Source organism: Silene latifolia, chromosome X, assembly GCF_048544455.1.
Source record: "Silene latifolia isolate original U9 population chromosome X, ASM4854445v1, whole genome shotgun sequence".
In the NCBI taxonomy this organism is placed as follows: Eukaryota; Viridiplantae; Streptophyta; class Magnoliopsida; order Caryophyllales; family Caryophyllaceae; genus Silene; species Silene latifolia.
In genome coordinates this window covers 238,085,661-238,157,749 of record NC_133537.1, presented here as the reverse complement: position 1 = coordinate 238,157,749, position 72,089 = coordinate 238,085,661, and the positions used below count along the sequence as shown (strand labels likewise).

The 72,089-nt window shown below is 38.4% G+C and overlaps 1 long non-coding RNA gene across 2 annotated transcripts; it reads right to left on the bottom strand.

The window, feature by feature from the left end:
• Nucleotides 1-30,743: 30,743 nt before the first annotated feature.
• LOC141623853 (uncharacterized) lies at nt 30,744-34,773 on the bottom strand. Of its 2 annotated transcripts, none has more exons than XR_012533675.1 (4): nt 34,403-34,773; nt 34,181-34,292; nt 33,956-34,087; nt 30,744-31,266 (listed from the first exon to the last, which is right to left on the bottom strand). It is a non-coding gene; the product is annotated as an uncharacterized LOC141623853 (long non-coding RNA). The 2 variants fall into 2 exon arrangements; XR_012533674.1 differs by having other exon boundaries at nt 33,956-34,084.
• Nucleotides 34,774-72,089: the final 37,316 nt, after the last annotated feature.

The following is a 72,089-nucleotide window of genomic DNA, read 5'->3' as shown; positions in this document are numbered from 1 at the left end:
GCTTGATCGAATAGAAGTAATCCACTCGATCGAGCAAATTATCACCAAACCACTCGATCGAGTAGTAATGACTCACTCGATCGAGCACCACTTGCATAAACTCCTCGATCGTCCACTCAAACTGCTCGATCGATCAATCTTGAGTAAATAAGGCATTCGATCGAGCAGTAAACCACTCGATCGAGCTACATAGGTACGTTAGGACTTGAATTGCTTTCCAAACTCAGCTCACGCGTCTTCCAAGTGTTAGATTTCCAAGCTCCAGCTCCTTATTTTCCATGAATGCATACAATTTGGGACAATTAAGGCTCGATTTAGCTCCTCTTCGGTCGATTCCTGCAAATTACAATAAACGGACCAAAGTAGAACATTCGGGGGTATTTGTAGCCAGATGCTACATAAAAAGCACAGAAATGCGTGTAAAAATGAGGTGAAAACCTTATATAAAAGACACGCATCAAGTAGCAGCTTTCCTCTACCGCAGATAAGAATCGGACACCCATAAAGCACTGACGGAAGAATTCATCAAGAACCAAATGTTCCTCTAAGCCCATTTGATGGCCCATTCTCTTCGACTCTCAGTAGTAAGTGCCACGGCAGTCTGCGGGACAGTGTCAAGCTTCCGGATCCTTTGCTTCAATCTAACCTGTCTCATCAAACTCTCCGGGAAGATGCATATCATAAACTCCAAGCCGGGAATGCGAACAGAACGGGTAGGATCCAGGGAAGTAACCCCAGTGACATATTTAAGATGCCACCATGGTACGATCCATCGGATTAAGGGGCCATCTTCACTCTTCAATTTGTTTTCCCAGTAGTTGCAAACTCGAGTGAAGTCCCCATGTAAAGCCTGGTCCTCATTTCAATTGAGCGAGCATGATAAGCATGAACATTAACTGGGGGCTCGATCAATCGAAGATGCTCCATAAGCCAGACCTACCAAAAGCAGGTATTAAACGACAAAAAAAAAAAAACAACAAAAAAAAAAACGAAAAAAAAAAACAACAAAAAAAAAACAACAAAAAAAAAAGCGAGAAAAAGAAAAAGAAAGGAGTTCTTTTTACCTGCAAAATAATGGGACTTCCCAGGTAAGGTTGGTCGCGATTAGCTTTCCTGTTATCCACGCCCAATAGGATCTCTCCTAAACACAGGCATGCTGGACTCCTGCGCAGCTCCATTTGCTCAATCACGCTCAAGAGACGAGGGTCGCCTCTCATATCCTCATCAACATGCCCTTGAAAGACATACACATGTAATAGACAAAACCCGAATGCCCTTCGCCTCGCAACATAAGAGACAGTGGGATCAGCCCTTTAGAAGTCACAAGACGGTCAACATCAACTCTGGCCAATCCAAGCAAGTCTCTAAACTTGTTCTTATACCCTTGAGAAGTGGAGGGAATAGCATGAAAATGTTCCGGGCCCAACCACCAATCGCAGCAATCTCCTCGGGAAATGGGCAAATGTCGCCTCCAGGGAAGGCAAATACATGATAATTCGGGTCCCAATAGTCAAGACAAGCATCTAGAAATGGTTTGACTACCTTGATCAACTTCAAGCTCAAAAGCGATCCAAAATTATAGGCACCCATGTCGTGTTTCTCCACATTGGAGAACTCATTTGTCCATTCTTTTAGACGAATCTCAAGAGTATTCATGATGTATGCTTATTTTGGGAGATTTGTGTAGTAAGACGAAGAAAGACGGAAAATTTGTGTGAATAGAACCTCCCTCGACGTCTCTATTTATACTAAAAGTTGTTTCCTAAAATCCGTCAGAACGGACGCACTGGGGAACAGGCGCAGCAGGTGCTGCGCCTCTTCGAAGGGACGCAGCTCTTGCTGCGCCTCTTCCTCAGCCCTCTTTCTGTGATTTTCCGCGTTGGATCTTTCCTAAATTCTTCAACGAATAATTTCCTATTCATACGGGTTATTATTTTGGCAAATGCGTCAGGTTGCCATAATTCGTGTTTCCTAATTTCGCGGACGTGCATTTCGAGACGATATCGACATTTTTGTCATTTTAGCACACTTGTACATTTCTTTTATTTTCATTTTTTTGAGGAATCATTTCACCAATTTAATTTAATTTGTTCTTTTTTTTTCAAATATATACATTTTTGTATTTAATTTAATTATGTCATTTTTCAAACTTATACATTTATTCTTACTTTTTTCTTTTTGGGGAATCATTTCACTCTCCTTCCACATCACATTTCAAACTTATATGTTTTTATTTTTTCCTTTTTTAGGTGGTAACCCTCTCTACCGTCCGGTCATTTCCGGCAAAATTTTTGCAATTTTTGCATTTCCGAGTCATTGTTTTGCGCTAATTTAGGCCATATGTACAAATACATGTTCTATGTGATTTCTGTGTAAATTTCAGCAGCATGACGGCGTAAACCGTCATCTACCAAACCTGTTCAAAACTAACTTGTAGGTACAAACAAAGCAACCCAGCAGCAAAGGCACTCAGGCCATCATATATACAACCAAAAAAGGGATATGTACACCAAACTGGGGGCTCGAGCCCCAAAACAAGATCCAAGTGTCCAAAAGTGGGTCCTAAAATGTACAAATGTACAAAAATACAGCCAAAAAAACAAAAAGCAACACGGAGGCTACTGCTGGTCGCCGTCTAGCTCAGAAACTCTCGCCTCGAGAGCAGCAACCTCGGCGTCGCGGACCTCGAGCTCCCTCAGCAGGCGAGCTGTCTCCTCTCGGGACTGGGTGAGCTCTCGCTCCAACTCGCGCTCCCTCTGCAAACAAAAAAAACTGGCTCATGTCAATCATTTCAAAAATAAAGGAAGATTAGAAAATTCGAAAATGAAGTAAACGGAAGGTTCATACCTGACGTCCTCGGCCGCCAGCAAGTGCCTCGACGGCAGTAGCCCGTAGCCGGTTGTCTAACCTCCACAAAGCCACAAACCAGGATGGCGCAACCTGCATTTCAAAAGAAAAAATTCTCAAACGATTGGACAAACTCGAGCAAATGTGTTCTTACACGAAAACTATACAAGTTAGAAGGCTCACCCTCCGAATCAGATGCTGCCACTCGTCCAAGCCAACATCTCTCACCGCCACGTCAAAGTCACGTAGCTCGGAGATCGTTGTCATCCCCGTCATGTCGATGTACTCAAGGGTCTCGTGGTACTCTGGGTGCTCAATGCCCGCCGCCTCGACCTCCTGCAAAGTCAAATGATTTCCGTTAACCGATGATCTTTTATCGTATGCTCAAACAATCAAAAATGAAAGAGGATAAAGCACTTACCACAACCGCCGATCGCCACCTCCCGTAAAGAACGCTGAGTAGTCCTCACCAGGAAGAAGGAGGGCGTCGCCACCGACGCTCGCCAGGTCGGCCTCCCTCTCAGCCTCAGAAGGCTCCCTAAACTTCGTCCGAGGAGGATCGATGGGAACCGTCAAGACGTCCTGAGAGCACTGACGAGCCAAGAGCTCACCCAAGTACCACACAGGACCCATCGACGTCCTCAACAGCAGTCGGCTCGAGCTCCTAGGTCGAAGGACCTCAACCAGGAAAGGAGGAGCGCCAGCGTACTCCTCCCAAGGCCTGGGCACCCACTAGAAGAAGTAAATGAAGGGTCATTCCTATGATCAGTTCTAAAAGTAAAGGAAGAGAAACAAACAAATGTAAGTGAAAATACTCACGCCGTCCAGCTGATGAGCGTTCACCTCCCGCCGACAGACGTCGTTGAAGGAACGTCGACTCCTCGTACGACACATCACCCAATCCCCCACAACGGGTTAGGCCTTCTCCACCGGCTCCGTCCTCTTGGGCGCGAGGCCCGAATAGTAGGAGTACACCCACACCTGTAAATCAGATAATCAATAATGATCTTTCGTGATTTGACAAGAAAAAGAAACGATCTTTCGTGAAATGAAATGAAGGTTCATACCTCCAACAGTAGTCCAGGGCCGACAGCAGCAGAAGAAGTCCCCTTCTCCATCAACTCCGGACGAACCATGTCCCTCATGAAGCAGATGAGAACCGCAAAACCAGCAGTGACCCAGTCCCAACGGCCTAGGGAGCTCAGGTCAGCAAGAAAAGGAAGAAGCTTCGTCGAAAGCCTCTCCCCCTTGTCTCCGAGGTAAATCGAAGACAAGAACCACCAGAGCCACAAGCGGACTCTCTTCTCTGCAGTGCAGAGGGGAGGAGCCGTCTCCCTCCACTAGATCACCACCAACGCCGAGGTCTTCCCCGCGAATTAGTCTCGAACGTAAGAACTAGGCACCTAGCCAGGTACCGCAGCCGCCTTCGATGCCAAGTTCCAGCCAATCAGCCTCCTAACCTCCGTCGAGTCAACCCTCATGGCTGTCTCCGGCCACTCCACCACCTCAGTCCCACACGGCAGACCAGAAATCATGTCGTAGTCCTCCAACGTGACCCCCACCTCACCAAAAGGCATGTGAAACGTGGAGGTCGTGTCCCAGAACCGGTCCAAGAAGGCTCGGACGAAACTGAGGTTAGCCCGAAGCTTCCTCCTCGCAATATCCCTCCCTGCACCAAGGCGCCGAACGCTCCCCGGTCGATCATGGCTCGCTCCTCAGCCGACAGCCTCTCGTAGCACCCCATCGCCGTCGTGTAGCCCGAGAACGACTTGATGTTCCCGGCCTCCTATGTTGATTTGAAACAAAAGCTATCTTTAGCTCAAATGAAGAAGAAAATGAATGACAAACAGAAATGAAAGAAGATGAATGAAGAGTGATGAATTCTATTTACCAAGCTCTTCACCGTCCTGTAGGACAGGTGACCCTCCGCAGCCCAAAGCAGGTGCCTAATGTCCCAGGTCTCAGCCCACGCAGGTGCTCCTCTCAGCTGGCGACCACCCCGTCCAACGTTGGCTCGTCTCGGGACCTCCTCCTCCTCCAGGACCTCGTCCTCAGCAGCCATCACCGCTGCAGTGAAAGCCTCCTCCAACGCCTCCTCAAGCACCTGAGAAGGGTCAACAGCAGTGTCCATATCCATGGGATCCCTCCCAGATGTAAAAGCCTCGTCACCTGCAAAATTAAATTAAATTTAGGCCGCGTCAAGTGACGACAAGCCTTGATCAGGGGATTTTCGAGTTTTCAGGGCCCTGAAATCGCTCTTTTCTCGCCATCTTTGGCAAATTTCCCACAAACCCGTCCACTCATGTGGTAATTTGGGTCAAGTCAAGCCTAAGTAGAAGCCTAGTCATGGGTTCGAATCGGAATTTCGACAACATTTCGTTATAACGGCGATTATGCCCTAGAAAGTGTCCTGAAAAAGCCGTCACAAGCCAAAATTCCGAGATGATAGGAAGTTTACCCATCATACAAGGATTCCAAATATCAAGTTTCGTCGCAAATGGGCAATCCTAAGGCTATTTTGGAAGCGATTTACGGTTTAGCTCTGAAACCGTCTCAATTTCACTCAAATGCTCAAAACTCAACGAAAATTCGAAACAAATACATGTTTATGATCCTTATACTACCAATTAGCCATTTATAAAGCCAATTTTGAAGGCAAAGTCATTTGGGGGAAAAGCCCCAAATTTTCGACTAATTAGGGTCGAAAACCCTAATTTTGTCGCTCCCATTTGATCAAATACGGAAGATAAATGCAAGATTGATACACATACCTCGATTAGTCATGGCAAATGCAAACTTTTGGATCAAATTTTGACGGAAATGGTTGGAATTTGAGAGAGAACTTGAGGAATTATGTTTCGAATAAATGAAACAAACCCTGTGTTTCATCGGGTTTTTACGCAGGAAATACACCTCCAGGAATAGACGCAGCAGGCGCTGCGCCTCTTCCAAGGGATGCAGCTCTTGCTGCGCCTCTTCCTCAGCCTCCCTTCATACGAGTTTTCAAAGTTCCTTATGAGTTCGTTATTTTGTGGGCCCATCTTTGGTGCGCCTCTTCCTTGATGCTATATCGCATATTTGGTCCGTTTGACGTATATTCTTCGCCATGATCCACATCTTCCAAGCCAACAGCAGACTATCACCTTATTTTTATCTAAGACCTAGCTTGTCACAACGAGCATTCCTTCTTTGATAGGTGTTTCGACACACCTTTATTCTGTTCCCCCAGCGAGAGTACACGGATAGACATTCCCTCTCAAGACATGGAGATCAATTCCCGATTATGTTCCCCCAGCGAGAGTTCACGACCGACAGTCATTCCCTCTCGAGACATGGAGATCAACATCGACCTCGAGTTCTTCCGAAGTTTGTTTGAAGCCGAACACAAGCAGATTTCTCCCAGCAGTTCTAGACTGTGTCCTGTTGTCTTCTCCCAATATCGCGTTTTGTTTTCCCTGGAGTTTCAAGGAATTTCAGGTATGGTCTCTTCTTATGGCTGGCGAGCCTCCTTACGTAGTCTAATGGACTTTAAACCACCCTCCCCGGAAGTCGACAGACTCTAAAATGTTCCCGACGATATGTCCTTGGATCAGACCCCTTGGGCCGCCTCGCGTCGCCATATTCGTCAGGTTGTAATCTTCGATTGACCTGATGGCTATACTTTGACTTTCGCCTTGTTCAAGCCTCGGTCAAAGTGGAGGCTCTGTAGATACCTCATTTCTGCACCTCCCGCAAACCGCCCGGTGATGATTGGGCCCCATGTTTGGTACGCGGAATGATTTGTGACAGTTCGTAAGTTTATCGTCAAGTGATTGCTCAAACACTTGTGTCTACCTCTTAATTGTCATCTACGTGCCGATACGGTCATTTTGGTAGTAATTAGAGTACATTTGGAGTCCGGGTCATAAAACCGTCTTCATTTTCTGAAACCGAGTCAGAATGTTCTGGAATGTTCTGGATATTCCTATTCCATATTTTATAAATCTTTTAATCTTTGGCAAACAATTTCCCGTAATATTCACACAAAATATTAAGGAAAACAAGATTATTCCGTTATTTCATAAACTAAACACGGAAATCTTTCTTCCGCAGGGGGAAACCACTTGGGAAAGGACGCAGCAGGTGCTGCGCCTCTTCCAAGAGACGCAGTGCCTGTTGCGCCTCTTCCCAAGTCCTTTTCTGCGTATTTTTCGTATCTTTTCATATCTTTTCGAGATTCACTTCCAAAGTTTCTCCGAAAACCCTATTTCCTCCGTGTGATTAGTATAAATAGAGACCTTCGGTCTCACATATTTCTCACGCGAGTGTCCGCCCTTATCTTCTCCCTTTGCATTCTAGACCACGTTCTTTCTTTTTGGCGTCTACGTGCTTGAACTTTCGACCACGTAAGCTCGGATCTTTCTGAGTACCAGCCTCGTTTTGCATGACCGACCAATTTGACCAACTCCACAATAATCAACTTAATCAATCTGTTTAATTTCCTCTTACGAGGGCACTTTCGTTTACATTCGAGTCGAGCATCACTAAACGTTAACTTAGTTCATCTCGTTTCGTCAAACATGTAAGTCTGAGGGTGTATAATCCCTATTTTATTATTGTTATTTGTTTATTGTAATCATAATGTAAGGTTTATGTCGAAAGTATTTCTAAAACCGATTTCTAAAACCGTGCTTTAAATCCTTTTTTACGAATTACCCGAAGATGACCGTCGAGAAAGGACGCAGCAACTGCTGCGCCTCTTCGTGAGGCTGCCGCAGTTCCTGCTTCCTTCGTCCTTTGATGATTCGATTGTTTTAATTCTTTCTTCAATTGTTCATTGTTCATATGACAATTTAAGCATAATAATTCTAACATGTAATTATTCATCATCATTAATATTTAATTCATCATAAATTCCCCACTTAAATCCCTTATAATTAATATTTGCGGGTTTTCGTCATTAGAGTCAAATTCGGGTTTTAGAGGTTCGATTCGTCAATATTGAGTCTCTGAAATTCCTCTTTGATATATTTCCCACCTTTTGTTCATCGTCACCATCATTATATCATCATTAATAACATGTTTAACATAATTAATTTGTTTAGTTTGTTAATTTGTTAATTAATCCTTATTAATCTTGTATATAATTAGTCCTAATTAGTTTCATCTGTGTTTATTGCTTTCATGACCCTTTAATCACATGTAAATAGCATATTAATCACTTTCATCCGAGTCAAATAGTATAATCAAGCCTTAAATTCACTAACGAACATTAACGATTTGCAATTCCGGCTTCACAGCCAGAACCGAGCCAAGGAACAGATGCAACAACTGTTGCGCCTCTTCCAAGGGACGCAGCTCTGCTGCGCCTCTTCCTGGTTGATTTCTGTCTCAGAACTTCCGTGTTGACTTGACTTAATTACGTAATTACTTAACTATTATTCGTATTATCGCCTTGATTCCTGTTCGTTAATTCATTTATTCTTTCTTTTCCAAATTATCCGTTTTAGAAGTATTTTCGACATAAATCAATTAACCCAGTGTAATTATTGTAATTTTCTTCATTATATTTCCTTGTATGCCTTCACATGTAATTGAACTTAAATCCCGACTTTGACATTTATTGTATGATAAATTAGTTGTTCACCGACTTAGTCTAATCTTCACATGATAGGATTAAAACGTTGGATGTTGCATTGCATGCATATAAATCGACAATATATCGAGTATAGACAATTTACCTAATCATTAGTAGAGGCAGCTATCGAGGCGGGCGGGATTAGGTGTTCGATCAAAAGAGCTTCCTAATACGTACCCTCACCCCTGACTCCAGATCTCTGTGAACATCCGTGTTCATTGGCATCCACGAGAGTCATTCTAGACATATAATGCTAAGGGTAACGAGTTCTTGGTGTTCATGTCACTACTTTGTGTCTTGACATGGCACGAGGTATTCGAACGGTATCCAATTTTCTACAATAAATTGGTGGCGACTCCACAAATGCAAACGCTTGTTCTCCCCCAAGCGCCCCCGTGGGCCCGTGTCCACACCACTGCAATCACTTTGACTTTGGGTTTGACAACAAACCCACGATAAGACACACTAACTCCCTTAGGACCTCTCAAAGAGACTCTCTTTTGGTGACAGTCTATCCGAGCCTTGTACTTACCCAACTAGTCCATACCAACTATCATCTCAAAACCATCAATGGCAAACTCTAACAAATCTACTGGAAGGTCAACCTGCCCAACTATCATAGATACACCCTTATACAACCTCCCACAAGTTACAGACTCACCCGACGGTATAAAAACCTCCTCTTTTACAGACTCAAACTTCCCCAAACCCAAAAGCTTAGCATGACACGACGATACAAAAGATTGTGACGCCCTCGAATCAAACAAAACAAAGGTAACGACACCATTAACAAGAAAAGTACCCGTGAACACGTGAGCATCATCTTCAGCAGCTTTGTTGTCCATCATAAATAGCTTGCCACTAGTCTTCTATCCACCTCCCTCGACAGTACTAGCAGAAGTAGACGGCTTAGCAGCCGACCCCTGGTTGTTGTTCATTGCTGGTTTCTGATATGAATTATCGCCATTGCGGTTAGCCCCACCTTTGTTGTTACTCTGACCACCCTGATTGTTCCATGACCCAGCCGGCCTGTTATTAGCATAAGTCTGAGACGGACCCTGAGAGAAACTCCCCAGTGACGGCCTCTGAAAACCCCTACCCACAACACTATTGCACTCATGTCTCTTGTGGCCTATACCGCCATAGTTAAAGCAAGATATGCCCCAGCTGCTACTACTACCACCTCGACCACGCCCATAGGAAGCTCTACCACTAAGCCCCGACCCCGATGAGTAAGCCCTCGCTTGGTTATGGCTGCCCCTCTTGTAACTAGACTGACCACCACCCTTGCTCTCAGTCTTCCTCTTCTCGGGACCTCTCGCCCTATTCTCCTTGGCCATCTCGACCAATCTCTCAGCTCTCCTGGCTCGATCATACACTTCCTTAACATCAGTAAGGACTCCTACAGGCAGCTTCTCCATGATGTTATATGTCAAACCCTTCTCAAACCTCAACGCTAAGTTCTCCTAGTTCAACCCTATATCCTCAGCATACCTAGACTTCTCGTTGAACTTATGGTAATACTCAGCCACATTCATCTCTGGGCTCATTTTGAAATAATCAAACTCCTCTCTCAGTTTGCTACAGACATGCTCATGCACAAACGCTCGACGCATAGCTCTCTTGAACTCATCCCAAGGTATAGCTGACTTCCCCTGTCTCACATACAGATCTAAGGCACTCTCCCTCACCTTATCCCACCATTCTCTGGCCGCATCTCTCAAGTAGAACGCAGCTTATTCCACTCTAAAGTCCTGAGGGCAATGAACCACATTAAGAATATTCTCCATCTCCCTATGCCAATTGTCAAGCAAAATTGGCGCTCCGATGCCCATGTATTCTTTTGGGTTGAAACGGGCTATGGTGACACTCATCTTAGCAAAATCCACCCAGCCTCTTTATCATTCCCAAACTTCTTTAAGGCCTCAGTCAGGGCCTCCTGGTGCTCAAGCATCTTGGCCACCTAATATATACTCATCATCTCGGCCCTAGCATACAAGGCAGATCTCTTCGGCGGCATCTTTGAACTATATAGGAGAAGAGGTAAACATAAACACACATCCCGCAACTTAAACACGTATATAACCTGAGTAGCTCACACTCGACCGAGTAACACCACCCACTCGATCGAGTTGAAACCACTCGATTAGGTTGCCACCTTACTCGATCGCGAGTGCCTCGACTCCAGAACCTGACCAGAAAGCATCAAAAACCTCACTCGATCGAGCCCTATACTTACTCGACCGAGTAGACCTCGCTCGATTGAGTCCCCCTTCTTACTCGATCAAGTGCCCAAAAACAGCAGACTGTCCAGAAACGATATACACCCCCACTCGATCGAGTCCCTCACCTATTCGATCGAGTGCCCCCCACTCGATCGAGTCATGTTGACTCGTACACTACTCGCATGCTCAACTCAACTACTTTCCACAACAACTATATATATAAATCGATATGTATAGTATATATATATAAAACAAATAATATCCTATTTCACATGTTTCTAATAAGCCATATTAGAAATCAATCACCATGCTATTCCGTTTTCATATCAACATATAATCATGCTACTTACTCACCTTTTGCCACCACATTCTTCATTCTCCACATTCAACAATCCACTGATTCATACCACACATTTCAACATAGATATGCAACATAACTTAAATAAACACATAGCGACCTCAAGACACACCCTATAGTGAGCAGTTCAAAGTTGTAGGGCGAGATCGCGACTTTAGGACGTCTCCCAAGCCTTTGCATTAGCTCCTAACATCTCCTACCCGGGTTCATTTTCTTTTGACTCCCTAGATTCATTGGGTTCATTAGTTACATGTTCCAAAATCGTTGCTCTGATACCACTTTGTAACACCCCTATACACCAAGTGCCTTACCAGACCACCTAATGCATGTGACTGCTACCATCTCGGTTACCTGAGGCAATGTATATCAAATAGACAAAAAAGAAACGTACTTTATTAAGTAGATTTAAAGCGATACATGTCCAATACCAAAACTGTTAAAGAAAATACAATTGTTTCCCAAAAAAGTCAAACCAACTAAAGTAAACAAATGTTCAAAACACAGCGGAAGACTTCTAGACATCTCGTGGTGACTCAACCCAGCTATCCCATGCGCATCCATCTCATACCTGCTCAATAACTGCTCACCATTTCTGAATGGATCACCACAGTTTTTAAAACATTTAAATGGGGTCTGTTACAAATTACACAAAAACAATACAACAGAAACAATACACATTCACCCAATCTCCATCATAACTCCACACATCTGACAACACACTAAAGTGTGTAGTCGTGCCAGTATACCCATCGTAACAAGTATTCCACACCGCCAGTGGGAGACCGCAGCCGTTCCCATCTAAGCCTCGCTCATCTCATCCGAGCGATAATCCATTTTCCTTAATGTGCACATCCCCTCTGTGGCGGGTTCCACAGAGAGCGAATTAAGGACGTGAAGCCACTTCCGCAAGTGACTCCACTCAGCCGAGGACGCACCTTGGGAACCACAGACAAACAATCACAACCAACCACTTTATACAACAACAACTACCAATTACCAATTCCAATAAGATATGAATCAACAACAATAAACAACCATCAACAACACTATGTAATCAATAACGGGAAACCCTACCTTGAATAAGCAACCACAAGATCGTCACAAGCAACTAATCAGTAATGCTCCTCTACAAAACCTCCTCCTATAATCACATATTCATACAATTACCATATAATCAACATAACACTTCCAAAACCCCCAATTCTACCCAATTAGGGTTTTAAACAAAGTAAAAAAAAAAATATAAAAACTATACAAGGATCTTACCCTTGACACGATGAACTCAACGGCGTAAAGAACACGATGATCCGACAACCTTAGCCTTTGGGATTTTATAACAATGCGAAAAATAAAGCAACATAACTCTTTTCTCTCTTTGAAAGATTTTTAAAAAAGTAAAATTGATGAAGAAAGATGACGGAACCCTTAAATACTAATCATGCATTATTACCAAAACCCAGCTAAAACAACCCGTAAGACCAACTTACTCGATCGAGTAAGTGACTTACTCGATCGAGTAAGTGACTTACTCGATCGAGTGCCCCTTACTCGATCGAGTGTCACAAGTACTCGATCGAGTACCCATCACAAGACTACTATTTCGTATAAAAACACACTTATTCGACAGAGTAAGCCCCACTCGATAGAGTACCCATAGACATAGAAAACCGTAGTATTACAATACTCACATGCAGCCTCCCTTTCACGGTGCCAGAACACCCTAGCTTCATCTCTCAGATAGAACGCAACCTGCTCCACTTTCATGTCATCTGGACAGTTATCAATCTCTAAAACACCTTCCATCACTCGGTGCCAGTTGTCGAGCAATTTGGGCTCACCTGTGCCCTCATAGGTGGTAGGGTTGAAGCGGGAAATAATGTCGCTTATCCGGGATGCATCAACAACTACTTCCATTCCCTTCCCTACATTCTTTAGGGCCTCAGTGAGTGCCTCATGTTGCTCGATCATCCTACCAATCTCATCTAGGCTCATCTCAGAGGCCTTTATGTACACAGCAGATCTCTTGGACGGTATTTTGAGCTTTAATAACCAAGAGAAACCTAAGCAAATAGCTTACTGGTCAAAATAAAAATCACATCCGCCAACGAGGTAATTCGTCGAGTACACAAAGGTACTCGGTCGAGTACAAGCCACTCGGTCGAGTGTACTGACTACTCGGCCGAGTGCTCGGATTCCAGTAGTTGACCAAAATATCACATAAAGCATAGCCAGTCGAGTACCTCACGTACTCGGTCGATTACTGATTCTACTCGGCTGATTGGTCATGTTCCAGTACCTACTACCAAAATCACAATCACCCCTCTGTCGAATGCCAGGATACTCGGTCGAGTACCCACTTCTCGGTCGATTACCCTGCCACACTCGACCGAATCATACCAAAATGACTCTCAAAACATTCACAACAACATATATAAGCAGTCAAACAACCTATTCACATGCTCCTATAAACTAAAATGCCAAAATATGAACAACCGAAACATATAACATGCCACAGTATGCCACATAAAATGCATCACACCATTTCTTTCCAAATCATGCCACAATTCCTCCAAATCACAGTTATACACATCCAATCTATTCATACATATATAACACACACACCCTATACCGATCCCATGACACACCCCGTAGTGACTGACTCGAGGTTGTGAGGTCAATTTTGCGGTTTTGGGATTTCTCCCAAACCTTTGCGGCAGCTACAAAAAACTCCTAACCCGGTTCATTTTATTTAGACACCATATGTTCATTTAATTCATTGGTTTTAGGTTCCAAAATCAACGCTCTGATGCCACTTTGTAACACCCCCATCCACCAAAGTGCCTTACCAAGACCTACCTTAGCAAATGGAAGTGCTACCATCTCCGTTGCCCGAGGTAAGGTATATCAAATAGGCCATAAAAAAGCGTTTAATTAAAGTAAATAAATGTTTAGTCGACTACAAGCCAAAATACCAAAATCCAATACTGAAATACAACTCCAAAACAAAGTGATCATCTAACGTTAACATGACAGCGGAAGCTAGCTAGTAGACTCGGCAATACACCCATCCATCCCGGGAGAAGCTCAACCAAACAAAACCTGCTAGACATATGCTCACCATCCCCCTAATAGATCACCGTAGGTTTTAATAATATGAAAGGGGTCAGTCAACTACACAATAAAACATGAACTACAACAACAACAATAAACAATCCAGTTCAGTCTTGCATCAACACAATCTCCAACCTCCAAGTACATTGTCTGAACCGCAGCCAGATCTGCTAGGTTACCCATCGCAACAGGTACCTACACCGACAGTGGTAGACTGTAGCCTTGCCACCTAAAGCCCCACTCATCTCAACGAGTACACCCAGATCAATAATGTGTACATCCCCTTTGTGACGAGAGACACAAGGGGCGAACATGGGGATGAAGACCATCTCCCGACAATGGCTCCACAATCAATACCAATAATGCCAATACATCAAATCACCAAAATACTATCACAACAAGGAAATCATACAATATCACATGAAGAATTACAGCCAATCGTACAAAACACTGAGTAGGGAAACCCTACCTGATTAGGAAATCCGAAAGATAAATCATTACAGCAAGCTAGAACCGATCCTCTATGAAATCGTCACCTAACAATGATAATCAAACATTATTAATCACAAACCATCACTAATCACCCCTTAATACCCAAATCAACCCAATTTAGGGTTTGCTCAACTTATAATAACAAATCAATAAAGAATAAAGAATACTTAATATTGCGATAAACATGGAAAACAAGATGTAGAACTCCCAAAGATCACCCTTGGCCTTGGAAATGATGAATATGATTAAAGAAGCAGTAACGTAGTTTAGGTTTTATCAGACCGAGCACTCGGTCGAGTACCAGACATACTCGGCCGAGTACGTCCTACTCGGCTGAGTGTCTCACGTACTCGGCCGAGTGCACTCAAGGCAGTAGCCTGCCTCAAAACACTCGATGACCAACTTGGTCGAGTACAGCCTACTCGACCGAGGTCACTATGCTCATAAATATGTGGTATTACACTTATTTTTGCGGTTTATGTTAGTGGACTTATGCTTAGATAAGCATGATAGACTATAGAAGTGATATTCTTGTGGGTTGTTTACCTTTGGTCATATTATATGACATTTTCCTAATTCAAGGTGCAATTAAATGAAAATTGTTTTGACATGAGTAATTTGACGATAAAGAGGTGATAAGGTTACATGGTGCATGTTAGTTACCGTGATTTTATTTTGTGATAACGATATTCTTGTCATGTGATGGGTGCAAATTATGCGTCATATAGTGGTTATTTGCATGATTGAGTATGGAAATCTTCCTCATAAGCGGAAGTGTCGATGGTTGATGGAAATGAGTATGGAAACACATGTGTGATCATGTGGGGGATTTGACGCGGTACATGCGTGACTTGGTGTGTGCGAAAAATTGAAGTGTTGAACATGATAAGTCACATCACGGGTAATTTTGGTATTTCATAATTATTTCATGGAGTCCGTATATTCTTGTGATTTGATGCGCATTCATGGAATTGTGTGAGATTTGACGTGACATATACATGCGTAATAATGTTTGAGTCATCTTTTGTGATATATATATATATATATATATATATATATATATATATATATATATATATATGTATATGTATATATATATATGTATATATACATATACATATATATATATATGTATATATATATATATATATATATATATGTATATGTATATGTATATATATATATATATGTATATGTATATGTATGTATATATATATATATGTATATATATATATATATTACTTGAGTCCCTAAGTCCTTACTAGAACCATTGGATCATCCAATATGGATGGTTGAGATTGAAACCAAAAACACACTTAACACTAATTTACCACCCTCTCTCATACTCACACTAATTAATCACTAACACACCCTCATTAAAACTAATTCACTATATATATTTTTTCCACACACCCGCCCACTTCTCTCTCATCTCGCACATTTCACTACTTTTCTCTCTCAAAAACCCAAAAAAAATCAAAAACCCAAAAAATCCAAATAAATCAAAAACCCCAAAAGCCAAATAAATCATTCACTTCTCTCTTCCTTCACTCACCACCACCGTCCACCACCGCCACCATCACTACCACCAGCCACCTCCACCCCAAGACCACTGTCGCCCCCCTGCCACCACCACTTTTTTTTTTCAAATTCGTTTTTTTTCCCGATTTAGTGTTATTATTATGTACATTTTTTTTTGTTTGGGTCGGTTTCTTTGGTGGTTCATTAAGGAATGGCGGTGGTTGTGTCGGTTTTTTTCTTCTAAAATATTCTCAAAATTTGTACCTCTTTTTAGTAGATCTATACATGAAGATGAGGAAGATTTAAAATTTTAGATCTAGTTTTTAAAATGAAATTATGATTTTTCTCTTAGAGTTTTTTTTTTGAAATGAAATTATGAGTTAATTATGATTTAGTTTTAGATTTAGTTATGAAAAAGTTAGATCTAGTTTTGGAAAGTTTAACCTAAATCTATTTTTTTTATTTGTTGTTTTAATCTTATAGTTAAGTCAAAATTACACTTATCTCTATTAAAGTTACATTTTTTTTAGATTTGTTTATTCAAATCAAGTAAAAATTGTTGATTTTAATCTTCTAGTAAAGTTAAAGTTTCACTTATCTCTATTAAAGTTACATTTACTTTTTTGTTTTTTTCACATTCGTTTATTCAAATCTAGTAAAATTTGTTGATTTTATCTTCTAGTAAAGTTAAGTTACACTTATATCTATTAAAGGTACACTTATCTCTATTAAAGTTATATTTAACTTAAATGGATAAAAGTTACACTCTCAATGACTAAAGTTACACTTTTAAGGGACTAAACTTACACTCACAATATGGACTAAAGTTACACTTCAGAGGACTAAAGTTACACTCTCAATGGACTAAAGTTACACTCTTAATAGACTAAAGTTACACTCTCAATATGGACTAAAGTTACACTCTTAATGGACTAAAGTTACACTCTTAATGGACTAAAGTTACACTCTTAATAGACTAAAATTACACTTGTAAAAGACTAAAGTTACACTCGTAAAAAACTAGAGTTAATATATTATAAATCACATTTTAAAAGTGTAACTTTAATCCTTAATAGTGTAATTATATATTACAAAATAAATTTAACGCATCATTTGAATTTTTGTAGTTTTAATACAACTTAATGTAAATTGACTAAATCACAAATGTATAACTTTAGCTTTTTACAAGTATAAATTTAGCCTATTGGGAGTCTAAATTTAGCCATTGAGAGTGTAACTTTAGTTATTTATAAGTGTAACTTTAATCCCTTATAAGTGTAACTTTAGTCCTTTATGGGTGTAACTTTAATAGATCTAAAATTGAAATCAAAATATTATATTTCTCTACGAGAGTGTAACTTTAATTCATTGAGAGTGTAACTTTAATCCATTATGGGTGTAATTTCAGTCCACCAACAACCTCCGTCGTCATCAACAATAATACCAACTCAACAACCAACAATAACAAACACAACTATCATTTTTACCAAAATAAAAAAAAAAAAGAGATTTATTTGAGAAATAAAATAATAATACGAGATTTTAAATATGAAATCTGAAAAAAAAAAATATAACAAGACCCTCTCTTAGGAATTAGTGTATAGGAAACTAATAGAGAAAAAAAAACTTTAATAGAGAAAAGTGTAACTTTAATAAAGAAAAATGTAACTTTAATAGAGAAAACTTTAACTTTAATGGAGAAAACTATAACTTTAATAAAGAAAAAAGATAAGTGTAACTTTAATAAACATAAGTGTAACTTTAATAGAGATAAGTCTAATCTTAACTTTATTTGACGATAAAAATCAACAAATATAGAGAAATCTGAAAAAAAACAAAAAAAGAAAAAAAAAGATCTAGGTTTAATTTTAAAAACTAGATCTAACTTTTTCATAACTAGATCTAAAAACTAAAAACTAAATCATAATTTCATTTACAAAAATAAATCTAAAACAAAAATCACAATTTCTTTTCAAAAATCTAGATCTAAAATTTAAAAAATATACCTAATGTCATACTAACACCCGAAAAAAAAATTGCATTTAACATGACAAAAAAATATAAAAATGATTTGAGAAAAAAAATATAAACAAAATCTGAAGAAAAAAAATTTATAAACAAAAAATACATGTAACAAGATAAACTACAGGAGATTTAAGGGAAAAGAAAATATATATAAACAAAAAATACATGTAACAAGATAAAACTACAAGAGATTTAAGGCAAAAGAAAAAAAAAATGTGGGTCCGGTAGGCGTCTTTGGGGGTGTAAGCGTCGATGCGTGCGATGGAGGAGTAGAGGTGTGCCGGTTGTGGTGGCGAGGGGAGGTGGCCGTGGGAGGTGAACGGGGGTGGTAGCCGTCAGAGGTAGAGGTGGTGGTGGGTTGGTGAGTGAGGAAAGGCAATTTTTGGGAATTTATTTGGTTTTTTGAAATTTTAATTTATTTGGTTCTTTTTAGAGAAGTGGGTATTAGAGAGAGGAGAGGATTGAAATTGTGTGAGGTGAGAGGGAAAGTGGTGAGTGGAAAAGTATATATGTTAAATTAGTGGTTAATTAGGAGGTAGTGATTAATTAGTATGGGTAGAGAGAGATTGGGTTAAATTAGCTTATTAATCCCCATTTTTAGCTTTCAATCTCAGCCACCTATCTTCTCAATCCAATGGCCCTAAATATGATTTATCGATTCACACTTTGGGGGTGAACTCACTTGATCATATATATATATATATATATATATATATATATATATATATATATATATATATATATATATATATATATATATATATATATATATATATATATATATATATATATATATATATATATATTTTTATATCGGTAATGATAAATACGACCCTTTTACACCCTAAGGGCTGTATTTAAGAACTAAATTACTTCCCAAAATGGAATTAAATTAGGAATTTAAGACACAATTACTCGTAAAGTGATGTCATTAATGTTTGATTTAAGATTTTCATTCCTTTTTTGACACCTTAAATACGGCCCGTAGGGTCTTATTCATCATTTCCCATATATATATATATATATATATATATATATATATATATATATATATATATATATATATATATATATATATATATATATATAAACATACGAGATTTGACTATAGACTTGTATAATAGAGAAGCTATTTGTAAACCAGGGAAGTGGTGGTTTGTTGCTGTAATACTCAGTATCTTAAGACATGGCTAATGGTTAGTTAGACGGTGGAAATATTAAAATGTGTTTTCAAAAGGTATTTAGTAAATTATATTAAGTAGAGAATTATGTTGTGAGACGGAATAAATAATAAATATTGACTGAGTCGGGGTGGCGTGGATTTGGGCGTGTGAAAGGGTGTTGACCCGGAGAGATAATTACTATTGACGGTGTTATATAATAATAATAGTGATAATAATAATAATATTGAAATTAGGAAGTTTCCTTCCACCTACCTTATTATTATTACAAAAGCATGTAGAGACCCGCCAATAAACCTTATTCACTCATGAAATGCACAAGCACAATAACTCACCAATAAGAGAAAGAGAGGGAGATCTAAAAGAGGAGAAAATAAAGGAAATTCATCTAGTATTATCGTCTCAGGTAAGTTTTATAAAACTTTCTCATAATATAACTCGTTTTGTAATTAATTAATATAACTTGTAATTGAACACCGTATGACCTAAGTACGTCGTGACCTTCGTCATGGACCACCACAGGTTGACTGGACCTCTGGTTAGACCACCAATGACCAAAGGAAAGGGGTGGTTTTGCTGGTGGTTGATGTTGTGGTTTGTTGGCTTTCAACCATGGGTTACACGGGATTTTAACCCCTTTCCCGTGACTGTTGGGTTGACTTAGGGTGGTGCGTCGACCTTGGTGGGTGGCATTGGGTGGACCACGGTGGTGGTTCGTGTGGTGTTTGGCCGGAATTTCGAGAGATTGGTGGTTGTTGTGGTTTATTTTTTAAGACCGTGTATATGGGATAGATCTAACACCTTATGCTCAACTAGACCGTGACCGTGGGAGGTGGTGTTAGAAATCATTAATCTCTTAAGTTAACATATTCATATATGTAATAATTTATTTAGTCATAAAATAAATGCTAGATCTTATGCATGCAAACTAAAACAAGATAAGAGAAGAAATCATCAATCTTACTATGTGAATTCGGATTAAAGGGCACCAACAAATTCACCTATTTGTTAGTTCTTGAGCTTTCCTTAAAATGGATGAACAAGGTTCAAATTAGAACCTCTCCCAAAAGTATATACCCAAGGAAACCTCTTAATAACTAATATTATTATGATCTAGTAATAATATTAGTCTTTTTCTTAAAATTTGACACAAAAATAATTTGTAATTGCTCTTGAATAAATCGGTCCAAGAGGGAGTAATTTTTGTGGTTTTATTTCTCTAAGATTTTCACAAATAGTAGAGAGAATTAATTTTCTTACACTAGAAAAATTAGGTAGTAAAGATGTGAATAATCAAAGAAAAGCCCTTGTCTTTTCTATGTAGAAAACCGGTTGGAGGGGGAAGGAGAGGCCAATGCATGGTCTTGTATTCTTCTCAAGACAAGACTAGGCATGCATGGCTAGTCATTAAGCTTATCATTGTGTTTTCCCTTATTAAAATAATCAACACAATTTATCCACTAATACTCCCTCCAATTTTTCGGCACATATAAAATGGAAGATCCATTTTATTTTGTCATTTGTCAATTGTGACATATGTGACATGTTACTTGACATGTGAAATTGTAATGTATTTTTAACATATTAAAAATCAACATACTCATAAAATATGTCATATACAAAATCGACTAGTAATTCGTAATTACTTGTACCAAAATGGTTTATCAATTATAAATCACAACGTCTTGTATTTATAATAAATTATTCATTCAATTTCAATTTCAATTTCAATTTCAATTGTTTCGTAAACAATAATTTTATCTAAGTAATAAAACAATTCGATTACTTATAGCCTATCCTCTAAAGTCTTGATAGTCCTCTCAGTCTGACCATCTATCGCAGGATGAAAACCTGTACTCATCTTTAAGGTCGTTCCCATCAAATCCTGCAACTCTTGCCAAAACCGTGATATAAACCTCGCATCTCGATCCGACACTATATCTTTTGGCACACCATGTAACCGAACCACATGTTTTCTATAACCCTTAGCCATTTGTATCTTGGTCCAAGTATCCTTCATCGGAATGAAGTGAGCTGACTTTGTTAAACGATCGACGATCACCCAAATCATATTGTTACCTTGCTGAGTCCTTGGTAACCCCACGATGAAGTCCATAGAGATAGACTCCCACTTTCACTCTGGCACCTCAAGTGACTGAATCTTAACTTATGGTCTTCGTTGCTCACCCTTTACTCTCTGGCAGGTTAGACACTTAGCCACGAACTCGCCCACATCCTTCTTCATATTAGGCCACCCAAACGTTTTATTTAGATTTTTATAAAGCTTGTCACCCCCTGGGTGAACTGAATAAGGAGTGCAATGAGCCTCCGTTATGATCACCCTTTTCAAGTCCGCATCACCAGGAACACACAATCACCCATCAAAACTAATACTCCCATCTGTGTGGATAGAAAACCTCAAAACCGTGCCACTCCCTACCCTTGACTTCCATTCTTGAATCTTTGAATCAAGCTCTTGTTTCCTCTTTATATCATCATAAAAGTCCGGTTCGATCTTCAACTCCCTGAGGGCATATTCTTTCCGAATCATATGAATGCTCTTCTTGGACATCTCATCCCTCAGCTTCAGCAAGGACATAGTTGTACATAACGAATCAACACTCTTCCTACTCAAAGCATATGCCACAACATTGGCCTTACCCTTGTGATAGATGATCTCCATGTCATAATCCCCAATCAACTCCATTCATCGCCTCTGTCGCATGTTCAGCTCTTTTTGTGTGTAGATATATTTCAGACTCTTATGATCTGAAAACACCTTAAAGGTTGTCCCATAAAGGTAGTGTCTCTAAATCTTAAGAGCAAAAACAACTGCACCCAGCTCCAAATCATGAGTAGGATAGTTCTCCTCATACGACTTCGGCTGCGTCGACGCATAGGATATGATCTTCCCATTTTGCATCAAAACACAACCCAAACCATTCTTTGAAGCATCGGTGTATACTTCAAAGTTCTCACTTCCCTCAGGTAGAGCTAGGATAGGAGCTGTGGTCAAATGCTCCTTTAAGGTTTGGAACGTTGTCTCACAACTCTCATCCCAACGAAATCTTTTTTCTTTTCTCATCAACATTGTCATAGGCCTCACGATCTTAGAAAAGTCTTTCACGAACCTCTTGTAGTAGCCAGCTAAACCCAAGAAACTCCGAATTTCAGCAACATTCTTCAGTGATTCCTACTTGGTCACTGCCTCAATCTTGCTAGGATCCACTGACACACCTTCTTTAGATATCACGTGACCCAGAAAAGCCACCTTCTCTAACCAAAACTCGCACTTAGATAAGTTGGCATATAACTGATTATCTCGCAAAGTCTGCAAAACTAACCTCAGATGTTCCTCGTGCTCCTCCATAGTCTTAGTGTAGACCAAGATGTCATCAATGAAGACGACCACAAACCTATCCAAGAACGGGCTGAAAATCCGGTTCATAAGAACCATGAAAACTATTGGTGCATTCATTAACCCAAAAGGCATTACTACGTACTCATAGTGATCATAATGTGACCGAAGAGCTGTCTTAGGAATATCCTCATCTGCTATCCTCAACTGATGGTAACCCGACCTGAAGTCGATCTTAGAAAACACTCCTGCGCCACTCGGCTGGTCAAAAAGATCATCAATTCTTGGCAAAGGATACCTTTTCTTCACCGTGACATGATTCAGCTCCCTATAGTCGACGCATAGCCTCATGCTCCCATCTTTATTTTTCACAAAAAACATTGGTGGTCCCCACGATGACACACTAGGCCGGATGTACCTTTTGTCTAACAGGTCATTCAGCTGCTTCTTCAACTCTTCCAACTCTTTAGGTGCCATACGGTATGGTGCTTTAGATATATGTCCCGTCCCCGGTTTGAGCTCCACATTGAAGTCGATATCCCTCTTAGGTGGTAACCCCGGTATCTCATATGGAAAAACATCACTAAACTCACCAACCACATGTATATCAGACGTCGTCAGCTTCTCCACATGCGTATCTCTCACTTGGCAAAGACTCAAGGGACACTTCTTCCTTAGACATGACTTTAAAGTCATCAGAGCAATAAACTTATACTTTGGTCTCACAACAAACCCCTTATATGATACCCTGACACCCTTGGGACCCTTTAAGGACACTTTCTTTTGTCTGCAATCTATCTTAGCATCATACTTACCTAACCAGTCCATCCCGACGATGACCTCAAACCCATCCATAGGAAACTCTAACAAGGTGATCGGTAAGTCTACCTCCCCTACCAACATGGACACATCTCTATACAACTTAGAACAAGACACCGACTCCCCAGAAGGTATAAACACGCTATATTTTACAAGTTCATATTCTCCCAAACCCATAGCTAAGGCACGACCCCTAGACACAAAAGAATGGGTTTCCCGTGAGTCAAACAAAACGAAAGACGGTATATTATGAACAAGAAAGGTACCGGTAACAACATGAGCATCGTTCTATGCCTCCTGTTTGCCCATCATAAAGAGCTTCCCGCTGCTTTAATGACCTCCACCCTGGACCGAGGTAGTCGAAGTAGTCGGGTTAGCTGCCGAGTTCTGAGTCATACTGTTATTCGGGCGCTGATAGGACCCTCCATTATTGTGGTTGAAACCGCCATTGTTGTTGTTCTGCCCTCCATGATTGCCCCATGACCCAGTTGGCCTATTGCTAGAAAAACTCTAGCTCGGAGCCTGAGAAAAGTTCCCCCGATAAGTCCCCGGAAAGCCTCCTCCCACTCTCGCATTGGTACAATCATGTCTCTTGTGATCCACTCCACCACAGTTGAAGCAGATAAGGTTGAGTTATCACTAGTACTCCGACCACCACCTCTTCCCCATGCTCCGGATCCCCCTGCATATCCAAACCCTCCAGAAAAAAGCCCTAGAATGACCATGGTTGCTCTTCTTGTGGCCCGATTGGTTGCCACTCTCACTATCTGCCATTCTCTTTTATGCGTTTCTTTCTTTAGCCTCCTTGGCCAAGTCCACCAACCTCTCAGCATGCCCAGCTCTTACATATAGCTCTTTCAGATCGGTAAGTACCCCAGCTGATAGTCTATCCATGATCTTAGGCTCCAACCCCTTTTCGAAACGAAGAGCTAGACCTCGCTGACCCAGCTGCATATCCTCTGTGTAACGTGACAACTCTAGGAACCGATGATAGTACTCCGTGACAGTCATATCATCAGCCATGGTGAAAGAATCAAACTCAGCCGTCAACTTGTGACGGATGTGCTCCAGCACAAAATGCTCCCTCATGGCGCTCTTGAGACCTGCCCATGGTATAACATCGTATCCTTGGTACTTGTAGTATGCTCTAGCATCCTTTTCACATTCTGCCACCAAACCCCAGCCTCCCCTCTGAGGTAGTACGCCACTTGCTCTACTACCATCTCCGCCGGACACTTCACAACCTCAAGAAGACTCTCCATCTCACGGTGTCACTTATCGAGCAGCTTTGGCTCACCAGTGCCCTCATAAGTCGAGGGGTTACAGCGAGCAATGATAGTGCTTAGATGGGATGCGTCCACCGGTTTCTCACTTCCCTTTCCCACGTTCTTGTGAGCCTCTATGAGCGCATCTTGCTACTCAATCATACGGGCAACCTCATCCACAGTCATCTCAGTGGCTTGTATGTATGTTGCTGACTTCTTTGGCGGCATTTTGAGCTGATAGAAGCAAAGAAATGTAAGCACATAGCCTACAACTCAAAATAAACAAGACCCTCTGCCAAAGAAGCACTCGGCCGAGTATGGTGAAATACTCGGTCGAGTATGGACTACTCGGTCGAGTAATGCTACTGCTTAGTCGAGTATTCCACTCCAGTAGCCAACGTCAAAAACACAGAAAACATACTCGGTCGAGTACAACTATTACTCGGCCGAGTGATCACAACCAGTAGCTACTGCTATATACACACCAGTGAACACTCGGTCAAGTACTTGGTTACTCGGTCGAGTATCCCCTACTCTGTCGAGTACCCGCCCTGCTCGGCCGACTCAAGCCAAAAACATGCTATAAACTTACGATAACATACTTAAAAATGCAATTCTATATACAACACTTTACTACCCTTTTCAAAAGCCAAGTAATAAATCACATATCATGCTCAAAGTCTATCATGTTCAACTACACAATTCACCTTCTCATTTCATCCAACAATTTCATACAAACCACAATTACTAGTACCACACACATTCTCCAACTACATAACGATTCCCAAGACACCCCCATGTTGACCGGCTCGAAATTATAAGGGCCTCAATGCGACTTCGGGACGTCTCCCAAGTCTTTGCGGTAGCTCCAAACAACTCTCCTCGGGTTCATTTTATTTAGATTCCTTATGTTCATTAGGTTCATTGGTTTTAGGTTCCAGAATCGTTTCTCTGATACCACCTTGTAACACCCCCACATACCAAGGTGTCTTACCAAGGACGACCCTAGCATGAGAGACTGTTACCATCTCAGTTGCCCGAGGTTAATATATCAAAAGAAACCATTCCACAACATTTACTAAAGTATATAAGTTAAAGTTTACAAAGTTCCAAAACCAAATCAAAACAAATGTTTACTAATACTCAAATCAACTGAAGTCTTAAGCAGCTAAACTCGTAATAGCGGAAGCTAGACACGAAGTGATGACTCTCCATCCGATCCCCATAGCTAAAGACCATCATCACCTGTCACAATATGCTCACCATCCCTGAATGGATCACCACAAATTTTACAAAATAACAACGGGGTCAGTTCACTGCATAATCAAAATAAGACAAAATGCAACAAAGGTAAACAACTGTTCCATCATCAATCTCCATCTCCCAATCACAACTCATTACTGACTATACACTAAAGTGTATAGCCCTGCCAGTGTGGGACCGTATCGTTGCCCACCTAAGCCCCACTCATCACACGAGCAATACCCCATGTTTATTAATGTGCACGTCCCCTGTTGTGGCGGGTTCCACAAGGGGCGAATCATGGCCGTGAAGCCACTCCCGCAAGTGACTCCACTCAGCCGAGGACGCACCTTGAAAACATCATCAACCATCTCAACTCCAATACCTCATACTCAAATCCACCAACAACAATCAATCAACAATATTAATCATACCAATTAATCACAACAATGCATCTTAAATCAATTATACAATCAACTGAGTAGGGAAACCCTACCTTAGCACAAATCTGATACGAGTCAATCAAGAAAGCTAGAACGGCTCCTCTATGAAATCTCCACTTAACAATAACCATATAATTCCAATCACAATTATGCCAAAATCCCTTTTCCCCCAAATCAAAAAACTAGGGTAAACCCTAAATGACAAGTGGACAAAACTCATAGGACTAGTGTCTTACCGACACAATCGATACAAGAGAGGAACGAACAAGACTCATGAGCATTCCACGAACTTAAGAGAGATTAGAGATGATTAGAGTTACGTTTGAAGGTTTAGGTTTTGGTAAAAAGTAATTATGAAACTGTAAATCCCGTTTTATAACTCTAATCCTCTCTAAATCAAACCGCGGAAATAATCCCCATCAGACCAGATACAAGGTCGAGTATAGAGTACTCGGCCGAGTAGCTTGACCAGAAATACACGACGCGTTACTAGGCCGAGTAAGCCATATTCGGTCGAGTAACAGATTTAGAAAACCGTAGTATTACAAATTTAGCAAACCCTAGGTAGCATGACGATGTAAGATTTATTAATCTCTTATTAGACATCTCTAATAACTAAGTGATTTAGTTTAGTCATAAAACTAATATAAGATCTTATGCATGCAAAACAAATTAAATAAAAGAGAAGAATTAGTCATTCTTACAATGGTGGCCAAATAGGTTTATACTAATTGGTCTCCTACCAAATTAGTCTTCTTTAAGAAAAACCGAGTGCCCCAAAAACCTTAGATCCAATTGCAAGATCTACTCCTTAAGGATTGTACCAAGGTAATCCCTCTTAATACATTTACTAATTTTATTACTAGAAATTAGTAGATGTTCCTTTAAATTTAACTAATATGAATTATTACTACTACTAGGAATTAGATCTTAATATTAGTATTTTAGAATGATGTTATAATATTTTCTTTCTCTCTCAAAAATAATTTTAGAGAACTAAAATAAATTATGGCATTAGTATGAATGATGAATGAGAAAACAATTCTCATTTTATGTAGGGGAGAGAGGGGTGCCGACACCCTTGGGTCACAGAAGGCCAATGCATGCTCTTTGTTTCTACAAATTGTTCTTCACAAGGAAATGTAGGTTTGCATGCCTAAACCTAATCATAATTAGGTTGTCTTAAACAATTAAGATAAAAGCAACATTTCCCCCCACTACATGGAGAAAACCGGTTCTCCATTTGTAAAATGGAGTTCCATTTGTAAAATGGATTTCCATTTTAACTTTGTTATTTTGTCAATTGTAGTTGTGACAAATATTACATGTTATTAGACATATGTTCATGCAATTGTAGACACCTCAAAATGTCTACCTAGCCTTATGGGTACCCGATGATGAGGCCAAAACCAAATGACTAAATGAAAATTGACAAAGTTATAATTATTGGCTCTTTACGCTTGATTTTCGGTGAAATGGCATGAGACCATCTTTAAGCTCACTATATTCCATTCATTCCGTCAACCATTTTATTAACTATAAGCCGATCCAAATCGAGTCAAATGAGATTACATGTATGGGCCGAACACACAAAAGTCAAGAAAGATAAAGAAGCACTGTGTTATTTGGATAGAGATATGGAGAGTGGCCGGCCCATTAATTAAAGAAATATGTCGGTGAAATTAGAAGACAAGTACCACTCGGTTAATCCAGCTATCAACAAGTCAACGACAGAGTAAAGATAGATATTGAGCCCATGGTATATGAGTTACGTTGTATTACGAATCCGAATGGTGGAAAGTTAGTGAAACTGTCAAAATTCTTATCTTTGACAAATTCTAGTGATCCACAAACTCCAACCCAGAGTTACTATAAATAATCCAAGACCATGACCATTGAAGGGGAGGACAGACGGACACAAATATTCCAGACGAGCCATACACTAACACACACAAATACCAAATCTATCAAATCCTATACGCTAATACTCCGTCTCAAATATTCTATCCCAGCTTCAAAATCAAAACATACAATAAATTGTCCCAATTTTCATATAAGCGCATAAGAGCCAATAATTAACGACAAAATCGAAATTCATTCATAGTCAACATCCACATAGGCCTGAGGGTACCAGATTCAAATAAGTTTCATCTTTACTCTTTGTTTTTATTTAAATCTTTTAGTTTGTCTTCTATTTATTTTCTCTATTTATTGTGTTAATTAACCTAGTTAATTTGTCTTGTAAATAATTGTATAAAGTTTGTTACTAACTTTCTTTTCTTTTCGTCTTAATTTCGTCAAATATATAATATTACATATAAATAGTAGAGGCCGTCAGTTTGATGGGCGATCCGGGTGCCTAACACCTTCCCTGATCGTACCTTTACCCCCGAATCCGCAATCTTTGGTTCAGACCGGAGTAACGGATCAGTCCCCATACCAGGGATCAAAAGGGGCTTTTTTCCGTTAACTTTATTTTTGTATGTTTTTTATAAAACCTACTGGCGACTCCACCTATTTACTTATTTTCGAAAAAGAAGATTTTTTCAGGGATCTCACAGTGAAATGGCATGAGACCATCTTTAAGCTCACTATATTCCATTCATTCCGTCAACCATTTTATTAACTATAAGCCGATCCAAATCGAGTCAAATGAGATTACATGTATGGGCCGAACACACAAAAGTCAAGAAAGATAAAGAAGCACTGTGTTATTTGGATAGAGATATGGAAAGTGGCCGGCCCATTAATTAAAGAAATATGTCGGTGAAATTAGAAGACAAGTACCACTCGGTTAATCCAGCTATCAACAAGTCAACGACAGAGTAAAGATAGATATTGAGCCCATGGTATATGAGTTACGTTGTATTACGAATCCGAATGGTGGAAAGTTAGTGAAACTGTCAAAATTCTTATCTTTGACAAATTCTAGTGATCCACAAACTCCAACCCAGAGTTACTATAAATAATCCAAGACCATGACCATTGAAGGGAAGGACAGACGGACACAAATATTCCAGACGAGCCATACACTAACACACACAAATACCAAATCTATCAAATCCTATACGCTAATACTCCGTCTCAAATATTCTATCCCAGCTTCAAAATCAAAACATACAATAAATTGTCCCAATTTTCATATAAGCGCATAAGAGCCAATAATTAACGACAAAATCGAAATTCATTCATAGTCAACATCCACATAGGCCTGAGGGTACCAGATTCAAATAAGTTTCATCTTTACTCTTTGTTTTTATTTAAATCTTTTAGTTTGTCTTCTATTTATTTTCTCTATTTATTGTGTTAATTAACCTAGTTAATTTGTCTTGTAAATAATTGTATAAAGTTTGTTACTAACTTTCTTTTTTTTTCGTCTTAATTTCGTCAAATATATAATATTACAAATAAATAGTAGAGGCCGTCAGTTTGATGGGCGATCCGGGTGCCTAACACCTTCCCTGATCGTACCTTTACCCCCGAATCCGCAATCTTTGGTTCAGACCGGAGTAACGGATCAGTCCCCATACCAGGGATCAAAAGGGGCTTTTTTCCGTTAACTTTATTTTTGTATGTTTTTTATAAAACCTACTGGCGACTCCACCTATTTACTTATTTTCGAAAAAGAAGATTTTTTCAGGGATCTCACAGTGGCGACTCTGCTGGGGACTTAGAGGGTAAGACTTGAAATTTATTTGTAAAGTTATATATTTGACCAATAGGAAAACGAGTTTGTCATGAATTTGTTTTCTAGTTTGTTTGCATGCAATTACCAATATGCTTTTGGCCAATTTCATTATGTTACGTAAGTTTGTTCTACCACTCTCTCGTTTCTCATGCGTGGAATTGTATGCTTTATTCGGTCGTCTATTTTGTCAATTGTATTATTACCAGCATGTTTATTGAAAAGACAAAAGAGACATAGGCTCTCCGTAAGCCAATATTATGTCATTCTAAGCTACCCTAATTCACCCTCGGTAAAGTATGTTGTATACTTAGAAGGTTCATTCGACCGACTAGGCCTTACACGTATTTTCCACCTCATGACGTCGCGTTTTGGCAACTCGTCTGGTCCATATGACTGGGGGAGCACAAAAGCGAGAGATACCCTCGGGTATTTTAATGTTGTGAGTACCCAATTGCCAGCCATAAACCTAACCATAGATCCCGTAGAACCTTTGTTAGGCTATATTATGTGTCTTGTTTGTTAATTTTTGACATAATCTTACTCGTAACAAATTAACCAAAAAAAATTATGATAAATAGAATGTGTTCTACATGTGTTAACTAGGATAAGTAGTATGCATTCACATACGTACTTACAGTAGTAAATTAGTCACCAGCATACAAAAAATCTCACATACGTACTTACAGTAGTAAATTAGTCATGGTTGCATTTGCATTGAGTCCTTGCATGTAGTATTGCATCCCACATAGCCATAACTGGTTAGAATAAAGTAGATAAATATAATTATACAATGGCTAAAGCTTTGCGCATCCCATTAATCAAGCGTCCTAACGTGCATTTGATCCATTGAGTCTACATTCCAAGGTCACATTAGGATGTCCCTGTTTTCAAATAGCATTTACCTCGCTTGCAATTTTACCTCGCATTTGCATATAGCTTATACTCGGTAGGCTGTCACCATTTGGCTCGTGTCTGGTTGCATTCCGTCTCGCATCATCATGAACCATCATAGGACAATATATAGGTTTTGCATTTAGGTAGTTCACATGTCAGTTCGGCATTCTATCAGCCGGTCTTGCACACCCAAAATAAAAAAAAAAATAAAAAAAAAATAGTTCAGTCCTTCAGTCAGTCACGCGTCAACAGTAATACCGGCACCTAATTTAGCTCGACCTTTGCATTCATGTAAAAAAAAAAAGAACAGGTCTTTGCATTCAGGTCTTAGCTTTAGCTAGCATTAGATACATGTGCATTCACTATTTAATTTAACTCCATTCTAGTCCTGTTTGCTAAAAAAAAAATTATTTTCTAAAGCTAAGATGTCATGATCCGGGATGGGGAGGAGGAAACAAGACCCTAATTTTAATAGCCACTCTAGCTTGGGAACAAAAGAAGGGTACAAGAAGACTAGACAATACCAACTCACATGTAGTTTCCATCAAAATTTGCTTAAATTAGGACCATCCAAGTCCTTTCTCCGTGACATATTTATAAAAAACACTAAGAGTAAGAACAAATGTCAATAGAATAAGAAAATTCACTCTTATAGTCATATGAACTCATACGAGTGTTCCTGACATTACCTAAAAAAAACACTAGTTTACATAAGTGTCTAATTAAGATAGGACCATCCAAGTCCTTTTTGCGTCCAAAAAAAATGAGCACATGTTATTTTTATTAGTCACTTGTTTTACTTTTTACCCTTAACTAGTAGAATAGACTTGAAATACTTTAGGGCGTATCTTTTTAGTGTAGATTAATCGACCTCTTAGAATCAGCCTAAACGAGGGCGTGCATTTGACCATCTTTTCCATCTCTGTGGTGTGATAATTCCTTGATCGCCGTGTCTCTAGGTGACCTCTAGGTTTGGAGACTCCATCTTTCTACCTGATTCGTCAAATTTCCATGACTACCAAATGAGCACAACTCTCTATCTATCAGATTCGTCAATTTACCATATTCCGTGTGACTACCAGATGAGCACAAATCTCATATAACCGATCAATATCCAAATCTTATCATCCACTATCACTGGTGCTAGAAAACTAGCTCAAAAATATTTAAACCAGATTCTCTGCCCAAAAATATCAAATAAGACAAGGGAGCGCGCACTCCGTGCTATTTTATAGGTGACCACTAGTCCCTTAAAATGAACTTAAGATGTGAGTCTAAGTACCTATGCAAGTTCAAATATATCCATATCCAGTTTCAAAACTCTCAAATATTCAAAGAGAAAAGTTATGATCTCAAATAGATACAACTCCAGTTTCAAAAGATTCAAAATTCACAAGTAAACAAAAATTCCAATCAAATTTGCAATCAACTCCAATGTCAAAAGTCTCAAAAATTCAAAAAGAAAAAAATCAGCAAAGTTGCAATTTTATCCCGTATCAAAAATCTCAAAAATGCAAAAGACAAAAAAAAAAGTTCTAGTCAAAAAGAGGAAAAATTCAAAAGACAAAAACAAAGTTCCAGTCAAAAAGACACAAAAAAAAAAAAAAAAAAAAAAAAGACGAAAAAAAAGTTCCAGGGAAAAAAAATTCCAGTCAAATTTGCAATCAAATTGCAGGGTAGTCACTTTTTCATCTCTCAGACGAGTCAATCCACAGTTACTTTGTCTCCTTACCTCTTGGGACGATCCTTTCATTCATTTAGGTGAGTGAGAGAGGCACACAGATCTCCAGTGTCTTCTAACACCATAGACCCTTCTACTCCATTCCATTTATCACCCTCGTTTAGCATCTAAGAATTCGGTGGAAGTACACTACACTTATACGGTCACAAAAGTATTTTATTTCTATAGTATCAGTTTTGGGTAATTAGCCGAGCTTGTTCTTGTAAAGAGGGCAAAACTCATTTTACAAATCTCAAAATCCAAGGCAAAAAAAAATAAGAAAAAACAAATGGCACAATCACGACCCACACTAGGTCGGAAAAAAAAAAAAGAAAAAAAAAACAGTAGCACGTGTGTGAAAGACACTGATGTAACATGGGGACAATCACGACCCACACCAGGTCGGAAAAAAAAATAAACAGAAGAAAGACCTGAACAGGGGGCTACCACAACAAGCAGCCTCTGGAGGATTGTGTCACAGGGAATCTAAATAGAAGAATTTCAGCCAAAACGAAGGGCCTAAGGGAAAAGTCATTATGCATGTGTTAACAATTTAGAAGACAGCCGTGACCAATAATATTGTAAGGACGTACAATTTGGTAACAACTCAATAGGCACAACACCTAAGCAGCTAGGACTAGAATACTCCGTCCCTGTCCCGGATCATGCTCAATAACACGTTTTTTTTTTAGAAAAAAAAATTAACAGGACTAGTAATGGATGTATCACGTTTCTATAGTCTATTTTAGATATAATGCATCGTCAGTTGGCTAGTGTGGTACTTGTTGTCTCAAGCACGTTAAAATCGTCATTAGTATATACATCGTCAGCATCATATGTTATCATGCATCATCATCATCATCATCAAAATCATGATCATATTGTTGAGGTAGTTGTATTGTAAACACTCAAGCACACCACTTGATTTAGGAGGAAAAAAAAGCATAATTTCAGTTCAATCATATTATCAGTCAAGCTTGGCATTAATGTCACAATTGCGCCATCAATTGAGTCAGGCACACGACTTGATTCGCGAGACCCGATAAAATTATCGGTTCAATCATCAAGCATACGACTTGACCAGTGAAAATACGGAACGGAAAAAAAGCATGAATTTGAAGTCAGTCAGTAAAGAGACAGAATACTTACGATCTGATTTGGAGCTTGAAAGCAAGAATGGAAATCCGATCAAAATCACAGCCAAGAGGTTCGACAGTGCTCCTTTATCAGTCAACTCGTCGCCAATCTATTGCAAAGACGATGGCTACGACGGCACAGCTGCTGTCCCAAATCAGGATAGTACATTTCAGCAATCATTTTAAGAACATAACTTCAAAATCAAAATCAATCAACAAAATAAGAGGAAGCACTTACTTCGACGGGGCTCCTTCATTAGACATCCGATCGCCAATTGGGGGCTCAAATGGCGGCACAAAACCGCTGATCTCATCCCATATAAGGATAGTCAAATTGATCGGCGTTTTCTCTGATGGGCAGCAACAAATGCAAGAAATTAAAATCAATTCATTCACAAAGTGACGATTGATTGGAGCTTCGATGGAGGAACGCGATGCCATTAAAAAGAGAAAAAAAAACCTGAAGTCATAATACGGAGGAAAACTTGATCTGGCATTCCAGCATGCAAACTCCGTTTGAAGACCATCATCTTGTTCCCGATCGGTAGGAGCAAATTAACAATTGATTTGGGGCTGATTTCAGGTGCAAAGTAATAATTGCTTTGGGATTTATGACGATTGAAGAAAAGCGATTCAGAAACAAATGAAAGCTTGGATCACAACTTAGCTAGTGACGATAAGTTAAACATCAATTAGCTTGTTGGTAGAATGATCGTGAAGGATGCAAAATGGATTTTCACTTCCCCTTTGTCAAAAACATACGACGGCTTCAATAACAATGATAAGTTAAAGGGACTTATCCACTTCACTTACGGGACAACTAAGTTATCCGGTTGTTTCTCACCGTGTTTAAGTGTGCGTTTCCTCGGTTTTAAACCCATTCTTGTAAAATAAAATATTACATCTCTCTTTTTTTTTTTTTTGCGAAATAAAATTTCGCAATCAACCAGCCCATTTCGTGAAATAAATTTTTACGATTTTCAAATCTATCTATTTCGAAATAAAATTTTGAAATCCTTTGGTCGGCAGGCCCTAACATGCATCTGAGTTCTTAAAATTAAATTTTCTGAACTTGTCTTTTTGCGAAATAAAATTTTGCAATTTTCAAATCAATTGGTCGGCAGGCCCTCACATGCATTTTAAGTTCTTAAAATACAATTTTCTGAACTTGCCCTTTTTGCGAAATAAAATTTTGCAATTTTCAAATCTATCGGTCGGCGGGCTCTAACACGCATCTAAGTTTGTAAAATAAAATTTTACGATCTTATCCATCCTTTTTTCAAAATAAAATTTTTGAAATACCTTGGTCGGCGGGCTCTGACACGCGTCCTAGTTCATAAAATCAAATTTTGTGTTCTAATCCACCGTTCACCTGCGAAGTTAAGCAAATCCGGTTTCGTTCACTGCGAAGCTAAGCAATCTCATTCCGTTCACTGCGGAATAATCCGCTTTGTTCACCCGCAAAGCAATCCGATTCGTTCACTGCGAAACTAACCAGTCCAGCTTCGTTCACCTGCGAAGCTAAACAATTTCACGTTTTGTTCACCTGCAAAACTAAGAAACATCCCTTGGTCGGCGGGCCCTGATACGCAACCGAGTTCGGGAAATCAGATTTCACGATCTCACCTTTAAGCTAAACAAAGTTTAGCTATACGATCTGATTCCAGGCCGTGAAACAAAGTTTTGTCATGCCACTCGATCCAGGTCATAAAACAAAGTTTTATGATCCTCTATATCCGGATCGCAGCTACTCCGGACGGGTAATATAAGAGGCCCGAGCGTTTTCTTATCCTTTATCTGTCCCGACCGGACTACTTTGACCTTCGTCTTACTCAGACTCGGTCAAAGTGGGGGCTTCTGTAGACACCTCAAAATGTCTACCTAGCCTTATGGGTACCCGATGATGAGGCCAAAACCAAATGACTAAATGAAAATTGACAAAGTTATAATTATTGGCTCTTTACGCTTGATTTTCGGTGAAATGGCATGAGACCATCTTTAAGCTCACTATATTCCATTCATTCCGTCAACCATTTTATTAACTATAAGCCGATCCAAATCGAGTCAAATGAGATTACATGTATGGGCCGAACACACAAAAGTCAAGAAAGATAAAGAAGCACTGTGTTATTTGGATAGAGATATGGAAAGTGGCCGGCCCATTAATTAAAGAAATATGTCGGTGAAATTAGAAGACAAGTACCACTCGGTTAATCCAGCTATCAACAAGTCAACGACAGAGTAAAGATAGATATTGAGCCCATGGTATATGAGTTACGTTGTATTACGAATCCGAATGGTGGAAAGTTAGTGAAACTGTCAAAATTCTTATCTTTGACAAATTCTAGTGATCCACAAACTCCAACCCAGAGTTACTATAAATAATCCAAGACCATGACCATTGAAGGGGAGGACAGACGGACACAAATATTCCAGACGAGCCATACACTAACACACACAAATACCAAATCTATCAAATCCTATACGCTAATACTCCGTCTCAAATATTCTATCCCAGCTTCAAAATCAAAACATACAATAAATTGTCCCAATTTTCATATAAGCGCATAAGAGCCAATAATTAACGACAAAATCGAAATTCATTCATAGTCAACATCCACATAGGCCTGAGGGTACCAGATTCAAATAAGTTTCATCTTTACTCTTTGTTTTTATTTAAATCTTTTAGTTTGTCTTCTATTTATTTTCTCTATTTATTGTGTTAATTAACCTAGTTAATTTGTCTTGTAAATAATTGTATAAAGTTTGTTACTAACTTTCTTTTCTTTTCGTCTTAATTTCGTCAAATATATAATATTACAAATAAATAGTAGAGGCCGTTAGTTTGATGGGCGATCCGGGTGCCTAACACCTTCCCTGATCGTACCTTTACCCCCGAATCCGCAATCTTTGGTTCAGACCGGAGTAACGGATCAGTCCCCATACCAGGGATCAAAAGGGGCTTTTTTCCGTTAACTTTATTTTTGTATGTTTTTTATAAAACCTACTGGCGACTCCACCTATTTACTTATTTTCGAAAAAGAAGATTTTTTCAGGGATCTCACAGCAATGCATTTTTAACATATTAAAAATCATTACATAAAATAAATCACATGCAATGACATAAATAACAATATATGATTTAATATACTTAAAACGGACCATTTAATTATAATTCACAACATCTTGTAATTATAATACATTATTCATTCCAATTATTGTTTCATAAACAATAAAAATATCATCTAATTTTAAAGGATTAATTAACTTGTATCATAATACAATTAATTAATTTATCAATTAAGAGTGTTACCCTATACGTATGACCTTAAGGGATCAACTGATCATCACCGTCACACGACAGTAATGTCAAACTCTAGTCAGCCAACCATTACCGATTAATGTTGATCAGTTAACAATAATTTATAACTTTCCCTCATGTATTCATATCATGAGATTTAAACATGTGATCACATTATAGTCGAGGGCACATACTCCAACAATATGCCACTTGTCCGAGACAAGTGTGCGTCACCAATTATCTTGTCCTATTACTATCTCCCGCTCAATGCAAGGTGTCTTGCAGGTCGTACTTACATTTGATCATATAATGAGTGGTTTCCTCGATCTGGAGAATAACTGTCTGACCGGAATCATCTACCGTAGATACCTTCCGCGCGTGGCCACGCAATTTCAGTTCATTACTCCTCGAGTGGCCTTGAGATATAAGATAACCCTGACTAGGGGTGGACAATTCCTATTGCACTTTTCCCTTCGCATAGCCGCGACTCATTATAACCCAAAATGTGCCCATTTGACCCCAATTATGAAGGTCATTGAACACAAATCAAAGTTACTTTGAAGTTGTGCCATCTTAGGTGAATAGTCTTTAGTCAAAGAATTGACTCATAAGAATACTATAGTAGCTCTCGCCACGACCAGGCTATATAAAAATTTCCAGAACTCTATAAGCGGTCATAAGCCCAAAAGAGTGTCCCATACAGTCTGCCTATGTGATCGATTAGTCATCTCTCATGACTCTATGGCATCTGAACTTGCCATCAATCGCATCACACTCTAGTTAGTTCGAGATGTCACCTCATGTAAGTAACTATAGGCGTTTACTATGTCAATCTAGTTCACTTTAATGGGGTTCAATGATGTCTCAACAACCCATTTGGATATGACAAAGTAATAAAAAAAAATTTAAAAGACAAATGCGATTATTATTCTATATGAACAAATAAAACAACATTTTATTTTATATCAAATATTCTAGTACAAACTGGGCATACGTTTAAGCCCCATGGATACAACATGTCCATCATGTTTAGCCTGCGATAAAGGCTTAGTGAGTGGATCCGCTGAGTTATCATCCGTCCTAACCTTACAGATCGCAATTTTCTTTCTTTCAATAAAATCTCTAATAATATGAAATTTTCTGAGTACATGTCTAGATCTATTACTAGAATTTAGCTCTCTAGCTTGGAAGATGGTTCCATTGTTGTCACAATAGAGAGTAATGGGATCTTTGGTGGTAGGAACTACTTTTAGCCCTTCCACTAATTTCCTAATCCACACAGCTTCCTTGGCAGCTTCTGATGTTGCAACGTACTCAGCCCCCGTAGTAGAATCCGCAATCACAGCTTCCTTGAAGCTTCTCCAGCTGACGGCACCACCATTGAGCATGTACACAAATCCACCTTGTGATTTCATGTCATCTCTATCTGTTTAAAGCTCGAGTCTGTGTAACCCTTAACACATGGCTCGGAATCTCCTCCAAGCACTAAGATAGAATCCTTAGTCCTTCGCAAGTACTTGAGGATGTTTTTAACATCTATCCAGTGACTCTAACCTGGATTCTCTTGATATCTACTTATCATGCTTAAAGCATATGAGACATCTGGACGAGTGCATATCATGGCATACATGATTGATCCAATAGCGGAAGCATAGGGAATCAACTTTATCCGTTCAACATCTTCGGGTTCGGAGGGTGATTGAGACTTGCTCAAAATTATCCCACTACCCATAGGAATTAAGCCTCTCTTAGACTGGTCCATGTTGAAGCGTCAAAGAATCTTATCAATATAAGATTCTTGACTTAATGCCAATATCCTTTTGGGTCTATCTCTATAGATCCGGATACCTAATATGCGTTGTGCTTCTCCTAAATCCTTCATTCGGAAATGATTTCCTAGCCACTCCTTGACGGAAGATAACATAGGAATGTCATTTCCAATAAGTAGCATGTCATCCACATACAATATTTGGAACACAACATTGCTCCCACTGAACTTCATGTATAAACATGGTTCCTCAACACTTCGAGTAAAACCATTTTCTTTTATGACATGATTAAATCGATGGTTCCAACTTCTTGATACTTTCTTAAGACCATAGATGGATCTCTTAAGCTTGCATACTTTGTTAGGATTTTTAGGATCTATAAAATCTTCGGGTTGTATCATGTACACCTCCTCTTCTAAATGCCCATTTAGAAAAGTGGTCTTGACATCCATTTGCCATATTTCATAGTCATGAAATGCGGCGATCGCTAACAGTCTCCGAATTGATCTTAGCATAGGTACGGAGGCAAAGGTTTCGTCATAGTGAAGACCATGAACTTGAGTAAAACCTTTTGCCACTAGTCTAGCCTTGTAGACATCATCATATCCTTCTATGTCATTCTTTACTTTGAAGATCCATTTGCACTGAAGAGGTCTTACCCCTTCAGGCAAATCCACCAAGTTCCAAACTTGATTTTCATGCATAGAACTCATTTCGGATTTCATGGCTTCAAGCCATAAAGCTGAATTAGGACTAGAGATTGCAGCTTTGTAGGTGGCGGGTTCGTCACTTTCTAGAAGCAATACATCAAGACTCCCATCCTCTTGGATAAGTCCAACATATCTATCAGGATGGCGAGAAACTCAACCCGACCTCCACGATTGTGGAATAACAAAAGAATTAGACGACGAAGGAACGTCTTCTTGCGTCTCTACTTCGGTTTGTGGCTCTTGAACTTCGTCAAGTTCAAAATTTCTCCCACTCTCTCTCTCTTAGAAATAAACTCACTTTCTAAGAAGACAGCCTCACTAGACATAAACACTTTGTTTTCATGAGGTTTGTGGAAGTAATATCCCCGGGAGGTAATGGGGTAACCTACAAAGATGCATTTTTCGGATCGTGGGGCTAGCTTGTTGTCGGTCTTTACCTTGACTTAAGCATTACATCCCCAAATCTTCGTATAGGATATATTAGGAACCCTTCATTTCCACATCTCATATGGAGTCTTTTCAGTTGCTTTTGTCGGACTATTGTTAAATAATTTGATTGCGGTTTGGATTGCAAATCCCCAAAACGAGTCGGGTCACTCGGTTTGACTCATCATGGATCGAACTATATCTAGTAGGGTTCGATTTCTCCTTTCGGCAACACCATTTACTTGTGGTGTACCGGGCGGAGTGAGTTGTGACACGATGCCACAACCTTTCAAGTGTGAATCAAATTCGTTACTAAGATACTCTCCACCACGATCGGATCGTAGTGCCTTTATCTTCTTGTTCAATTGGTTTTCTACTTCATTTTGAAATTCTTTAAATTTCTCAAAAGCTTCACTCTTGTACTTTATTAAGTAGATATACCCATATCTACTTAAATCATCGGTGAAGGTAATGAAGTAGTCATAATTACCCCTAGCGGTGATAGTCATCGGTCCACATACATCGGTATGTTTAAGTCCCAATAGTTCACTAGCTCGATTCCCTTTACCACTAAAAGGATTACGAGTCATTTTGCCTAGGAGGCAAGATTCGCATATACCATATGATTGAAAATCAAATGGTTTAATTACATTAGTTGAAATTAATCTTTTAATGCGATTCTCGTTGATATGACCCAATCGACAATGGCAAATGTACGATTCATTTGGATCACTTGATTTGAGTTTCTTAGATTGTATATTATAGATGTCTTTACTTGGATTCGAAGTTTCTAGAACATAAATGCCATTAATAGAAGAGCCTCAGCCTATGATCAAGTCATTTCTAGAAATAATAAAATAATTGTTTTTAATGGCAAAATTAAAACCCTCTATGTCTAACATAACAATTGAAATAATATTCTTAGAAAGAGAAGGTACATAAAAATAATTATGTAAATACAACTCAAATCTATTTGCTAAAACAAGCACATAAGTTCCCTTGGATGTGGCCGCTACTCTAACTCCATTCCTAAGACGGAGATAAACATCGCCATTGCTCAGCTTTTCCACGTTTCTTAGCCCCTGTAAATGATTACAAAGGTGAGAACCGCAACCGGCATCTAATACCCACGTTGTGGTGGAAGTAAAATTTACATCAATAACATAAATTTTAGAAGGAATTTTACCGAGTGGAATAACAAGTCCATCCCTAATATTTCCCAAATATATGGGGCAATTCCTCATCCAATGTCCCATGCCATGACAATAATGGCATTCATCATCAACTTTGGCTCCTTTGGTAGTCCTACTAGCCATCTTGTTTCCATTGTTGAATTTTCTACCTTTCTTTCCCTTCCTTTTGAACCATTTTCCTTTAGTTGCAAGAGCTTGCTTGCTAGGACTCCCACTAGTTTCAGCATCCCTTTCTTCCAAAGATAAGGATGTCATAGATTTAGTGAGATGGTCTTCCCGAGACACATTCACAAAAGATCTAGTCATAGTAGGAGGTATGGAGGAAGTAATGAAATTAAGGTTTCCAGGAACCGATCCCAAAATGAAGCTCTCTAGTAGTATCGAGATTGTTGTTGGAGCAAATATCGTCAAATAAGTTATGACAAGACTTAATGGTAATAAGTGTTGTTGCATTAGTAGGATCCATTGCGATATATAAACTACAAACATGGAGGTAAAGGAAATATTAACATTTGTCATTTAATCATACTTGCAAACGTTTTAAACAAGTTTCAAACATTTATATAGTGACCTCCACCCAACTATTATAAATGATCCCGAGATCCAAATTGATATTAACTCGGGTACGGTGAGCTGATTCATCCTGTATCAATATAACTCGGTAGATTAACTCTTTAATCGATTCTACTTCTAGAACTCTCGGTCGATAAAATTACTTTAATATTTATCTTTAGCCCGGAACACATGCGACTACGGTCACAAATACTTCCCTTGAGCTCAATCCATATTTCGATGTAATAACAATTTACTACCCACTTACCCAACGTAACAAGTTTAGAACCCCGGTGAGCCGAGCCTATTTCCTTATGAAATTGGGATTCATGGTTCTACTATTTGGTAAGGCTAATTCTCAATTATTATAAAGTGAGAGGTCTTGTCAATTTATTATCTATCACGTTTTAAGTGAACCAAAGCGGTGAACTACGATAATTTTAATTGACAAGGTCGATGACTCGATAAAATAATATGCATGTTTAGTTATGGCGATTTGGCTATGCTTGCAAACATATAAAACAAATGCAAAGCAAAAACAATAGTTCCTAGTATGGCCTTCCTAAAATATTAAATCAAATAAACTATTTACAAATTCGGAAACCAACTCCTTTGGTCCCTTGAACTTCAATTGGCACGCATTTCAAGGTAACACCGTCTTTGTCGGACCACCTTCTCGAATTGCACTGTCTTCAAAGAACTTCGAAATAAATAAATTACATAGCTTTTCTACTTTATACATTATAAAAATGAAAAAAAAACTAAATAAAAAAAGTGATACGAGATCACATTAATTACAACCAAATCGATATCCCCATTCATTTCGGGAAATACCAATTAAAACTAAGGCCATACTAAGTACAAATTACATAATTCAAAATTATATAAAATAAAATATGACAATCATACTAAAAATGCAGCATTAATATATGTATAAAACATGCCATGTTGTGTGCCAAATCGCCCTATTTAAGCGAATATCGTATATATGGTCCGGTTTTATGGATTATTGTGACAATTAACCTATTAAAATCACAAAATATTACATAAATCACATCTATGTCAAAGTTAATTACCCCAACCATCTTAGGACTCAAAATTTAGTCTTCACTAAACATTTGACAATAATTTAACTTGATATTTCATTATTGCTCTTTAGACATCTATTATTCATAATAATAAAGAAATAATTCCCAACTAAGTCATAAAAATTCAAAAATTTCAAAATCATAATTTTGTATATTCTGGAAAATTCCCAACATTCCAAAACGTTAAAAAAAATTTGTCCTTGGATTATCTTAATTTAGTTCACAAATAAATCCTATAAAACATAATTTTAACCCTTTAATTCAAAATTAAACATAAAATCATGCAATAAATCAAAATTAAAATTTTTGAATATTGTAAATAAGTTTCTAAAACCGGGAAATGACAAAGTTTTAAGCTCAAAAATTGAATTTACAATTATGACTATTAACGTTGTTATTTATCATTTTATATCACATAAAAATTAATAACCATTAAAATCATACGAATTTTAATATGAAACTTTAGATCTGATGTTCATATCATATATACAACATTGGGAAAAAATTTCATGCCATAAAATTCATTTTAGCTATTTTTGGCTAAAATAGTCACTATTTATGTGATTTTTACATCTAAAAATCATAAATCATGCAAAATAAAACCATTTCACATCAAAATTTACATAAAGTGTATAAATATTGCATGTGACAACATACTAAAATTTCATGGGCAGAGACGAAGTCTAACTAATTTTAGTGATTTAAGTGACATTTTATTCAATAAAATGTAATAAAAAAATGCTAAAATCATATTAAAGAGCAATAAAATACCATAAATAATCAAAATAACCTAAAATAAATTTAGGACCGGAATGTTTAACATGCAAAAAATTTCGTGGCCTTTATCATCATAAATCACAAAATACAAGTTTTATATGTTAACTTATTAACTCGGAAAAACAAAATTGATTTTGCATGCAACAAACCTGGCTTTGATACCAATTGTAAGATTCATTAATATCTTATTAGACATCTCTAATAACTAAGTGATTTAGTTAGTCATAAAACGAATATAAGGTCTTATGCATGCAAAACAAATTAAACAAAAGAGAAGAATTAGTCATTCTTACAATGGTGGCCGAATAAGTTTATACTAATTGGTTTCCTACCCACTTAGTCTTCTTTAAGAAAAGCCGAGTGCCCCAAAAACCTTAGATCCAATTGCAAGATCTACTCCTTAAGGATTGTAACAAGGTAATCCCTCTTAATACATTTACTAATTTTATTACTAGAAATTAGTAGATGTTCCTTTAAAGTTAACTAATATGAATTATTACTATTACTAGTAATTAGATCTTAATATTAGTATTTTAGAATGATGTTAATATTTTCTTTCTCTCTCAAAAATAATTTTAGAGAACTAAAATAAATTATGGCATTAGGATGAATAATGAATGAGAAAACAATTCTCATTTTGTGTAGGGGAGAGAGGGGTGCCGGCACCCTTGGGTCACACAAGGCCAATGCATGCTCTTTGTTTCTACAAATTGTTCTTCACAAGGAAATGTAGGTTTGCATGCCTAAACCTAATCATAATTAGGTTGTCTTAAACAATTAAGATAAAAGCAACATTGTCCTCCACTACATGCAGAAAACCGGTTCTTCATTTGTAAAATGGAGTTCCATTTTAACTTTGTTATTTTGTCAATTGTAATTGTGACATATATTACATGTTATTAGACATATGTTCATGCAATGCATTTTTAACATATTAAAAATCATTACATAAAATAATTCACATGCAAAGACATAAATAACAATATATGATTTAATATACTTAAAATGGACCATTTAATTATAATTCACAACATCTTGTAATTATAATACATTTTTCATTCTAATTATAATTGTTTCATAAACAATAAAAACATCATCTAATTTTAAAGGATTAATTAACTTGTATCATAATACACTTAATTAATTTATCAATTAAGAGTGTTACCCTATAGGTATGACCTTAAGGGATCAACTGATCACCACCGTCACACGACAGTAATGTCAAACTCTAGTCAGCCAACCATTACCGATTAATGTGGATCAGTTGACAATAAAGTATAACTTTCCCTCATGTATTCTTATCATGAGATTTAAATATGTGATCGCATTATTGTCGAGGACACATACTCCAACGAACGACTCATAAGTCGTTTTACTAACCAATAGGATATATGTATATTATTCAACCTAATTGAACCTGTATCTCATCTCAATCATACACACATATATTTTCGAAAATATATAAACGATTTGACCTTTCAAAAATTGATTTTAAAATCTTAAAATCGCGCCTTCAAAATGCAGCCTAATGTTATAGAATAAGTGATTATAACATTAAGTTTGGTAAGTAAAGTTATAGGTGAAAGCTATAACTTTACCTTCCCAATATTACTTCCAAAGATACCGGTATTAGATGATGTCCTATACTAGCTAATCTTCCTGGAGATCTTTAGTAATAGGATCATCTCTTCATCTTGATCATAAGCTCTTCATCGTGAGCTGCTTATAGACTTGATCATGCCTTTTGCTTGAGTGATCATCATAGTTGTGATTAACGTAGTCACAATGATGCTTTAGGAATCTTCAATGTTTTAGCTCAAGCAGCTATAACATTACTTCAATAATGCTTCACAAATCTTCGAAGTTATAGCCATGGATGCTATAACATTGCTTGCTATTATTGTAACCACTAACAAAGACTATCAAACGATTACGAGCAAAGAGTATATACATTATAAAGCACACTTGTCATTATAAAAAAAAATCATATAACTATATGGTCCAACAACCGATCATATGACCTTAAACAACGTACCTGCTCAATTAATTAGTTAAATCACACCCGCGGATAACTAACCTAGTGAACTTGATTCCTAGACTCTTTTAATATATTTGAATTCGTCTTTATTTACCTCGCAATTAGTTGTTAGAAATCAAACAAAAAAATCCTTCAAGAAAGTGTTATATTAAAACACTTTAAATAATAACCAACCGAGTAATTACCACCTCTATGTGGATTCCATACCTGTCTTATCACTAGCTATTTGTTAGTACTGAGTTAGGTTTATTTTGATTAAGGTGATACGACTTTAGCCTTGTCAAATTTGGCGTCGTTGCCGGGGAGGCAACTGTTTTCTGTTCATTTTTGTTTAGTTTGTCTTTTTCTCTCAGGGAACCTAGTTCCTTGAGACCATTCTTACACTTTTCTTGTTAGTTTCGTGTATACCCAGGTCCAACAGGTCTGAGATTTTACCATTAGATCCTGAACCAGAGAAGACTTTTCGCTACAGACGAAAGTTTCAAAGAGAAGTTAGTCAAGTAGAAGACTTGAGTATACTTGACAATGACGCTGAGCATTCAATTACTTCAGAAAATCCGTCCTTTGAAGAGGAGAACATACTTTATGACGCTGACATTCCAGTTCCCACAGTAATCAAGATGCCTACATTAGCAAGTCATTCTCAGCCTACCTCGGCTTCTATCCCTAAAGGATTCAAGATTCCTACCACTGATAATGGCACTTTTGAGATTCGCCCATCTTATATTAATTTTGTGGTGCGAAATATGTTTGGAGGAGGAGCTACTGAGGATCCTACTAAGCATATGGAGAAATTCACTGACTATTATTGCTCCATTCCATTGACCACTAGGGTCACTCAGGACCAAGTCAAGAAGGTCCTTTTTCCTTTATCTCTTACAAATGGTGTTGCGGAATGGCTTCGTGATTTGGATATGGTCACAGATTGGAACACTTTAGCTCTTACATTTTACAAGAGGTATTTCCCACCACAAAAGACCAATGCTTTGAGAAGTCAGATTACAAGCTTCAAACAAGGTTCTACTTAAGACATGAATGAGGCGTGGACTCGGTTTAAGAGGTTGGTCCGTTCTGTTCCACATAACGGTTTCCAGATATGGTTTCCTTGCAACCAGTTCTACAATGGGTTGTATGATGATCATAGAGCTCTCTTAGATTCTTCTGCCAATGGGAGATTTTAGAATAACACCAATGATTCCAATGCTTGGAAATTGATATATGAGATTGCTACTCACACTGTTGAGTATGCTAATCCTAGGGGAAGTACAAGGGGAGGCGGTTCAGATAATTTTGTTGCGGCATAGTTGGAAGCATTAACTGCCCAAATTGCTGAGGTGAAGATAACCAATCCTTGGGTAATAAGCAGGTGGTTCATGTTATGGTTCAACAGGAGGAGTCTTGTGCACGATGTGGTATGGATGGTCATAGTGCAGCTGAGTGTTTGAGCACAATAGAGCAGGTTCATACCTTTCAGTCTTTCAGGCAAGGTACACCTTACTCTAATTTTTACAAAAAGAAGACTAAGGAGCATCATTTCCTTCAGTGGTCTAGTCAGAATGTGCAAAATCCACAGCCGCAACAACCGTAGAAAAATACATATGTGGTTCCCTAGAATCGTGATAATCAACCACAAGGTGTCTATGAAAGGCAAAATCAAGGAGGTCAACAGTACAATAATCACCATCAGCAGTTTCAACAACAGATGCAACCTCCTTAGCTAGCTCCAAACAGTGATATGTCGGAAATAAGTCATGTTGCAACAGTAGATGATGGCTTCACAAAAGCAAGAAGCCTTGATCACTCAGTTATTGGCTCATAATAAAATTTTGGATAATCAAATTGCTCAATTATCAGGCCAAAGTTCAAGTAGGCAACCCGACAATCTTCCTCCTCAAGGTAAACAAGCTCATGAGCAAGCCAATGCAATTCATTTAAGGAGCGGTACTTCCTATCAAGGACCGGTGATGCCCGCAGAAGATGATGTTGTTCCATATATGCATCCTAAGGGCTTGAGAAATCTGCAAATTGATGACGAGGATAGCGATAAATCTTCACTTGTTACGGGAAAAGCTGAAAAAAGAGCTCAACTGCAAAACACTCGATCGAGTATCCCCACACTCGATCGAGTGTCCATATCTGATGAAGCCGCTGCTACTGTTCCTAATGACGTTGTTACTGTTCATAGGTCACTCGACCGAGTGGGCCCAAAACTCGATCGAGTGACCCCTATTTCTGACGACGGTAATTCTAATGTGGAGAAAAAGAAGAAGGATGCCGATCCTATTAAAATTGTTATTCCTTTTCCACACCGACATCATAAAACCATGCTAGACCAGCAGTTTGGGAGATTTATGGAGGTCGTGAAGAATTTACAAGTGAGTGTGCCTTTCACCGAATTAATCACTCAAGTGTCAGCATATGCGAAGTTTATGAAAGATATATTGACAAGGAAGCGTTCATTCAATGAAGTGGAGACGGTTGCATTTACCGAAGAGTGCAGTGCCTTATTACAATCCCGTTCGATCTCCACCTAAGCTAAAGGACCCAGGGAGTTTTTCTATTCCTTGTACTATTGGTAGCTTGTCAATTAGTAAAGCTCTTTGTGATTTAGGAGCAAGTGTCAGTGTTGTGTCATTTTCTATATGCAAGAAATTAAATATGGGTCAACTTAATGTCACTAATATGACTTGCATATGGCTAACCGTTCTATTAAACACCCTTTAGGTGTCTTAGAAGACGTGCCAGTTAGAGTAAGGAAGTTTTTTTATACTGGCTGACTTTGTAGTGTTAGATATGGCTGAAGATACCCATGTACCTTTCATTTTAGGGAGACCATTCATTTATACCGCAGGGGCGGTTATAAATGTTCGACATGGGATACTGGCACTAATTGTTAGGGATGACACTATTACATTTAATCTTGATCATGCTCTAAAACATCCCATGTTAGAGGAATCTTGTCATAGAATTGATATGGTAGATATGACTACTGATGAATGTCTTGCTCTATTTTTGAACAGGGATCCTCTGGAGATTTCCCTTCTATCTGATGCAGATGATATCGGGACAGGTTCATGGAGAAAAGAAGTGGACGAGATGGAGAAGCTGCTAACTGGAGAGAAGTGCAAACTGCAAAAGGTGCATAGCTTAGGTAACCCCTCTAAGGTTACCAAGGTAAAACCTGAACTTAAACCTCTACCCTCTCATCTTAAATATGAATTTCTGGACGATAAAGAGATGAGTCCTGTAATTGTCAATGCTAGCCTAACTAAAGACCAACTATCAGCTTTGTTGGATGTTTTGAAAAGACATAAAAAGGCAATTGGGTATAGCATTGATGATTTACATGGTATTAGTCCTGACTTTTGCATGCACCGTATTCACTTAGAAGAGGGTCATAAACCTAGTGCACAAGGTCAGGGTCATCTAAACCTCATTATACAAGAAGTTGTTAGGAAAGAGGTACAAAAATTACTGAATGTTGGTATTATTTATGCTATTTCTGATTCTAAATGGGTCAGTCCTGTCCAGGTGGTTCCTAAGAAGAGAGGAACTACGGTTGTCACTAATGATAAAAATGAGTTAATTGCTACAAAAACTAGTTACGGGGTGGAGGATGTGTATTGACTATATGAAATTGAATGTAGCCACTAAGAAAGATCACTTCCCTCTCCCTTATATTAACAAGATGTTGGAACGATTAGCCTGTCATTGCTATTTTTGTTACCTAGATGGCTATTCAGGCTTCTTTCAGATATCCATTCATCTTGATGATCAAGAAAATACTAGTTTCACTTGCCCATATGGTGTACTTGCTTATAGAAGAATGCCTTTTGGTTTTTGTAATGCCCCAGCTACCTTCCAATGTTGTATGATGGCCATATTTTCTGATTACATAGAGTCTATTATGGAAGTCTTTATGGATAATTGCAGTGTTTATGATACTAACTTTGATGTTTGTCTTAGAAATTTGTCCACCAAAGTTTTGCAGCGTTGTAAAGAGACTAATCTTGTCTTTAATTGGAAGAAGTGCCACTTCATGGTCACTGAAGGGGGGGGAGGGGGTGAAGGAAAAGTAGATCTATATACTTAACATATTCATATATGTTTTAATTTAATTTGTCATAAAATTAACTAATGATCTTATGCATGCAAACAAATAAACAAAATAAGGAAGAAACATCCATTCTTACATTGGATTTTCGGTTCCAATGGGCACAAGAGAGATCACCTTTCTCTCTTGTTCTTGAGCTTTCCTTTTGGATGAACAAAGACCCAAGTGTAGGATCTCTCCCAAGGAAGGCACACACTTAATTAAAATTGATATTATGAGTACTAGATAATATTAATTTTGTAGAAAATTGACCCAAAATAATTTGGTTTTGTCTCTAAAAACCGGTTTAGAGAGAAGTGAAGAGGAAGGTATTTTTTATCTTTCTAAAATTCTTATTTTAGATGAGTTAGAATGAATAATAATACACACTAATGCATGTAGTGTATATCAAAAATATAAGACAAAAACCCTTTGCCTTTTCTTGTGGTAAAACCGGGTAGGAGGTGTGGAGGGGAGCCAATGCATGCCTTTGTTTATCTTCACAATGCAAACTAGGGTTGCATGGCTAGGCTATTAGTGAATGATTATGTTTTCCACTAATTTAAACAACACAATATTTGCCTAATTCTTCCCCTTAATTACGGTACATACATAAAATGGAATCCATTTTATTTTTGTCAATTTGTCTTATGTCACATGTCATATGTTACATAAATTTGTCATGTATTTTTAACATGTCAAAAATCAACGTATTAATAAAAATACGTCATATACAAAAATCGACTTAGTAATTCATAATTACTTGTACCAAAATATTTTACCAATTTACAAATCACAATAAAATGTATTTATAATAATTCATTCAATTTCAATTGTTTCTTTAAACAATAATATCATCTGAGTAATGATACAATTCAATTACTCAGACCGTATCTCATTTAATCAAATTTCAATGAGATACATAAATTTTACTTCCAAAATCGTCCGTCAATTTTTCAAGTAATTTAATTAACTCGTAACGTTATACGATTAATTAAATGATCAATTAAGAGTGTTGCCCTATAGGTATGACCTAGGGGGTCAACTGATCACCACCGTCGCACGACAGTAATGTCAAACTCTAGTCAGCCAATCATTACCGATATATGTTGACCAGTTGACAGTAAAATTACTTCCCAATTGTATTCTTTATAATGAGATTTAAACATGTGATCATCATGATCAACAGTCGTGATCGCATTATTGTCGGAGGACACATATTCCAACAATCTCCCACTTGTCCTCGACAAGTGTGCGTCACCAATTCTCTTGTCCTATTACTATCTCCCACTCAATGCAAGGTGTCTTTTAGGTCGTACTTTCAAGTGATCATATCGAGAGTGGTTTCCTCGATCTGGAGAATAACTGATTGACCGGATTTATCTATCATAGATACCTTCCGAGCGTGGCCACGCATTTCCAGTTCATTACTCCTCGAGTGGCCCTGAGATATTGTTATAACCCTGACCAGGGATGGACAATTCCTATCGCACTCATTCCCTTCGACTAGCCACAGCCATCATAACCCAAAATATGCCCATTTGACCCCATTTCCGAAGGTCGTAGTAACACAAACCAAAGTTAATCTGAAACTGTGCCATCTTAGGCGAATAGTCTTTAGTCAAAAGAATCGACTCATTTGAAAGGTTGAGGTGGTTAAGCGACTCCCGTACCCGGTTAGTGTTAAAAGTGTGCGTAGTTTTCTTGGTTATGCAGCATTTTATCGCCGTTTTATAAAAGATTTTTCAAAAATAGCTCAACGACTGACTCAGCTTCTCCATAAGGATGCCCTGTTTGTTTTTATTGATGAGTGTGCTAAGTCTTTTGACAGGATTAAACAGGCTCTTATCTCAACCCAGTTATTCGATCCCCAGATTGGAGTTTGCCTTTTGAGATTATGTGTGACGCCAATGACTATGCCATAGGTGTTGTGTTGGGGCAAAGAAAGGAGAAGGTGTTACATGCTATTTACTATGCCAGTAAAACTTTAGATGATGCGCAGATCAATTATGCTACCTTAAGAAGGAGTTGCTTGTTGTTGTCTATTCTTTGGACAAGTTTAGAGCCTATCATGTGGGTTCTAAGGTTATTATTTATACTGATCATGCAGCTTTGAAGTATTTTTTGGCCAAGAAGGAGGCCAAACCAAGGCTTATTCATTGGATCTTGTTCCTACAAAAATTTGACTTGGAGATCCGACATAAGTCGGATGCAGAGAATGTGGTTACAGATCATTTGTCTCGTTTGAGATTTGATGGAGGAGAGTCTTTGCCTATTGATGATTCTTTTCCAGATGACCATCTACTAGCTATTACTACGGACACTCCGTGGTTTGCTGACTATGCTAATTACTTGGTTGGAGGGCTTCTACCTCCCGATTTATCTTATCGGCAAAATAAGAGATTCTTACATGATGTGAAGAGGTATTTATGGGATCATCCATATTTGGTCCAGGAATGTGCAGATGTGTAGAGTCTATCGATCCGAAATACTCGGGGGGGGTGAATTGAGTATTAAAAATATATCCCACTTTTTCGAGTATCTTATGTAAGCGTGATTAAACAATTAATTACTTAAATTTATCAATTAAACTTTAACTAATTAACTACACGATGAAAAACGTAAATAAAAGAACGTAAGGAAATGACACACGTGATTTTGAAGTGGTTCAGTTTCACAAGTCGAAACCTACGTCCACTATTCTCGATTAATAATTTTAGTACCTTTCTCCGGATTATAAAATTATCAACCCACTCGTACAACTAACTCTAGATGTAACTCAAATTCAAGTACCGTTAAATACTCTGACTTGTCTAACTTGCGTTAATAAGAAAGCACTTTATTGTTCTTCTAAGTGTTCACACAATTGAACGTATAAGAAACAATATAAAGTACTATGATCAAATAACATAATCTTACGGAAATAATAAGCAAATTGAAGCATGACGTTTCGTAAGAATTTCGAATTGCAAAAAAAAAAAAATACTTGATAAAGAATTTTGACTCGATTTGTTTGCAAAAAAAATTTTAATATTGCAAAAAGTTGTTCTTGAAATAAAAAGCATGTGTGTATATATAGTAGAGGGGAGAACTAGGGTTGGACGAAAACCCTAGATGTGCCGTGAGGCACTTTGGATTGTTTCTAAAGAAACAAATCCTATTTTTTATTTTAATCCACAAATATTTCAATTAAGTAAACTAAGATAACCCAAAATAATTGTTTAAGATATAAAAATATCTTATGTCAATCTATTTAAGATTTATCATAATAGATTACTTATGCAAGGAGAGATCGACTTGAACACGGCTCATAAGCCCACCACGGTCGAACCCTAGCCGAAATAAGGAGGTGGATTAGGGTTTAGGTTTAGATAACTTAGCAAACCCTAGGTAGCATGACGACTCGTAAGTCGTTTTATTAACCAATAGGATAAACACAAATTATTCAACCTAATTAACCTTATATTTCATCTCTATCATACATACACATATTTTCGAAAATATATAAAGAATTTGGGCTTTCGAAAATTGATTTTAAAACCTTAAAATTGTGCCTTGAAACTGCAACCTAAAGTTATAGTATAAAAGACTATAACATTAAGCTTGGTTAAGTAAAGTTATAGGTGAAGTGACTATAACTTTACCTTCCCAATATTATTTCCAAAGATACCGTTATTAGATGACGTCCTATACTAGCTAATCTTCCTGGAGATCTTCAGTAGTAGGATCATCTCCTCATCTTGATCATCAGCTCTTCATCTTGAGCTTCTTATAGAATTGATCATGCCTTTTGCTTGAGTGATCATCATACTTTCGAATGAGGTAGTCAGAATGATGTATTTAGGAATATTCAATGTTATAGCTCAAGCAGCTATAACATTACTTCAATGATACTTCACAAATCTTCAAAGTTATAGCCATGGATGTTATAACATTGTTTGCTATTATTGTAACCTTTATTAAATCTAACAAAGACTAACAAACGATTACGCGTACAGAATATATACCTTATAAGGCACACTTGTCATTATCAAAACAAATATATATAACTACGAATTCCTCCTTTTTGATGATGACAAGTCTCTTACAATTTGTGACTAAGTGTAAGTTCCCCCTCAACATAATACTATAAAATTCGTAGTCAGTTGAACGTAAGAACAATCCACTTATATACAGAGTATAGCATCTAAGGACCTTAAGAGATTAAAGGTCTTGACAAGGAGCAAGCTTAGGCAAATACTTAAGTCAAGGTCATTTTTCTCCCCCTCTTGACATCATCGAAAAGACGAGAACAAACATAAAATGCTAGGGTGATATAGATCGAGATAAGAAATAAGCATGAAAACGCATATTAGAAATCAAGAAAGAAATGTACGATAAGCATGAATCATAAGATATGTCTAATACAAACCGAGTTGTTTTATGCCTATGGGCCGAATTAAGAGAAAGTGCCAAAATGGGCCGAATTAGACAATTATTCAAAATAAACGTCTAAGGAGCAAAATGAAAAACTAAGCAAGGATAAGAAAGGTCTAGGGAATGTTGTGGTTGACACGGTGGGGGTTCACATAAGCGGGACAGGTACGAAACTCAAGCATGGTAAGACGATCAAGACAAGAGCTAACATGAGCCACTTGAGCGGTGAAACACCGATCAAAGTTAAGCACCTTCATAGATAACGCTTTAGTAGCATCAAAGATTTGCCCCATCTCGGCTCTTATAGCTTGTCTCGCTAGCATCACCGCTCCTCCTTGACTAACTTAATTAGAAAACCGAGTTTGATTGGCGAATAGCCTCATGCATGCACGAATCAGCAACCCTAACCACAACCATGAGACGCTCCTCTAACTCCTTCTATCGAGCTAGCACCTCATCATTACCACGGCCCAAATCCATAGGAGCCACAATCCGTTCCTTAGCCATACCCGAAACCAATTGTTCCAACAACTTGGTTTGAGCATCCATCTTTGCATCCGTACTCGCCATAAACGAGTCCACCTTCTCCTCCAAAGCCATAACAACATCGGATGATTTATCCAACACAACCCCTTTCGACAAGAACACCAAATCAGGCCCTATTGTGCCTACTTTCATCATTCGTAAAACCGAATCATTCATTTCATCCTTGATCGAAACACCATAGCTTTCCTGACTAACAACTCCATTCTGCTCTAATAACCGAGATATCCAAACAGCATAGGGCAGCTCCAAAGTAGTGTAGAACTTGTCCTCGGTAACTTAGATACTCGTTTGAATAATGCGATGAAAAACAAGCATAGAGAGATTCACCTTTTTTCCTTCCAACCACCTATACACGAGCACCATCTCATAGCTTGAAAGCTTGTCACGACCTCCACGGCCAGGAACCACTGTATTCCACAAAAAATTCAAGAAAATTTAAATTTTAGGCGAGAAAGATCCCGCAAGCATGTTACTAATGCCGGTAGCACTATCATCAAACGACTTCTTGATCACTAGCTTCTCCTCACCCGATACATCTCCCCATTCCGCACTCGGATTAATTTCAATCCCATCACCAGGGACAGAAAACAGAGTACATAAATCATCAAGGGAGATTGTCATTTCCGACCCATAAACAACCGCATGCAACACACCCTTCTTAAATGAAACCGAAGCATAAAACGGAATTACCTAAATCGGATATATCGGGCCGGTCAATGCACATATCTTGCTCCATTCTTGAAATTTCAAGAAATCCTTGAAGAAATTTAAAGCCTCGATTTTTTCGTACCAAGCCGGTGGGTAGGATCGTCCTCCATGAATGTGATATTAAGAGTTACTGTTAATTCGTTGTCTCTCAAGCTTTGTGAGACGAAGCTTTTCTAACCCCACCGTCGTAGCATTCGGCATATGTTCCTTAAACAAGGTTCTTTGATGACCGTCTTGACTTATCACGACTTCCACTTCCTCCACCGACTCCTCTTCCACTACCATCTTTTTCTTCCCTTTATTGAGCTTACGACGCTTCCCCTCGACTCTCGTTTCCTCCCGGTTATGTTCGAGATTGGTCGGTTTTGGGTTTGATGGTGGTGAAGGAGTGTTTTTGGGTTGATCGGAGGGATTGCATGTGGGTTTTGAGGTCTCAGTCTTATGGTACGACCGAGTTGTGGGTGTATGAAGACGGGTTTTTTGGTTTGAGGGTCATGGTGATGAAGGTTTGAGAGGTTGAGTGTTTGAGAATTTTGGGGAGAAGACAAATATAGGGAGGTAATTATAGTGATTGTGACGTGAAGGAAGTGGAGTGTATTTAAAGAAGTAAATTTTTGAGATATGGTAAGTAGAGGATTGTGGGTAGGCGGCGTGTGCAAGTGGGTAAAGAAAAGATTCCCTATTTTTTTTATATATTGGTAATTTAGGGTAAATGTTTTAGGTAGGTAGTTCACATGGGTAAGATATGGTAAAGATTTGGTGGATAAATTTGATAGGATTTTCGGCCAAATAAAAGATTAAAAGGAAAATTATGACCGAAAGGATGGTTCGTAATAAGACACAAAATATATATGACTAGCAAACGGAATATTCTCGTAATACAATATGACAATTAACATAAATATACTTGCAACGAGAAATATGGACACAGTCACGTAATCTCGTCAAATGTAGTCAGTCATAAGGATAGTAAAATATTTGTGACAAGTTTAATTGCCACCAATTAAACAAATTTCCAACCGCAAATCCCAAAACGTTCTCTAGCCAATGCTTTGGTAAAAATGTCTGCCTATTGGTTTTTTGTGCAACAAAATTCCATTCTTATGTTGTCCTTACCTACATGGTCCCGCAGAAAATGGTGTCTAATGTATATATGCTTAGTACGAGAGTGATGTGTTGGGTTCTTAGCAATAATTATAGCACTCGTATTATCAAATAAAATGGGAATACACCCAACATTAATACCATAATCACATAGTTGTTGCTTAAGCCATAAAAGTTAAGAACATACCAATCCAACAGCAACGTATTCGGCTTCAGCTGTAGATAATGCAACGGAATTTTGCTTCTTTGACCCCCTAGTTATAATACATGGTCCAACAAACGTGTTTATGCCGGAAGTACTTTTTCTATCAAGTGAACAACCTGCATAATCTGCATCTGAATACCCTATGAGATCAAAATTACACTCGAGAGGATACCACAGATATAATTTGGATGTACCAATTAAATACCTCAAGATTCTTTTGACTGCTTTCATATGTGATTCTTTAGGGCACGATTGAAATCGAGCACATACACACACACTAAACATAATATCTGGACGACTTGCAGTTAAATAATCTACATCTGAATACCCTATGAGATCAAAATTACACTCGAGAGGATACCACATATATAATTTGGATGTACCAATAAAATACCTCAAGATTCTTTTGACTGCTTTCATATGTGATTCTTTAGGGCACGATTGAAATCGAGCACATACACACACACTAAACATAATACATGGACGACTTGCAGTTAAATAAAGAAGTGAACCAATCATACCTCGATAAGTCGTCATATCGACTGACTTACCATCTTCATCTAGTGGCAACTTCTTTTCTGTAGGCATTGGAGTGGGCATAAAATGCGAATTCTCCATTCCAAATTTCCTAAGTAATTACTTGATGTATTTTTGTTGGTGTATCATGATTCCTTCACTAGTCTGTTGGATTTGAAGTCCTAGGAAGAACTTAAGTTCTCCCATCATGCTCATCTCAAATTCAGAGGTAATTAATTCTTAAAAATACTTGCACAAATGATTATTAATTGAACCAAAAATGATATCGTCAATATAAATTTGAACAACTAATAAGTCGGAACTCTCAGATTTTAAGAATAAGATCTTGTCGACAGATCCTCTTTTAAAATCACTTTCAAGTAGGAATTTTGACCATCTGTCGTACCAAGCCCTGGGAGCTTGTTTCAAACCATATAAAGCTTTGTCTAATTTATAAACATGATTTTGAAACTGGCTATCCAGAAACCCTGGGGGTTACTCCACAAAGACTTCTTCATTTAAATAACCGTTAAGAAAAGTTGTCTTAACGTCCATTTGAAATAGTTTCATTCCTTTGTGAGCTGCGAAGGCTATTAACAGTCTAATTGCCTCAAGCCTGGCCATGGGAGCGAAGGTCTCATCATATTCAATTCCTTCTTGTTGATTGTAGTTGTAACACCACCATTTATTTAGGAGCCTTTAGCTAGACATTCCCAAATAAATAGGACCGTTACCATCTCGGTTTCCCGAGGTAGTGAATAACAAAGACCAACTCACCAAAGTACTTTAAATTAAAAACTTTATTAATTACATGTTTATTACAAATTAACCAACTAAAACTTAATATAAGATAATTACAACTCGCAGCGGAAAATAAATAAGTTAAATAACTATATATGTGATCTAGACTTCATCTAAGGTTCTAAGTTTGGCTCTCATCCCAATGCTCCCAAGTCAGCTAATCTTTGGTACATGTCAAACTTGCTCCCCATAAAACGGTTCACCACCGAATACACAGTCAACCACGAGGTTGAGTAGGAATAACCAACAACAAGTCAAAGTGAAATGATATGATATATAATGCAAACACAATTGTGCTCATCACCCAAAACACCTGTTCATCCCGCCAATCCCTGGCCCGGGGTATTCATCATTCCAACCGAAGTTGATGTATTCACCATCTCAACCGAAGTTGAGGTATTCATCATCCCAACCGAAGTTGAGGTATCCCATTATACACCATGCCAGTTATAAAAACCATCTCAGACACGAGCTGAGGTATCCAATGCAAACGAAATTCCAATATAAATAATCAATAACTAACAATCCAATGATATATAATCCACATCCATTAATCTATCCAATTTCACAATACTTTTATAAATTCCACAAACCAACAAAGACAAGACGAGTTGAGTAGTTATCCTACCTTTTCGCAAATCTTCGAGTCACGCGAGTTACACAAGCAATCAAAATTGATTCTTTACCAATTCATAACCTACATAACATAATTATGTACAATTACTATATAACCAATAATCAACCAACTAATCATGCACTTATCCTATGCCCATCACGTCCTAATCCTTTTGACAACTTCAAAGCTAAATCTCTAATTCTACTGTTTTACAGCACTGTTCAGTCCCGCTATAAAATTCCTAATTAATTCATCAAAAATCGAAACGATGCAAGACTAGTGAGGTTGGAACCCTAAGACACATATCTACAATTCTTGTGAAATAGACTTTCTTCAAATTCCAGACTTATCAGGGTTTTCTTGAAAGAATCATAAATACTGACGAATTCCATCGCATAAAAAGTATTGACCTCTAAAATAAGTTTAAAAAATCCTTTTCAAGTGAAATAAAAGCCTAACATCATCTAGACTCCCCAATTTTAATGTTTAAAAAAGACTCAACTCAATTTCAATTTATAAATTAGGTTTGCAAAATAAACTTTAGACCACTAGTGCATTCGCGGATTCTCAGTCGACATGTTCATAACGAATTTATTCTGGAAAATCTACACGTTCAATTGCTACGGAATTTTATAGGCATCAACAAGACTTTAAAATAACCTAAGTTTATTCTTTACGTTTTTGAAGACAACGACTTTAACATAGTCTGGTAGTTCGTTTAAGACAACTTACAGATTTATTGAATTGCTGTAACTTTATTCTAAACATTGAAAGATTAAAGATGAACTTACAAAATAAAAGATGATGAATTTTTCTTCTTTTTTTTCCCCTTTTAATTATCTCTCTCTCTTTTATGTGATATTATGAGTTTTGTGTGATAAGGATTTATGGTTAGGTTAGCCTTGCTTATATACTAGTAAGGTAGTATTATTTTAGGAAAGTTTCTCTCTTTATTATTATTATTATTATACTAGTCTTACGATAAGTAGGATTACCATACATCTCTTTTACAAATTTAATTATTAAGATATTAATATAATTATTATTACTTTCCCATATTATTATTATTTCCATATTATTTATTATTAATTCCCGATATAAAAACCCGATCACATCCATACTATACTAATAAATTTCGGTCCATATAATAATGGCACACGGCCCAAAGAACAAATATAAGCTAAGCCCAATTCCCGACTTGGATGCTTAATTTATTATTTAATTTACGTCTTACCTATACTTATTATTAGAAATGTCTTTAATCAATTATTAATGTACATAAATTATTCTCAGAAATTATTATCAAAATACGGGGTATTACAGTAGCCTTGTACAACCAATCTGGCTTTGTTTCGTACAATAAATCCCTTGTCGTCCAACTTGCTTCTGAACACCCATCTTGTACCAATAACTGTTCTTTCTTTTGGTCTCGGAACCAACTGCCAAACTTTGTTCCGTTCGAACTGTTAAAGCTTGTCTTGCATTGCAATAATCCAATCTGGTTCGGCAAGCGCTTTGATGTGACCATAATTGGCGCATATTTAGCCCCCGAATTAGCCTTGTTTCCATGCTTTTTAGTGCTTATTTGGGTCATTTCTTATCTTTAGTTCTTTGTTTTGCATATTCTTTGAGATTTTGATCCCTTGGTAGGAAAGGAGTAAGAATCTTGCATTTTCATGGCAAAACGAGACTAAATTGATCGAATTCAATGACCAAGCATCAAGGAGAGACAAGATTAGAAGGCCTTTGTACATATCATAGTAGAAGAGCAATGTTGAGGAAAGATCCTTGAGTCCCCAAGGAAATCCCCAAGGAATTTATGAAGAAAGGGGAAGAAAAGAAGAAGTTACTATGTTGACTGACAATCCGAGCGGATTGTCAACAATCCGCCCGTCCAGCCTCTGCACAATTCGAGCGTCCCCAGCCTGAATCCGCTCGGATTCCCCCTCAACAATCCGTCCGGATTCCCCAGAATCCGCTCGGATTCCACCGCCCAAATCCGGCCGTCCCGACCTTATTCCGCCCGGATTTCTTCACAGCACGGGTTGTCTTCTTCAAGTTACGAAAAGAGAAGCCCTTCTCTCAGAAAATACCGGGTCCTCCTTGCTCAACTTAAAAAGTGTAATTACTAGTTTAGCCCTTAGTTAACCCTAATGCATCCTCCCTAATTTTCACTATAAATACCCCATTAGGCTAATTAGAGGAGCATGTTCTTCTTATCAATAATTAGTGTAGTTAATATCAATCAAACCTCTCTTCAATATTGTAATCAAGTATTAACCAAGTTTTAATCCAAGTTTTAGTTCTTTAATCTCTCTTTTGTTCATCCTTTATTTTGGGTAATTGAAGATTATTTGTGTTATTATTGGGAGATTGACAACCTCTCAATCTAGCATTCAAGTACTTCTATTATTCTTACTTTATTATTGGAATCATTAGTAGGTATAATCTCTTAATCCCTTTTTAATTATTGTTAATTACTTTCATTTATTCATCATGTTTCATATTGTTAGTATGATTGACAACCTTGCTAGCATGATCAACATGATAATGAGTGAGTAGTCTCTTAGCTAGGGTTAATGGGTGATTAGGGGAAACCAACATGGGGAATGATTCATGCTTAAATTAATATGCTTTCATGTTTTATTTGCTTGCTTGTTTTGATCTCAACTCATGCACATGTTATATTTGATGAAATGCTAAGCCTATGAATCCTTGCATTTACTATCATCTCCTATCTTTTCAATGAGACTTGTAAGACATAACCCAACTTGAGTCTCCTTAGACCATGCATGTTGTTGAGTAGGGAAGATTAAGTCGACTTGTAGGTGTTGTACAATCTAATCGATTCGGCTCCGGGACCCAAACTTTCCTAGGATTGTAAGATATAACCCAACTCAATCCATCACAACAATAATTGCTTGCTTATAATTTGAGAACATGTTTGTATGATCATATCCCATGATTCCCCTATGACCCCATGACACCCTAGTGCCTTTAATCAATTATTTACACCCCCTTTAATTCATCTTGCTTGTTTATTTTCATTGTTATTCTAGTTTAGTAACCTTCTACATCAACCCAATTTGTGACACCCCTTAGACACCACTAGTTACAATAGAAATCTCATTTCAACTCCCGTCCCTTGGGATCCGACCTTTACTTGCCTCTTTACTAATTGTAGAGTTGCTTGTTAAGCTATAAATTGTGTTTTGATTCGACCGTGACCAACGACCACATCGTAATTTGTGAACACTTAGCGGGATCGCATCAAAAATGGCGCCGTTGCCGGGGACGGTGTTTGTTTGACTTAGATTTCCTTTTTGTTATTAGTTGTGTCTTTCTTCGCCTTGAGGAAGTAAAACCCCTCAAGGTTTGTTTTAATCATTTTTCGAGTTATTTGATATTTTGCGAGATGGATTTCATAGACTGTTTTATAGAGGACCACTTGAGTATCCCTTACTTCAAGGATCCCATGCAAGCATTAGAAGCCTTAGAAGCAAGTAAGGCTAGGAGCATGTATTGGGAGTTGGAGGTGGATCTCTTTGACGCCGCTCTAGCTAACAAGGAACTTACTCATGCACAATCCGAGTTGGTGCATAATATTCTAGTAGAAGCATGTCAACCCATAGAGGATGAGCAATCCATCCTAGAGGATATTTTACAAACTCAAGAGCAAGAAGAACCCATCATGGGATTTGAATATGATGAGGTTGATGAAAGTGAAGTTGAGTATGCTATGAGAATGGAATGTCTAATGGAGATGGAGCAAATTCTCAATGAAACTCCAAAGGAAGAAAGTAAGGTACAAACTCCTACTTTGAAACCCCTTCCCCCAAATTTAAAATATGCTTACCTTGATGAATCAAAGACCAAACCCGTGATTGTTAATGATAGACTTGATGATGACCTATTGGGAAAATTGCTTGATGTGTTGAAACAAAATGAGAAGGCTATAGGTTATAGTCTAGATGACCTTAAGGGGATAAGTCCCAACTTTTGCATGCATAGAATTCATCTAGAGGACGACCATAGACCTACCATTCAACCCCAAAGAAGATTGAACCCCCACATGCAAGAAGTTGTCAAAGGAGAGGTCATGAAATTACTTGATGCGGGAATCATATATCCCATATCAGATTCTTTGTGGGTTAGCCCCGTTCAAGTGGTACCTAAGAAAGGAGGTACCACGGTAGTGACAAATGAAAAGAATGAATTAATACCCACAAGAATGATCACCGGGTGGCGTATGTGCATTGACTACCGGAAATTAAACTCCGCAACAAGGAAAGATCACTTCCCCTTACCATTCATTGACCAAATGCTTGAGAGGTTAGCCTCTAACAAATTCTTTTGTTACCTTGACGGGTATTCGGGATTCTTCCAAATCCCTATACACCCGAATGACCAACATAAGACCACCTTCACATGCCCTTATGGCACTTTTGCATATAGGAGGATGCCTTTTGGATTATGTAATGCCCCCGCCACTTTCCAAAGAATGCATGATGAGTGTCTTCTCCGATTACTTAGAGACCATAATGGAAGTTTTTATGGATGATTTTAGTGTTTATGGAAAGGACTTTGACTCATGCTTGCATAATCTTTCTCTTGTATTGCAAAAATGTGAAGATGTTAGCCTCGTTTTAAATTGGGAAAAGTGTCATTTCATGGTCAATGAAGGAATTGTTTTGGGTCACTTGATTTCGGAAAAGGGCATCGAGGTCGATAAAGCTAAAGTTGAGGTGATAGAGAAACTCCCACCTCCCGTGAATGTTAGAGGGGTGAGAAGTTTTCTCGGTCACGCGGGTTTTTATCGTCGTTTCATAAAAGATTTTTTGAAAATAGCAAAACCCCTCACTCAACTTTTGCTTAAAGATGCCCAATTCCAATTTACTGACGAGTGTGTTGAAGCTTTTAATAGGATCAAAGAAGCATTAATCTCGGCACCAATCATTCAACCCCCGAATTGGGAGTTACCCTTCGAGATTATGTGTGATGCTAGCAACTACGCCGTTGGAGCGGTTCTTGGCCAACGGGTAGGGAGAGCTCTTCATGCCATCTATTACATAAGCAAAACCCTCGACCCTTCTCAAGTGAATTATGATACAACCGAAAAGGAGCTTCTTGCCATTGTATATGCTTTGGATAAATTCCGTTCCTACTTGCTTGGATCCAAGGTGATTGTATTTTCGGATCACCGTGCTCTTCGACATCTCTTGATAAAGAAGGAGGCAAAACCAAGATTGTTGAGATGGATTTTGCTTCTTCAAGAATTTGACTTGGAAATAAGAGACAAGAAAGGAGCCGAGAATGTAGTGGCAGATCACTTGTCAAGAATCCGGTTTCATGATGAAAATGGAGAAACCCCGATCAATGACTCATTTCCCGACGATATTTTGATGGCTATTCAAACACAACTTGAAAGGCACATCACCCCATGGTTTGCCGATTATGCCAATTATATTGTTGGAAAAGTACTCCCTTCAAACTTGAACCACAACCAAAGGAAGAGATTCCTATTCGAAGTGAAGAGGTACTTTTGGGATGACCCAAACCTCTACAAGGAGTGTAGTGATGGGCTCTACCGGAGATGCATCCCTCAATGGGAAATCCAAGGAATCTTGGAAGGATGTCATTCATCACCCTACGGTGGGCACCATGGAGCAAGGAGAACCGTTGCAAAAATTCTCCAATCGGGCTTCTATTGGCCTACAATGTTTCAAGATACAAGAGAATTCATCATTCATTGCGATGCTTGTCAAAGAACGGGGAATATATCTTGGAGGAACGAAATGCCACAAAGAGGCATCCTAGAGGTAGAAATCTTCGATGTTTGGGGAATTGACTACCAAGGGCCCTTTGTGACATCCAATGGGAATAAGTACATTCTTGTGGCCGTCGATTATGTTTCAAAGTGGGTGGAGGCAATTGCCACCCCAAATGATGATGCAAAAACAGTCACCAAGCTTTTCAAGAAGATAATTTTCCCTAGATTTGGAGTTCCTAGAGCAATCATTAGTGATGGAGGAACACATTTCCATGAGAAGAAGCTTGCATCCCTTTTGACCAAATATGGTGTTCAACATCGAACCGGCTTGGGATACCATCCTCAAACAAGCGGTCAAGTGGAAATTTCAAATAGAGAGATCAAGCAAATCCTTGAAAAAGTTGTGAACAAGACTCGGAAAGATTGGAGCACAAAGCTTGATGATGCTCTTTGGGCTTATAGGACGGCCTACAAGACTCCCATAGGAGCCTCCCCCTACAAGCTTGTATATGGAAAAGCATGTCATTTGCCAATTGAATTGGAGTACAAAGCTTATTGGGCAATCCGAGCACTCAATCTTGATCTCAAATTAAGCGGTCAAAAGAGGATGATTCAAATCCAAGAGTTGGAAAAATTCCGACTACAATCCTATGAGAATGCAAAGATTTACAAAGAAAGAACAAAATTGCTTCATGACAAAGGAATTAGACAAAAGGCCTTGCATAAGGGAGACAAAGTCCTTCTATTCAATTCCCGCTACCGACTCTTTCCGGGAAAGTTGAACTCTAGATGGATGGGTCCCTATGTGATAACCGAAGTTGGAAAATATGGAGATTTCGAACTCAAGGCGGACGATGGAAGCAAATTCAAGGTAAATGGTCAAAGGTTGAAGCCCTACTATGAAGGAGCGTTTGTTGGAGAGGTCGAGGCTACCTACCTCCGGCCTCCTCCCCCTTGAAAGGACCATCTAAAGGAGAGTTTGGTGGAGTCCTCCCTAAACCACCATTTGTAAATATACTAACCCTCTAACTTGTATTTATTTATTGCATTTGTTTTAATAAGTAGCATAGACTCTTTTCATGAGCGTAAGTGAGGGAGGGTCACTAATGAGTTTTTGAATGAAGGAAGGAGCAAATGCCCAAGTGTGGGGATGCATCTAAGAAAGGAGAAGAAGTCAAAACTCGCAGCTTGAATCCGTGCGGATTCCCTGGAATCCGGCCGTCTGCGCAGAATCCGGGCGTATAGGGGAGAAACCGTACGTCCAGCTGCGCTGAGAAATTGAAGATTTCTGGACTGAGGTCGAATCCGAGCGTCCTGTAAAGAATACGCCCGTCTTGGAGAATCCGGCCGGATTTGAAGAAAGACGCCCGTCTTTCTACCTGTGCATTTCAAGAAAAATCTCTGTACTGGAATCCGCCCGTCTTCTGGAAAAGACGCCCGTCCCACCATGAAAGAATCCGAGCGTCTTATGCGCGGGACGCCCGTCTTGTGGCGTCAAAATTTTGAGATTTTCCTCTGTGGCAAAATCCGAGCGGATTGTGAAGAATCCGCCCGTCCCGTGAAGCAAGAATCCGAGCGTCTTCACCTTGAATCCGCTCATCTTCTCACAGCGTCTTGACCCGACTTTTCCTAATTAAAATACCCCCCCACCACACATACTTTGACACATCACTAATCCTTCCACTTACCCTATAAAACCCACCTCCTTATGACTCCCATACATATCCAAATCACTCTCTTTACCCTCAAAATTAAAAATCCCCAATTTTCTAGGGTTTCCAATACTCAATCAACAAGGAACATCCTTAGCAATCTTCAAATCAAAAGAACCCAACAAAAGAAGCAAGAATGGCACCAAGGAGATCCTCCTTTAGAAGTGCAAGAAGACCAAGGATGGTGGGAAGTTCCTCTACCTCACATCTCGACACCATTAGAAGGGAACATGTGGAGATTGTAGATCTCACAAGGCTCGATGATTTCTCGAATGTAGAATTCCTTGATGATGTGCAGCGATTGGTCTTCCACCGACTCTTAAGTAAGAATATTCTTCCCACTAAATTTCTTTGTCATGCTACCTTAAGAAAGCTTGGGATTTTTCACCAAGTAGAAGCACTTTTTGAGGTTTTTGGTCTTTTAACTCTCTTTCGCATGTATGAACCAACCTATCGGTCCCTTGTGCTAGAATTCTTAAGCTTTTTGAAGATTACAACCGTAAACAAAGTGATATGCATAGAGTTTAGGTTGGAAAACGTCTCTAGGATGATGACCCTTGTCGAGTTTGCCAATGTGTTCGGACTTGATGTTTCGCCTACCCGAACATCAAAGCCCAAAAAGTATAATGTTGCACCATTGTGGAGGGCCATGATGGGCCGAGATTTCATTCTTACCAAAGAGTGTCTTGCTTTTCACATCCAAAACCCGATCTTAAGGCTTACATATCGATTTCTTTCGGGTACTCTTTTCACCCGCCGAGATCCGGCCATTGTCAACCAATTGGACCTTGTATTTATGGAATCATACCTTAACATTCAAGGGAGAGATAGGTATCACTTCAATGCACCTCTAGTTTTGCTAGAGAAGTGGGCAAGGTTTAGAAATGGGGATGATGATGGAATAAAGCACATAGTGAATGGTGGACTCATAGCTAGACTTGCAAAACACTTTAACCCAAGGTTCAATGAGAACAATGAGTACACTCCACTTACGGGGGGAACGAGAATTAATGAAGATCTACTTGTCGTCCAACACCATTGGATAACCCTTGAGGGGGTTGATAAGCGGATAAAGTGGTTGACAAAAGGGAGCGATCCACTCTATCTCCCAATAACCGATCTACCACGGGTCTCCCCAAGAAGAGGAAGCTTGTCCCCAATGCCCTCCTACCTCATCCCAAGTCAAACAAGGCAAACTCCACCACCACAAAATCCACCACCACAACAACAAGAACAACAAACTCAAAATGAGAAGATAAAAGTGCCTCCTTACCCCTTTCCCTACCAACCATATAACCATCCAAATCCCTTCATCCTCCCCCGTGACGACTTTGTCACGGGAATTTTGCAAGATTTACACTACCGTCAATATGAGACCTCCGTGGACACTTATTATGCTCTTTACCCCCAATACTATGAGATGGCTCAAAAAGGACGGATTAGTGAGGAAGGAGCTTTCCCCTCATGGGCTCAAATGGAATTGCTCTTTCCCAACTCGGAGAAGGCCAATGAAGGGGCGAACGGTCGCAAAGGGGAGGAGAGTGGCGATTCTTGTGGAGGTGATACGGTGAAGCTTGAGAGTGAGGAAGATGAATTCATGGATCCAAGTTTAAGTGATGCTTCAAAGGATATTTGGGATAGCGATATAGAGGGAGATGATGCGGATGCCTAGGAGACTACTTCATCACTAGGTGGAGCAAGCATGAGCGGCCACCTAAGTTCAAGTGAAGTTCTCTCATCTCTCCTCTTTATCTTTATTTTTCATGAAAAGAAGTTTGTGTCTTGTACTCTTTGTATTCTATTTCATTTTGATCATTGTTGGTTTAGTCCTAGCAACATCAAAGGACTCACACCTCGGTACCATTGAGGTGTTCTTATCTTATTGTTCCCATTTGTAAAATCCAAAATGACAAACTAGTTTCATGCATAGCATAGTGTGTGCATGAACTATACCCATCCTTGGACATTAGCAATAGTGTCTTACTCGGTTTGGGAAAGTTAATGCATACACAACGGGAGGTAATCTAAATTATCCTCTCCGTCATAACAAAAACCATGCATCATGTAGTGTAGCTTAGTGTAGATTGCATTTAGTATAGAAATCATGCATCATCTTTGCATAATTTCCATCATTTTGGCCATTGAGGACAATGCCCATATTAGTGTGGGGATGGGAATTCTAACATTTAACTCTTATTCAAAAACCCATAAAAATTGAAAAATTTCAAAAATCATAAAAATTGAAAAAATTGAAAACCCAAAAACAAGTTCATTTCCTTTGTATATATTGTCTTGTATATATTGTGTTTGTTTTATCCTTGTTCACATTGATTGACTACGCCACATCCGAGACATGAGGATATTGAAGACCGCATGGTATGATCTTTCCAATCTCCTTTTTCCTCTTTATGTTAATGACTATGTGGCTTTATTTTGATTGATGCGGTAAAAACAATGTGAATTTAGGATTGCATCTAGTTTATTTGGCATATTAGTTGGTAGAATCATTTGCATTAGGATGTTTATATGTTAGTTGCATCATGGCATGTAGTTGCATGTTAGAAAATATTTGCGAAACCGTCTACTTGGGAAACTAGACAAGTGTATATAGGCCCTAGTAGATGCTTTTTCTTCTTAAGACTTTGCTTGTTAGAATGCTTGTAAAACACCCTAGTATGTGTCATGCTAGTATCCTTTGACCCATGGATTAAGGCCTAGTCAAGAGTACCTTGTGTTGTGATAACTCCTTGGCTACCGTTTATTCCAAGGTGACCCTTAAAACCATGCAAACATCCATCATCCATGTTCTACCATACATTTATTCAACAAAAGGGAATGGGCACAAAAAGAAATCAATTTGAGTTCAATGAAATGAAAAGTGAAAGAAAGTTTGCAAAAATGCATCAAATGAAAAGAGGAGCAAAAATAGAACTCCTAAGCTTCAAATACAACGCACCCTCGTTACTAATTGGGGTGACTTTGAAAATGTTCAAAAAGAAATGCAAAAAAGTTGTCAAGTATTGAAATGCCAAAAATCAAAAAGAAATGGCAAAGAAAGTGTTCTCAAATGTCAAATGCCACAAGAAATTGGGGGGAAAAACAAAAACAAAAGCAAACTCCCAAAAGTGAAACTCAAATATCTATTGATCCCTTTATCCATCATATCCATTTTTGTGCATGGTAGAGAGGGGACGACCCTTCTTCTTGTCTAGGCAAGAGGGGGAATTCCGCGATCCTCCAGTGTTTCTAACACCATAGGGAGTCTACTCTTGACAAAAGCATTTAACGATTGAGGACAAAGGTACCCTAGCTTGACACATTTTGGAGGTGATTTATTGGTATCCTTCTAGGCTTAGTAGTTTGAACAAATTGCATCTATGAAGGATTGTGTACCCTTGAATTGCTTCCCTTGTAGATAATTTCCGCCACTTAGATGAGGAAAGTGGCTATTCTTTTTGTAGATGCATCCATTATGTGTTTTTGTGTGCTTAATGTTTGGATGTGTCGCCATTTTGGCAAGACCCACCTTGCCTTGCAAGAAGGTATCCTACCTCATGGTTGTCTTGTTGTGAGTTGAAGGGGCGGAGTAAGACCCGCTAATTGTCTCATATCGGCTATATTATTAGGATAGGTTAGTATTGGTCCTAGTCTTTGTCACCTCTTTACTCGGGACGAGCAAAGGTTCGGTTTGGGGATATTTGATGTGACCATAATTGGCGCATATTTAGCCCCCGAATTAGCCTTGTTTCCATGCTTTTTAGTGCTTATTTGGGTCATTTCTTATCTTTAGTTCTTTGTTTTGCATATTCTTTGAGATTTTGATCCCTTGGTAGGAAAGGAGTTAGAATCTTGCATTTTCATGGCAAAACGAGACTAAATTGATTGAATTCAATGACCAAGCATCAAGGAGAGACAAGATTAGAAGGCCTTTGTACATATCATAGTAGAAGAGCAATGTTGAGGAAAGATCCTTGAGTCCCCAAGGAAATCCCCAAGGAATTTATGAAGAAAAGGGAAGAAAAGAAGAAGTTACTATGCTGACTGACAATCCGAGCGGATTGTCAACAATCCGCCCGTCCGGCCTCTCGCACAATTCGAGCGTCCCGGCTGAATCCGCTCGGATTCCCCCTCAACAATCCGTCCGGATTCCCCAGAATCCGCTCGGATTCCACCGCCAAATCCGGCCGTCCCGACCTTATTCCGCCCGGATTTCTTCACAAAGACGGGTTGTCTTCTTCAAGCTACGAAAAGAGAAGCCCTTCTCTCGGAAAATACCGGGTCCTCCTTGCTCAACTTAAAAAGTGTAATTACTAGTTTAGCCCTTAGTTAACCCTAATGCATCCTCCCTAATTTTCACTATAAATACCCCATTAGGCTAATTAGAGGAGCATGTTCTTCTTATCAATAATTAGTGTAGTTAATATCAATCAAACCTCTCTTCAATATTGTAATCAAGTATTAACCAAGTTTTAATCCAAGTTTTAGTTCTTTAATCTCTCTTTTGTTCATCCTTTATTTTGGGTAATTGAAGATTATTTGGGTTATTATTGGGAGATTGACAACCTCTCAATCTAGCATTCAAGTACTTCTATTATTCTTGCTTTATTATTGGAATCATTAGTAGGTATAATCTCTTAATCCCTTTTTAATTATTGTTAATTACTTTCATTTATTCATCATGTTTCATATTGTTAGTATGATTGACAACCTTGCTAGCATGATCAACATGATAATGAGTGAGTAGTCTCTTAGCTAGGGTTAATGGGTGATTAGGGGAAACCAACATGGGGAATGATTCATGCTTAAATTAATATGCTTTCATGTTTTATTTGCTTGCTTGTTTTGATCTCAACTCATGCACATGTTATATTTGATGAAATGCTAAGCCTATGAATCCTTGCATTTACTATCATCTCCTATCTTTTCAATGAGACTTGTAAGACATAACCCAACTTGAGTCTCATTAGACCATGCATGTTGTTGAGTAGGGAAGATTAAGTCGACTTGTAGGTGTTGTACAATCTAATCGATTCGGCTCCGGGACCCAAACATTCCTAGGATTGTAAGATATAACCCAACTCAATCCATCACAACAATAATTGCTTGCTTATAATTTGAGAACATGTTTGTATGATCATATCCCATGATTCCCCTATGACCCCATGACACCCTAATGCCTTTAATCAATTGTTTACACCCCCTTTAATTCATCTTGCTTGTTTATTTTCATTGTTATTCTAGTTTAGTAACCTTCTACATCAACCCAATTTGTGACACCCCTTAGACACCACTAGTTACAATAGAAATCTCATTTCAACTCCCGTCCCTTGGGATCCGACCTTTACTTGCCTCTTTACTAATTGTAGAGTTGCTTGTTAAGCTATAAATTGTGTTTTGATTCGACCGTGACCAACGACCACATCTTAATTTGTGAACACTTAGCGGGATCGCATCACGCTTCTTTGATATTGGTTGGCTAAATAGTAGAAAGAAAAGAGTAGAATGAACAAAAGTTGTTTAGCTTTCTACGAGTTCAAACCCCTTCATTCAAACTACCAAGAATAGTCTCCATTGGATGAGAGTCCTTATATCTCCATTTCTTAGAGACTGGAGGCACATTATCATCTAAACTTAGTTCGTCTTCTTCGAATGATTGAGGTCCAAGCATCGTTCCCCCTGAATCCAATCCTGGCATTATAACAGAATCAGGTATACCGCTAGATTTTTTCCTTAGATTTGGATTTACTGTTATATCATTATCAGTTATAACTTCAGTTTCCAAATGCTTGGATTGAGAAGAGCTTAT